Source organism: Macrosteles quadrilineatus, unplaced genomic scaffold (assembly GCF_028750875.1).
Source record: "Macrosteles quadrilineatus isolate MER2022 unplaced genomic scaffold, UCM_ALF_1.0 Scaffold_8__2_contigs__length_117827958, whole genome shotgun sequence".
Taxonomy (NCBI): domain Eukaryota; kingdom Metazoa; phylum Arthropoda; class Insecta; order Hemiptera; family Cicadellidae; genus Macrosteles; species Macrosteles quadrilineatus.
Window position 1 is genome coordinate 33,141,015 of NW_026542601.1, and position 54,653 is coordinate 33,195,667.

The window sequence follows — 54,653 nt, forward strand, 5'->3', positions numbered from 1 at the left end:
AACGATTCAAGATGGAAAACTTCTGCTTTGTTTATATTTCAAAACACATGTTCTAGATTTATTCTACACCTTCTTTGTAAATTAACTAACATTTTAAATTTTCAGATTTATTGTATACTAGCTGTACCCGCGGGCTTCGCCCCGTTTAACTTCATAAGTATTCGCATGGCTCATTCACGCCCTGGTTGAAGTTCGTTCGCTACGCTCACTCACCTTTAGGTTGGAGCTCGTTCGCTGCGCTCACTTGCCTTCAGGTTAGCTCGTTCGCTACGCTAACTCGCCTCCAGGTTGAAGTTCGTTCGCTACGCTCACTCACCTTTTGGTTGGAAATTAGCTGTTGTCATATATTAAAAAAAATTAATTGTGCTGCACCCTGTTGGTAATCCTTTTAACTTTTATGCTATTGAACATCATAGAACAGAACCAACTTGTTTAATTGAAACAGCTGTTAAGATTCATTAATTCCTTTTAAATATGAAAAATCATAAGATTAACATGGGGAACTACAGAGCCACTGGGGCGGAGCCCGAAAGGGTTTTTGAGATAAGAATATGCTTTAATGTTAATCGGGAATGTGAGCTATCATCATGCCAAATTTCAGCCCAATCCGTCCAGTAGTTTATGCGTGATTGAGCAACACACACACAAACACACACACAAACACACACACAAACATACACACAAACTCACAAACTTTCAGATTTATAATATTAGTAAGATATCAATTTTTGTATATAATAGGGCCTATAATTTTTATTTATTGTATATAACCAATATTTGGTATGAATTGAAATAACCTCAACGGCTACTCTTACAAAATAACCTGGGAATAAAGATAAAATAGGTTTGATCAGGAAATAAATTTCTTAACTATGTGAGTACTATGACAAGTTCCAATAGGCGGAAAACAATATTGTTTGGAGGAGATTTGAAACAGGTACTGTCTTTACGTTCCAAGCAAAAAAGGTTAAAATAATATAGCCTAGCAAGTATGGTATAGTAGTAAATGGAGCATCCATATATAACAGTAAAACCTAGATGTAGTTTCTGTTTCTTTACGTTTTTTAAACAAACCAAAAATATGCATGTAAATGCTGATGAAAAGTATTTTCGTAATTGGTTTCGATAACTGGGTAATGGAACCAGTCCAATCGCGAGTTAGGAATCAGCGGATGATTAGACTTATTTTATGGTAGTGTCAAACTTTATGTGGTGGTGTCAAGTCAATCGCACCTTTACGAGGAATACCACCTAATAATCTTACACTAGGCTAATTATTGTAGTTTTTTATGTTGATCAGGTTAGGTTTGGCCAATGGGATACCTTTACTTCACACTAATTTTGTTAAACCTTTTACAAAAGGAGTATAAACTATTATTTTGATTTAGCTGTTTTGGCCAAGAACTACGCATAACTCAACACACCTTCTTTGCCTTTATTTGTCTTTTTATATTTCACGAAGGCAATGTCTAACATTCAAATCAGGGAATCCTTTTTTATGCAAGTTAATCACGAAACTAAATCTACCTTAGTATGACAGTACCGTATTTATTCACAAACAAGTATATGTTTGCTGCCTTTAGCAGAGTGATTTACTTATGGAGTGATTCAAATAATCTATTGAAAATAACATCATCAAAAGCAAACAAAAACAAACAACAAACTGTTTCTACACAAAAGTAATGTGTTCTCCATAAGAATAGCATTAGCAGCCATTTTACAGCTGATTTTTGTTTACTTCAATACTGCTGATAGTGATTTATCACTAATCCAGTACGCAATATTATAATTTAGAGGATTGCGTATATAATTCAAATATACTCTTATTTGCCAGTATATTCGGCAATGTACTGTATAGTGTATAAAACCAGAAATAATGTTATCTGCATAGACCCTTTTCGTTAGTCTAATAACATCCAAAGACTCTCTAAGAGTTCAAGTTCTTATTTGTATACTTATCTATTTTGAGATCAACCTATTATGTTTTCACTAAGCTGAATGAATACATCGAAGTATCCTCTCTGAAACATCTGCAGTATATTGCAGTTTTCCAGCTTAATGACTTTCTAAATCATGCACATATTTCTACATAAATATTGTAAAATGTTTTATCCAGTTGCTGCAAACCACTATTAATTTAACAAATTATGTACACGGCTCAAATGGGTACCGTGCCCTTCTGGACTTGTATTATTTTGTATTGTATTACACAATCGAAGATTTTTCCAATGATTTAAAGCATGTATGACAATAATCTCATGGACCTATGATGATCTGTCTAGAATAATATGATAAAATATAAGGAAAAAGTGTGAAAAAGGCAGACACCAACCCGTACAATAGATATTTGCCCGTTGCTCGAAATCGAGCAATTGCAAAGAAGTGAAGTAGTTATTTAAAAACAAAGAAAAGTCATCATAATTTCTGATGAGTTTTAATGTCTTTGAATTGAAAAATAAATAACTGCAGATAACTTATACAGCTGATCAAAATGTAAACAATAATGTTATTCATAAGGATAACATGGGAAATTTAACAGCCACTGGGGCAGAGCCCAAGGGACTTTTTTCAAAAATGTAAGGTCAGTTTGCAAATCTACGCGACACGCTCTTTTTAATGAGACGTCAACGGATATAATCGGCTAAAAAATGGCGGAGGAGTTCAACCGACAAAGTTTCGTGTAGCGTATTAATTATATAGATTGTAAGAGTTATTGTAATAAAAGGATTTCCACTGATTTCGCAATGGAACTTTATATTGCAACACATGACATGATACATAAGAAAATCAATTTTAAAATCAGAAAATAACATTGCAAATACTTCTTTTGGACAATTCAGTAACTCCCAATATATGTGTGTTGTTTACAATACAATTTTAAAATGAACAGCTGTTTTATTAAAAAAGTATTATCCACATGACAAAATGTAAACAAGCCTGTGGAGGGATCTTTAAAGGCTTCTGGGGCAGAGCCCTAAGCGAATTTACTTCGTTTTTCTTTTGATAACTCATCTACAGACCAAGACCTTTCTTTGGACACCTCTACCAAGTTTCTACGCTCAGCCGTTCTCTCAAATTAGTGGAGACAAAGTTTCCAATTAAATATTTAGATTCCCTCATGTTAATCTTATGGGATAAAACCCAACTTTGATGGAAGATACTGCACAAACTAGTAAAGATTTAAAAAAAAAATAAAAACCCTTTGCAAAACTATAGATCAGGGCCATTCTTTTGACTTTAATCATCATAATCGGTCCAAAAATGAGGGAGGAGTTCTGTTCACAAAAATCGGCTTAGCGAATTATATAAATAGATAGATTAATAGGCAAGCATGTTTCTTTAAAACCTGTTTTCTCAGTTTGTGTGCAGCGCAGGGAAAATCTACTCATACTGTTAGAAAGATATTTTCCAGTAGATTTGCAGAATCCCTTTAAAAATTATAATAGGCTAAAAATAAGTACAAAAAATGAATTTGAAATTAAAAAAACCATTAACATGGGCTTTATGGGTTGCCATGCTGGTGACGAAATAGGTAACAACAAAATATAAACAGAAAATCAAAACAAATGTAAGAAATTCCAATCACATGTTTTACTTACAGTGTGGGGTGAAAAATAGAGAAGTCTGTACAGTGCAATTGGATAAAGCGGTTAAGCTGTGGTGAAATATCTTTGAAGATGAACCTTTTTAGTGCGATCATGTGTTCATACGTGTCAAATTTTTTGGTTATGGTTAAATCAAAACAAACAAACTGGCTACTCTACTCTTACTCTACTTTAATAAAATCACATAGTCATTACAGAATATTTACTGTGAAATAGAGACATGATTCCTAATTCCAAATAAACTAATGAATAAATTGTTATTTAATTATTGTCTTCAAATTAAGTGATGGTTGCTTTGAAAATAATTAATTTAACATAAGCAAATACTGTATTAAAATAAAGTAATACAAACAAATAAGTACAGCTGAGGTATTTTAACATTAGGTAAATGGAAAGTTTCCTTTAGAAAAGAATTACGACCTTAAAGGGCAATTTATAAATAATGGATAGTTTTGCGCAAGGTTTCTCGTCATTACGAACATTTAAGTATATGGTTTATGGGCATGGTGGAAGATGTTTGCGACTCGGTCCCTGCACTGAAGCTTTGCTTCGCAGGGACCTGATTTCAGATTATTTAATGTAAAAAGTATATGTAATGTTTATTTTTTCTAAATAAATGAATGAATTGAATTGAATGAATTATATGTTTGCTGCCTTTAGCAGAGTTAAACTTATGGAGTGATTCAAATTATTTATCGATAATAAATATATTTTCATGACTCACAACACCGTATAACATCAACAAAAGCAAACAAAGGCAAAACACCAAAATGTTTTTTTACACAAAAGATATGTTGTACGGGGATATCTATTCTGACACATTGATAACATATTTATGAGATTGTTTAAATATTAAAATAATTTGACAATTATTCAGCTTTTTAGGGACTTATGTCCTTACAAGCCACTAGTGATATTTACTTAAGTAAATAAAATAGGTATGTTGAACTTTAGCTTATGTTCTTTATTTTCACACCTATTAATAATTGCTGCGGCACGCGTGATGCGCCAATAGTTTGGTAATAATAAAAACTAACACTTTTAACTGAACTATGATTTTATTGATGTAAATATGAACAAATTGTATCAGTGGACTGTATAGTGAAACTACAATAAATGATTTTCTATATCGAAACTGATTTGGTTGTAAACTAAATGTGAATTTAAGAATATTATGAAGCTGAAAGAAAGCAATGTTACTCGGCCGAACACGACAATCTCTAGGCTAGACCCTACTAATCATATTTACCACAGACCACCCTTAACCCACGGTCCTAGATAGCAATTCTAAAGACAAATAGAGAGGGAGTTTATGTGACCGTATTAGTTCTTTACGCAGAAGGGCGGTCTCAACTGCTTTGTTAAGAAGCCGACTTGCCCTAGCAGAACGAATGAGTGGTTTATGCGATCGTAAACAACTCTAGATGTTTGTTAATATTTGAAATTTAGAAACGTAACTATCTTCTAAAAACATAAATATAAAGACACACAACAGATGAATTAGATACACTCTCCCCAACAATCATTGTTTCAAGCAAAAATACTCATAAATAAAAAACAAATTTTTGAATGAATAGTATACAAGTATTTGCCAAAATCGTGTACGCCATCTTTAATTTTGGACTTCCGAGACTCCGATTTCTTTATACCGTTTCCCTAGTAAAGGCACACAATTCTTAGTCAAAATAACCAATTATTAAACAATTTAAAGCAATTTTCTTAGGGTTGTCTTACGGATTTACTCGACTATATTCAAATCTTTGAATTATGTTTCAATTGTTTACTTATTAGTTCAGTATATTTTGAAAACACAGAAATTGATGTTGCTGACAAATGCTGTGAATACAATTCAGTGACACAAGAACAAAAAATCTATGTAAATAATACCCCCACCGCAGCAAGCCTGCAGTCTAAGCGAATTTCCATTTACCCGGTTCGTTCGACTTTTACTAAAATATTCCCACAAAATTGTCAGATTGATTTCCTATTTCTAAATAACATTAATTTTAGTGAGTACTTAGGTTTGCTGCTACGGGAAAGATATTGATGTGTGATTTTTATTGAAACGTTGATAACTATGTTGATAGCTTAGTATGAAATAAACAAAATTGCCAAATTTGATTAAAATATATCCATAAACAACCAAACTACAACAGTTTATTTATCCTCCATAAGAATAACATGGGAATGTTAAATTTACAATTTTTAAAATGATCTCCAAACCGTTGGGCATACAACAACTCTTCAATATACGAGTACAAAATTATTTATTTTTAAGCTCTACAATATGGTTTGGATAGAAATTAAAAAAAATTGTGTTTTGGGGTCAAAAATAGGAAAAATCAATTTTCACCCCATAAAACTGGTTAGCAAACTCGTTCGAATAAACGTAGGTTTACACGTTTGTGCTAAAATGTCATAAAAATTGGATCATTTTTGCTCTAGTTATCCTCAAAACGATAACGTAAATCGGTTCCAGGTCTAGTCTTACCATGTGTTACATGTGTCTTACCATGAGACCTACGGTGAATTTTTGCTTAGTCCCTATATGGGAAATTCGCTAAAATTAGAGTTTTGTCTGTACACTGTTTAGAATCATAAATGTTTCGGTTAGTTTAATCGTATGGAACGAGTTTTAAGATAGGAAAGCCAAAACGCGTGCTATCTCAATTTCTGTATAAAAAGGTTTGTACATAAAAAGGTTTAGGTATAAGGTTATAAAAAGTACAAACAAAGAAACAGCCAAAGAAACAGTCAAGAATAAATTATTCACAAACACAATTATTATTGTAGCGTATTACAATGTAAATGATCACTGTTTTACAGGGTTTTGCCCGTGGTCTGTGTGTACTGTTATCCAAGTGACAACCGGTCTATGTGTAAGATTCAAAAATGTATACTTCGGTCTGTCGACATTTTAGATGAGTACGGTAACGCCAAATCCTGAACATATAAATCAACAAATCCTAAATTAACGCATAGACCTATTCACGTCTTAAATTTAAATTGAAGATTCCACAGCATTTTATATTTAAAGATTTGTCTAACCCTTCTAAAATGTTAACATTAAAAATTTGGACGTCCACGGGGAGTAACCAGAGGTGACTAGGCCTACTTGTTAGGTACTGTAATTGGGTTATTAGAAATTATAGATAAAACATAGTCTCTTAGCTATTAACCTACAAAATCAGAGCTATATTGCTTCGGTAGTTTAGGTGTGGTTGAAATAACTGGGCGCTGGGAGGCAAAACGCGATAATTCCTCGGACGAATCGGTAACGGGGATATTCCCCGCGAGCCGGGTAGATGCAGGGAGACGTCCGCTCAATTACCCACCCGAACCAGTTTTGTCCGCCTCACGCACTGTCCGCCTCAAGCACGTCCGGGGGAAACACGGCACCGTGACATACGTCCCATAAGATAACATGGCAGACAGGTGACATCAGCTCATAAATTCGCACTTTATTGATTTAAATTTAAATTTATGAACATAATTTTATTAACATATTGAAAATAAAACATACAGAATTGAAAACCGAAACAATATGAATTAAAATCTATATCCGTACATTTTTAAGCGGAGTCAAATTGTCATAGTCCAGTAACCAATCTTTCGTAAATACACAAATACCATTAGCTGGTTCCAAACAAAAACAGCTGTTTTAACACCACTTGCGACGTTGCCAGTTCGAAGGCCGCGGCCTGGAGTTAAAGGCGGCCGTGGGTTAGAGCGCTGGACTTCAGTTCCAGAGGTCCCGGGTTCAAACCCCGCCAAATCACCAATGGATTTTATCCATGTGATAATGCCACAACCCCAAGGTAATAAACTAGCAAAATATGGATATATAATCGATGATATCATCAGAACTAAAGGGAAATTCAACAAAGCTCCGGGAAATGTATAGAACTCAGTTTGGCAGCACTGAACAAGATATTATCGTCTTCTTGAATCCTCTAGTATCTTCTGCTGTGTTCTAGAAGAAAATACTGGTTGGGATCATCGTGGGCAGTTATAGTGATTATGTCTTTTTCGTACACGTTTCGAGACAGACCAAGGTTGAGTGATCGAATACGTGGGAAGTCGGGCGATGAGTTATTTAATGAATTGAGAAAAGAATTTGATCAAGACAGAAAGTCTTTTTTTGACAGACCGTCCTCAAATTTTGGATCCTCAGCCGGCTCAACATTTCCAAGGGTAAGCTTATTTTTTTAAATTTGCACTTTACACAGGCCGAAAAATAATTATAAAGGTTAACAAGAGGATTTCCATGTTTTGCTGTTTCACTTTCATTCAATTAAGTGTAAGGAGTAACCGGCTATATTCTTCCCATAAGTTAGACAGTCTATTTCTAGATTTGAAAGTTTTTCAAAATAAACTTCTGTTTAGTGCTGTGTAGATTTGTGTTTGCTGATTGTTAGTTTATAAGTAGGGCTACCCTAGATGTTCAATGGGTTTAGATTGGTTTATGGCTGCACTTTACTTGACGTCCTACACTCATTCGAATGAAAATATCGATCGATATATCGATTAATCGATTGCTTCATTCGATATATCGTTTGGTTTGTTAGGTGTTAACCTAACCTAACTAACCAAACGATATATCGAATATCGAATAGAAAAAACAATCGAATGAGTGTAGGACGTCAAGTAAAGTGCAGCCTGGTTTATCATAGTTTACCCTAGCTTATTGTTTAAACATTGTTTGTCCATGTTAACGCCAAAAAGTGGCAGTTTTCATGAATTAATTAAAAATGCTTTTTCAAATCAGTCCTAAGTTAACTCATCACATTTATGTTGATATTCTAGAGAACGTAGGCCTACGTGTTTCTCACATTGAAATCTGAGGCGCACTAAGTTTAGGCTAGCAACACACTCCTACCTGTGATCTTTTATTTTGGTATTTTTCTAATACCTAGCCTATAGCATAAATGTAGGCCTAGATAAGTTATGTCAGTGTTGTTACTGTTGTGAGCTCATGATAATCACTGGGTGTAGGTCAGGCTCGGTCATCAAATTGATTAACTTAATGAGACATAAAACAATTTGTTGAATACCAAGTGTCAAGAACAACGGTTAGTCAATTTAAAGCTCTCTGGCAACTCAATAACATTTGTAGTGTACCAACTTAACTCGACTAAGTTAAGTAGTCTAAATTGGATAAGTTATGGATATAATGTTAAGATAGTTTTCAGACAGTGGTCAACATCAGTACGGTACTGCGAATACCCTAGGCTAACTAACAATTAAGCTTTCTTGTTGGTTTCAATCTTGTAAACATTAAACTGGTTCTCCTGAGGAATTGACATTAATGATAAGATCCATGAAGGTATATGGTAGCATATAGGGGTCCTTATAGAGGGTTAAGCTTCATTTTATTATATTTTATTTATTTTACATAGGTACCACTGGACAAACTCCATTTTTACATTCTTATCTTAGGCTACAAACAAAACAAGATGGAAAAATATTGAATAACAATCCAATAGCATTCGCTCTGGCCTTAAGTGAAAATACATGCATTTAGATAATACATATAAGCTGTAATAGTTGTATATGGAATTAAATATTTGCCTGGCATTGTAGTGTGGTTTTGTTTAGTATTTATAACTTAATTAGCTTAACAAACTAACTTAAGTAAATTAAGGTTACCTACTACATTAAATGTATCATCCATGTCCTACTGGTTTACGAATTGGTGCTCATAATTGCTCAAGTTTCGACAAATAAATTTAGATAGGGCCTAGGCAAAGTAAAAACTCAGATTTTTATTTGGAAGTTAACCATAATTGAACTGTTGCTAAATAATAATTACAGTAGAGTTTAAAACACACACACACATCTATGAATTAAACATGTGTGTTTTAATCCCACTTCGATGTTTTAATTTGTCATGAATGAAATTTAATAGGATCTACTTTTATTTACTAAACCAAGGTAGAAAGTTTGTAGGGCTAATTTGTTTTTAATTGTGAGTCAGTTGAAAGTTATAAAAATACCCCTGCCGCAGCAAACCTGCCGACTAAGCGAATTTCCATTTGCCTGCAATTAATCTATTTAAATAACATTAGGTTTAACAAGCACCTAGGTTTGCTGAAACTAATAAAGTGTGTTTATTATAGCTTAAGGGAAATAATTATAGCTTAGTATAAATTCAATAAATATGCCAAGTTTGATCAAAATATATCCAGAAAACAAGCAAACTACAACATTTTACATTATTCTCCATAAGAATAACATGGGAATTTTAAATTACAATTTTTCTCCGTAACCAATAATCATACTAAAACACTTTGATATAGCCTACAGAATTATTTGTGATTTAGCGAATTTCCCATATAGGGAATAAGTTATTACCGTAGTACTCGTGGTAAGACCTGGACCCGGGACCGATTTAATTTTTTTTTTTGAGGTCCCTAGAGGCCGAAAACACCATCCGTTCAAATTCATTTATATATATCTGTTAGCGCGATAACTCGAGCAAAAATGATCCGATTTTGATGAAATTTGGTACAAACGTGTAAACCTACGTTTATTTGAACGAGTTCGCGAACCAGCATAATCGGACCATGGGAACGGGGTTTTATGGGGTAAAAATTGGTTTTTCCCATTTTTGACCCAAAAAATAAAGAATTTTGAAATTTCTTTTTAAACCGTTTTGTAGAACTTAAAAAAAGAAATAATTTAGTATATTGAAGCGCTGTTGTATGCCCAACGGTCACGGAGAAAATTAAAAAATTGTGTAATTTAAAATTCCTATGTTATTCTTATGGAGAAAACGAAAACTGTTGTAGTTTTAGTTTACTTGTTTATGGATAGGGTATATATTGATAACATTTGGCAAATGTATTTATTTCATCCTATACTATTGACGTATGGTCAAAAAACACTTATTACCTTCCCCGTAGCAGAAAACACCATGTTTTGTTAAAATCTTATGTTATTTAAATTGGGAATAAATTTGTCTTAGTTATGGAAGTATTTTAGTAAAAATGTAATCAGACAAGCTGAAATTCGCTTAGTCTGCAGGTTTGCTGCGGCGGGGGTATTTTAAGCTCTTTAAGAAGGTCTAGAGAGAAATTGGGAAATTTTATGTTTTGAGGTTCAAAAATTTGAAAAACCAATTTTTACCCAATAAAACCCCATTCCCATGCTCCGATCATGCTGGTTTGCGAACTCATTCAAGTTTTTCCTGTCTTACACCTCCAAACCAAATTTTATCAAAATCGGACAAAAGTTACTCAAGTTACTTATCATGTTTACGGACATATATATATATACAGGGTGTTTCAGTAAAGCTATGCAGATTCAGATTCTACACATGCAAAAATAAGTCGAAAATGTAGAATAACTTTTTTTGATTTCGGGTTAGTTTGGCCGTAATCAGCCATTTTGTATTTTTTTGAAAATAATTAATCTAACTCAATAATTAATAACTAATAACTAAACTAATAACTAAACTAACTAACTAACTAATAACTAATAACTAATACCATAGATTAAACATACTCCTAAGGGAGTATGTTTAATCTATGCTAATACTTAATAATTAATAACTCAAAATCCCCTGGAGATATTTTTATAAAACTTGGTATAAACTTTAATTCTACAGGTATAAACATTCTCCGAAAATATCTTTGATCAGGCTCATCAAATTTTCAAAATGGCGACCATTAAAATTTTTGTTTTAATGGCTGGCTTTAATGAAATTTTACTTTACAAATTTTAAATGGGTGCCATTTTGAAATTTGATGAGACTATGCAAAGATATTTTCGGAGAATGTTTATACCTGTAGAATTAAAGTTTATACCAAGTTTTATAAAAATATCTCCAAGGGATTTTGAGTTTATTAATTATTTTCAAATAAATACAAAATGATGGATTACGGCCAAACTAAGCCGAAATCGAAAAAAAGTTATTCTACATTTTCAACTTATTTTCGCATGAAGAATCTGAATCTGCATAGCCCGCTACGCTTTACTGAAATACCCTGTATATTTGGTCTCTGGGGACATCAAAATAAAAAAGTAAATTGGTCCTGGGCCTAAGTCTTACTGTGCCACCTACGGTAACAGCTACTTCCCTTTAGGGAAATTCCCTAAACTAATTAAAAAGTATGTAATTTATCTTCAATTAAAAAATTATAACCAGTCAAAAAGTATTGTTTTTACCATAGCCTACACAAAGGAAATTGTAATGTCCAGTTTTATATTTTTTTTAACTGTTCTCTAGAATTGGACCTAATTTTTAATTTTATTTTCACTACCGTACCACAACAAATTGTTTTAATAAAGGTAAACATCGAGACATAAAAATTATATTACTTAATTTTTTGTTACGTCTCGTGTCGGCCGTTTCGTAATCGTATCACATGTCGGCTAAAAAAAAATGTTTTTAATTTTTAAAAAAATTTTGGAAAATTTTATTTTTTATTATAAATGTTATTGGAAGTTAAAATACTGGTAGGCTTATTGACCTGCATAATAAATTAAACCTAGGGCGTAGGGCATTGGCCCTTCCAAGGAAAGTGTTAACAAATGATACATGAGAAATGTAAAACAATAGACGATCATTAAAGATAGAACGGTTAACTAAATAGTATACAGAAAACATTTTTTTGCCTAAATTGTGTTTTTAACATTGTCTCTCTTTTGACATAGGCCCTAGCTTACAGACCTAAACTTCAAAATCAAATTTCCCTTTTCATAATTAAAACAAATTGAAATTCAAAACATCTTTATCAAGTTGTAGTATTTATTAGGCCTAGCGTCTTATTTAACATCGTTTGAAAACTGTGGCTAACTATTTTCATCATAAACAGTTACGGTTTACAATTTACTACTTCTCACGATGCCAAGCTCTTGCAGCCCGATGATTGATGATTATCTACTAATTGTTTGATGAAGTTGCAATGGAAGGTGGAGTACATTGTTGGCGGGCACGTCACGCCTTTATGCCAACTACAGATTGCATCTTCGGATTGCGGTCATCGTGTATTTTAGAGCGGATGCAGGCGCCAAGCTTTCGTCTTGGGGGACATAAATGTACCATGTTATAACTACTTTTGCTTCGTTGAATTTGCCGTTTTCCTAGGTTATCTAAGTATTATATTTTAAGATGTTTAACTAAAAAAAAAACCTAAAATCAACTAAATGATTTTTTATTTTAAAATTTGTAAACCACAAATTACACACACACACACACTTATGTGGAAATAAACTGGCATGCCAGAGGTTAGACAGAAGAAGAAATTGAGCAATGTTTGTGTTTTGTGTGTACACCTTGCTGTAAGAAAATATGAGACATGATCTATCTGAAGGCTAATTAAATCAAAATTAATAAAAATATTTCTGTAGGACTACCTACTACTAACATTTGTTTACCCTTTAAAAATGATCCTAAATTTATTCCTTATTTTCTTTTTGTTACTATATTCTATATAGTTATATTAGGTGAGATGATTTAACTAATATATATAGTCAATGCTAATATAAAAGTGATAATGAATAAGTTTAGTTAAATAAAAAGTAGCCTATAAGAAATTTCAAGAGCTTGGACAAGGAAAAGAATGGGGAATCAAGTTTCCTTCCTAGTTACACTAGTAGGCGTACTACATTTAGTTACTAAACCATTTTGGTACGCATTATCCCTTAGCGGCGATTAGATGGGACATGGGAAGGCATCCTCCATTTTGGAGGAATATATTGAAAAATTGGGTCGCCGGATGACTGCCCCCTGGAAAACTACCCCCCCAAGCAGGTTCCTACGTCATATTGACGCCAGAGACCGGGGGGGCAGCTTTCCAGTCACGGACACTCAAATTTAGTTGTCAAACAGTTCTAATCTAACCTAACCTAACCAACCATACTTGCTGTAACACTTCGAAAATCTGTTTTATATTCACCACATGCCTTTTCTATTATCCAACGGAATTACTCGAATTAAAATTAAAATTAGATAGCTTGATTTGTCTAGGGGGGGTAGTATTCCAGTCGCAGGCACGGCTTCCATATTGGTTAGTTAGCAGATTTTGTGACGTCACGTTTCACCTGGGGGGGTAGTTTTCCGGGGGATAGTATTCCGCATCCCCGAAAAATTGATGTAGACTTAACGTTTATTCAGAATACAACCCAATGTCTTGCAGCTGGGTTTTACCCCCCACTTCTGATGTAAATCACCATCGCTGGTAATCTAAATGATTAATTTTTTTCATAATTTTTACGATTATTTTTATATTGCTATGCACACTTTAAAAACAATCAAATAAGTTAGACAAGACTGCCTTAAAAAAATAATGTCCAACTAGGAAAGTAGGTAGCTATTTATAAACTACATTGGTAGGCCTAAATAAAATAATGGCCTTTGAAACTTCATTAGTAGACCTACTTTTAGTACTCAAAAAATATCAAGCAAAATTGTTTGATCTATCACAAGTCAAATTTTTTTGTATCGTCTACTCAGTTGGCATTTTTAAAGGAGGTGGTGTTTAGTGTACTTTTTAAAATGCTTTTGGACTAACGGTCCAAATCCATATGATTTGTGGATGTGCCAGGAATTTAAACCAACCCTATAGTAAATTTTTTTGTAAAATCTTGTTAGCCTAACAAAATCACTTTTAAATTGCCATCCAAAGAATATAATACAATAGTATTGTTTTGCAAATAATTAAGTCTTTTCAGTCATTAAAGAAAACATAATCTGAATTTCAAAAGCTGAATTCCATTGCTACAATGGACACGAGAGTTTTGCATGTTTGCGGTTCGGCTCTGGTTTGATGTTGGTTAAAAATAACTCTAGTCATTGGGAAACCTTTCTTAGCTACGCGGTTTGCTGCGCGTTTTAGTTACCGTGATTTAAAACTCTGCGTAAACCCGGTTAATTTTAAAGTGTTTTGTGTCTTAAGTGACTATTTGTGATACTGTGTGAAAGTATAACCCAGTTTGACATATGGTAAGATAATTTCAAGTTTTGGTTATGCAAAATATAATTTTACTGTTAAAAAAATAATTTTTACTGTACTGGCTTTTTAATTTACTTTCATTATCCCTTGGAAGTTGTTGGATTTTAATTTGCTACATATTTTGTACTTCATTTCAAGGGTTTTCTCAATTTTTTTTGTATCTATTACATAACAAACGTATTATTAATTCATTGTTTCCACCATTCCAAGCATAATTAATTTGTCCATGAATTATTTGGATAATATATTTTTAATCCAACAAGCCACACCATATGACCTATCATTATCATTATTATCATCCAAGTTGTATATTTTGCATAAGTCAATCTTGCACATAATTTGAATGTACCATAAAACTAACACCGTAAAAGATATTTTATTTTACTCAACAATGAAAAAAATAAACCCTAATTGAAGATTTATCACAAAAACATAGGTTCATAAGGTTGGTAATCCTAACAACTCCTCAATATTCTTATTACAAATTTTACAAGGATTCTGAAAACTACAATAAACTCCATTTGAACATAATTTATAATGCAGCTGTTGCCATATCATTTAAGCAAATACATGATTTTATACAGGAAATTAGACTTTAACCTTTCTGTGTTAAAAAAAATCTTATATTTAAGATTGAAAAAGCAAAGAAACATTAAACTTTTATAGGCCTAAATCATTTTAAAGGTTATTAATTGACAACATTTTTTAGTAATAATTGACACTCTCTATGGTTCATTTATGTAAAGGTTTTTGTAAAGGTGAAAAACTTATGTAAAAACTTATGAAAAACTTATGTAAAGGTTTTTGAATTTTTCTCAAAAATCACAAATTTAAACTTTCATTGCAGAATACATGCTTGTACAGATGTTTCATCTCAGTGACTCTGTACACTATTGGAAATTTAATGAGGATTCTGGTCTGAAAGTTGTTTTAATTGAAATTGCCTAGCTAAAGTTCACATAATGATTACTAGTACCAAGTCCTTGGTTGTATGTCCATCATGCAAATTAGTGTTAAAAATACAAAACATAATTTATACTACTTTAGGTGTATGTAATAAAGTACCGGTATTAAACAAACATTTATTGTAAAAGATTTTGGGCACCAATAATTAACCCAGTAAAGGTTTAATGAAAAACAAAAACCTTCAACATTTCAAATTGTTGATAAACTCTTCAACATTATGCAATTACATTATAATTTGACAATTATGTTAAATACAGCTGTTAGATTGTTGACGTAAATGACCAACGTCAGCTGTTATGTCACAATAGACGACATCTCGGTGATGGCGTTGTTTGTTTGAACAGGTGTGTAATTGACGTCTGGTTGTGTGACGTTACGAGTCCATAGAGGGTTCGGCATTGTGTAGAAACCGGTGGTATATTTTCCTTAACAAGCTTTTGTCAGTGAAATTTATGTTTCGGTAAAGAGTGAACAAGTTTATCAACAAGAAGTGTGGAAAAGTTATTGTTAAAATTTGTAAGTAATAAGATTGAATTTGTTTATGATTAGAGTATAAAATATACACTTCTATATATATTCTTTGGAAAAATAGGTACTATGAAGCCATTATGTCTAACTGTGTTTGGTTTATGTATCCAGTGAGTTAGCAAAGCAGTGTATTGACAAATCGTTTATTGACCAATAGCCATGCTATTGTTAAAATTATTAGGCTATTTAAAGTGTTCATTATTTTAGTTTACTAAACGATAGTTATTAATAGTTAGGTCTGAAACTATATCATTCATATACATTCATACTTGGCTTAAAATACCTACTTTGTATGGTCGCCATTTCAAAGAAAAGTATTAAAGTATCCATTTATGTTATGCAAGACATTAAGCTATTTTTATCGACTCTGTATTATTATTTGCCCTATTATATTCCAAAGTATTACTGTAGGTATATGCAAAAACAAAAATACTGTACAGAATTTTTCATAACAGGTTTACCAGGTTTATTGGCTTTGAAAGTGTTAGTAGTTATCTCATCCAATTTTAATATATGAAGCATGTTATTGTTTTGTTGTGTGTTTTACATCAGTCACATTCGAGTACGATTGACAACCAATTTGTATCACCTATTTCCAGTATTTTTTTTTACAAATTGTGGTTTAACTTACTCTTTAATAAAAAAAAAAAAAAAACAAGCAATAGTTCACTTACATATCACTTTGTTTAGTTAAACTAGTTTTAAAATTGTTTAAATCAAAATAAATACATGGTAAACAACATAAACCAGACAAAACATCGTCTCCACTCTTCAGGTAATATAAGAATGATAAAGGATTTAACCTTTGATTCTACTGTAATTCTTGACTTCAAAATTGGTAACCCACAGTAAGATTAATGTTGGTCATAAACATTTTCATATTTCATTTTGTCATGACTAATAATTATTACGAGAACTCATTTGTAATCATATTTTATTCCTTCTAAAATTGTGTATTTACAAGTAAGTTAGAGGTTGTAAAGAACACATTAAATGCAATGATAGAAGCATGAAAGTGCAAAAGTTCCATGATATTTTTAAGATCATTAACTTTAAAATAAAATAGAAATAAAACATTCTAACAAACAAACGCAGGTCAATAACCTATGGGACTTCCCAATGTGCAAAAGTAGGCCTAATTTCAATGTCAATCCTCCAAAAGCTTTCAGCATGGTAATGTATTCTGTTGCTTTCTCTTTAGAAATTCACCTCGGAGCTAAAGTCGTAGGTGCCAAAAAATTATCAGCCAAGATAACTAGCAAAGTGGTTTGGATCACTTTAAATCGGAAAGTTGGCAAATTAATGGCGAGGAGAATCAAGGTGGATTAAGTTGACCAGTTTGTTAAGAAATAATGATTTTCTTTGGGAGTTATTTTACTTAGTAACATGATAAGAGTTTGAATTGTTTTCTTATAACTCACATCGGAAACAAGACTTAGAATAAAATAATGTGATACTTAAAATGTGTACAATAGTTAGAGCTGAATATAACAATTAGTTACATACTATTGATTTTAGAAACAACATTTAATTGCACCGCTTAGTTTGATTGTGTATTTTTCTTTCTCTTAATTCAGGTAAGGAATAAAAAATCCTTATAGAAAAATGTTTAACTATGTTCTTTCTACCATAAATCTAACTGTTAGTCAGAGTATGGGTTGAGATTAAATTTCTTTAAGCAAAAATGCTACAAACTTTTAGACAACTGTATCAAAAATATTATTGTTTAAGCATTTTTTTTTTTAATTTGCCAGTGAGTAATATCATTTACTATTGGATACAGAATATTGTTGCATTAATAATCAAAGGTAATATTTAATCTTAAATTTTATTTGTAACAAATTTGCCTGCAAAATCAATGTAGGGCCTAGTATTTTTAAGTTGTGTATAGCAAAATGCAAAGAATGCTACTGCAGCTTAAACCCTGCTGTGTTATTGGGAAGTAAATCAACAGCCTGATGACTAATATGGGTCCAGAACTGATTTCTCTATATATTAACCTTTGACTTAGAACTCAAGTATTATAAACTGTATGCTCAGTAAACTATATCATAGTCTTATAATTGAATTCTCAAGAAATGGAAGCACTTAAGTTCTCTTTGGTGATAACAATGGAATGCAATATCACTATGTTCTGTTAATCTTTCTCCAACTAAAACTGATAAGGTTAACTTTGTTATCTAGGTTGATAATGTAAGTTTTTGGAGGTTTTACTGTTTTAAGGTCTAAACTACAGAACTGTGAAATCTTCCATTCTTGTTTGAAGCATGTGTCTTGCTAAGAAATTTGCAATTTACGTTATGTATTATTAACTTTTAATACTTCTATAAACTTCCTAGGTGGTAATTTTTACCAAAATTATCTATTTACCATGTCATCTTCAAAACTCATCACAACCGTTACTCCATTAACTCTCATTAAATAACAATGTATCTAAAGGGGGAACTCTATCCGAAAAAACTAGGAATTTAAATCCTGAACATTTTGATGTATGCCACATAGTAAAAATATTTTTTAATGTGGTGTTATTTTACAAAATAAGTAAGTATACCCTATTTACCGAAAGTTAACCATCCCCCTCCCCCCCCCCCCTGCGGGATTGGCTAAATTAGAAAAATTTGGTAATAAAAGCTTTGTTTTTTGTGTACTTTTAAATAATAACAATGAAAAAATGTTAATTTTGTAATCAATTTTTTATATTTTGGTGGCGTTCCCCTCGACAGAATTTTGTTTACTTTTGTTTCCGGGGTGATTACCGAAAGTTTGGTTTTCATATATTTTTAAATACCGGATGTAGCTAAGGTTTGAGGCTATATTATTTATTATGAAGGTTATATAGTGTATTCTACAAACTGTAGCATGGATTTACACGAATTCAGTTTTTAAATATTTTTCATTTGATTATAAAACTATATTTTTGATAACTAGTGGATTAAAATTTCCCTGCTACCGGTTCTGCACACACATGTGCTCTACAAAATAAAATTTACAAAATCAAGATATCTAATACCTAACTTAAGATACTTCCGTTCCCGTGAACATACATTTTTTGGGGTAAAGAGGGAGTAGGCCTAATCCAATATTTTATTTTTATTCTAATAGCTTAAAACTAATGTGTAAAAACTAAAGTGTTTCATACATAAAGATTTTTTATTTTGGGTGGAGTTCCCCCTTAAGGAATCTTTCTTTGGTTAGTATGCATACATTTTCTCTGTTGAACAATTAAACTGATTTAACAGCCTCTTTCATGCATCCTGATTAAGTAAAATGATATACAACTTTTAACAAATTAAGTAATAGTAATTGACTGTATTACATTTTTTATGCTGGTCTCAATGATGTGTCTCTAAATCAAATCTAAGAAAATTAATGTGAGAAAACCTATCTTTTGATTTTCTCAAGCTCTGTTTCAATCATAATTGACTAAATACTAACAAGAAAATTTAATTATTTGGGTAAGGGCACCTTGTGGGGTAAGAGGTAACCATTATTTCTCTTATGAAGGGAAGTAAGACAATATCTGAGATCGGTTCTTCTACCTTTAAAATGTCAACTCAAATATTGTCTTGTAAATGTCAAAGAAAAATTTCTTTTTAGAAATTCCTACCTAGTTTGTGGTTAAAAAAAGTCCAGAGAACATGACTTAACCTATCTTAATATTTTTTCTTTTATTTTATAAATTTTTTTTTTTAACTTGACCTATTGAAAAATTTACTTTATCCCAGTAATGGAATGTTAAAAAATCTGACATATATTGATAACTTTACATGTTCCAATATTTCTACTACTTGTGAGTTAATCTTTTTAACTATATAGAAAATGTTTGTAGTTCATTATTTCTCATTTTTAAGTTCAATAGATATGAGATAGTTGGTAGAGATACAACCCATAACCAGTTTTATTATACACACAGTTCTCCAGGTAACAAATTCAAATAAATGTAAAGATGTTTGAATGAATATATCAAATATTGATAAAACCACGGCCATTTTACAATAAAATAAGCTTTTTCTTCAAAAACCTAAATATATACAACAATAATTAATTCTTGTAATAAATAATGACAAGATCGTTGTCTTAAAAATAAACTCAGATACTTGTTCTTAGTACAGCAGATGTCAAATTGAATTAATGATGGTGTTGATTGCGATTGTTTACAACTATAATCGGCAGCGGCTGGCATGAATGCTCTGGCAGGTTCTAGAAGTGACGTGTCGCGTAGGCAGTCCTCTCCATATATAAGCGGTGACTCAACCTTGCCGGCTTTAGTGTGATAGTCAGCATCAGTGATAATCTTTGTTCAGTTGAGTCCGTAGCTTGTGTTGCATGTGTTATGGAGACTATCGTAGAGTCACCACAGATTTTGGACGATTTTGTCATGGATTACGATGATTTCGGTGATCAATTCGGCGATGAGGTAGGCTTTAACAGATTTTTATTAGATGGTGGTAATATTTTGAAATTTTGTAGTCAGTTAAGTTTTTTTTTTTATAATATTAATACCCCCCCCTTTTGAAATTAATCTTATTTTTCATCATTTTAATTAATGCACTGCGACTTCTAAGGAGAAATAAAGTTGAAAATATAATATAACGTAGCATATGGGTCTAGTTTTAAAATTTATTTGATTGGGAATCTATTTGGGTTAAGAAATTAATAAATCCACTGGATAATGGTTGAGTACAGGTTTGCAGCAGATGGGATTATTATCATCATTTTGTGAACATAGGTACTTAAATATAAAATGTAACATTTATGTTATTTTACATATATTTGTTTACAAAATATTATCTATTTACAAATAACCAACTTTGGCATGGTTTACAGGTCTGTAAGCTTTAATTACAGCTGCTTACAAATAAGATTAGAGTTCCTGTTTTTTTTCATACTACTGTACAAAACATAACCTTGAAACCAATAAAAACATATTTTAACTTATATCTAAATCCTACAAAAGGATGGAATAAGCGATGAAGGAAAATTCATTTATTATTTTTGTTCACTTTTTCAAGTATAAGTATACTTAAATATACCACAATAATTCTTTTAAAAAGTCCTTTTCACACAGTAATTTCATGTTTCTGTACTGTAATTTAAGTTTATATACTAATAGTTCCAGGTTTCAACACCATTATTTTTATGTACTTATACCAAAGTAATTCATCAAATTTTCACACCATAATTTCCAGGTTCTACACTGTAATTTCAATGTTCTACACCATAATTCCATGTTCAACACTATAATTTAGTGTTAACCACAATATCCCACACTGTGGCAAACCTGTATTGTCGCGGCTGATTCACCATTACCATGCCTCCCATATAAGGCAGTGGCCGCTTCACTTTCACTGTTTGTCTCTCTGTTACCTTGGGCACTGGCGCCTTCCTGATCTCAACTCCGCTGTTGACCAAAATAGAGGATTGTAAATTTATAGTTTAGACAGCCCTGAGCTTTTCCGATTCGGATATTGTCATTGGTCTTAAATATCCAGTTCCTGTCCCAAGATTTGGTTAAATGAGTGGGTTTTGATTTATACAATTGTTCAGTGTGGTCATGTCTTAGAGTAAATTTTATATTAAAATCTAACTAATTACAATTGTGTGTTTAGAACATTCAAGAGCTTGTTATACTTTTGTAACTGTGAGTTAAACATTTATAAATAAAAAAAAAGTTGTCTCCAATGCCATGCTCACTACAATTTTTTGTTGACCTTTAAAAACTCATTTTTTTAATTATCTCTGTAACCGTTAATCATACAACAACGCTCCAATATACAAAATTATTTCTTCTTGTTTTTAAGCTCTACGAAATGGTTTGAAAGGAAATTGTGAAATTTGTCCCCATTTTTACCCCATTCAACCCCCCATTAACCCCTGTACCCATAGTCCGATCATACTGGTTTTCGAATTTATTCAAATTAATGTAGGTTTACACAAATTTTCATTAAAATTGGTCAATTTTTGCTCGTGTTATCGTGATAACGGACACATATATCTTACTAATATTATAAATGTGAAAGTTTGTGTGTTTGTTTGTTTGTTTGTTTGTTTGAAGTTCAATCACGCATAAACTACTGGACGGATTGGGCTGAAATTTGGCATGATGATAGCTCACATTCCCGATTAACATATAGGCATATTCTTATCTCGGGCTCCGCCCCAGTGGCTTTATAGTTCCCCATGTTAACCTTATGAGTATTCGTATTTAAAGAGAATTAAAGAATTTAGTCAGCTGGTTCAACTAAAAAGTGTGTTCTATTGTATGCAAAAGCTTAAAAAGTTTTAAGATTTGCCAACAGGGTGCAGCACAATTGTTGTAACATTTATGAAAACAGCTATTTTGAACTCAGTTATGTTTATATTTTTAATTTCATGAATCATTTGTGATATTTTGCGAATGTTAATAATTTATTTTTCTATATTGTTTAGGTGAAGTGGTAGAACTATATGGCTATGGTAGATGTTTGCTAACAAATAGTAGGCAGGCGTGGCTATAGTATACTGTACCGTAAATTTAAAGAAGCAAATTTTATCAAACTGTGTCCTCCCCCATTGCAAATGCAAAGCTTGAGTAGGGAATTGCAATAAGCATTCAAACTTAAATTCCAACCCCGTACGAAGGACGGGTACTCTGCTAGTATAAATATATATATGAATTTGAACGGAGGGTGTTTTTGGCCTCTGGGGACCTCAAAACAAAAAAGTTAATCGGTCCCGGGTCCAGGTCTTACCATGAGACCTACGGGGTAATATTTAGCTTTTTGCCTATATGGGAAATACGAAAAAAAATAAATAATAATTTATTTTACTACCGTAGCTAAAACTTCATTCTCTTCCCACATTCTCCCAACCATTATCACAAACTAGGTCAGGATTCCTAAGAAATCTGTTTGTTTGACATTTGCATTGTAGTATTTGACATTTTGACTCTACTTCAGAGATATGATGCTTACACTTGCTAGTTTCATTATAAAATGTTTTCTTTACTCTGAATAGCTTACGCTTATGTATGGAATGTAAATATTTCTCATATACAGTTCCAATGTCTGTGTCCAAAAAAATAGTTCTTAAGCTGGTTATTCTTAGCGTCTTGGTCAGGTTTCATAATTTTAATTTACTAAATAATCGTTAAGTACAGTATTAAAAAAAAAATTACAGCAATGAATTAGTTAGTTTTATCATAAAATTTATAAATATTTTTATGTAACATTTCTCATCTCAACTTTTTACCTGAATTCAATTTTTGATGGTATTGATTCAATTATTTTGCGTACAGGGTAAAAATATTGGCATCTGCAGAATAATATTATATTTCATCACTAGGGCCTAAAGTGACTCTTGTTGACCCGAGGTCAAGTTTTACGATCGAGGGGAAGCCGAGGTTGGAAAATGAGCAAGGGCTAAAAAGTCACTTTTAGCCCATGTGGTGAACTATATTTTTCGTCATATTGCATCATTATTAATTAACAAACAAAGCTAGAAAACTAAATAATTTGTATGTAAAGATAACCTCTCAAAATGACTTCCGGCTTGTTTTCAATTCTGCTAATGCAAATCACCAGTAAGCGATTCAATCATTTCGTCTATTACGATTGTGTTACAGTACAATATACCATCGATATGTCAAGCAATCAACAACAATTTGCTAAACCCTTACCTAATAAATCAATCGATAAATAATTTTGATCGATACCATAGCCACAATCGAAGTTTGCAACCGTTTACATCTGATTTTTACTCCCTAATGCTACTTTAGACCAGCAACGCATGCATTAACGGCTGTTTTTGCTGCAGTATGATTTTATAACCATTTTTATAAACATTATAGCCTATAACCCCTCTTTACTCAAAAACCAATTTGTTATCTTGATAATTCATACATTTATGGTTGTGTCTAACCTCAAATCAAGTCTTTTTTTAATAGGCCTACCTACTTTTAAGCTGCCTTGGGTCAATAACCTTTGCTTTGATACAGCTAAAATTAAGCACAAAGATTGTCCTCATATCTAGGAATGTCATAGGCCTATTAATTCAATTCCCAAGGGCTACGCCCCTTGGACGTCCAAAGTTTTAATGTGTGGTTTTCAAAAGTAAATATTAATAATTGGTATCCATGGAAGCATGAGAAAATTCACAATGTTTACCTTTACCTTTGCATTGACATTTCAATGTAAACCAGCAGAACTGCCAAATACTTATTTCACAATTTCAGACAACTGATGCTAACAAATTAAATATAATATTTTACACAACAATGTGGTAGAAAACTATGTAACTTAAACTATGTCATTGATTATGGGAATATAAAAAGATTTGATAACTGTTGCTATATAAACCCAGGCTCTGCTTTTGATTAAAAGTAAATCTAAGTTATGAAAATAATGTTTTTGATATATTTTCATATAAACAGTAGGACAATACTTACAGTAGGTTATACTTTTTTGTATAAATTTGGTGGCTTTTAGCGAATTTCCCTATAGGGAAGTAGCTATTATCATAGGTGGCACGGTATGACCTGGAGCCGGGACAGATATACTTTTTCATTTTGATGTCCCTAGAGGCCAAAAACACTACTAGTTCAAATTTGTATAGGTGTATTTACGTATATATGAACGCTATAACTTGAGTAATTTTTATCCGATTTTGATGAAATTGGGTTTGAAGGTGTAAGGCGGGATAAACATGAATAATTTTGAAAACCAGAGCATCATCGGACCATGAGAACAGGGTTTTACAGGGTAAAAATCTGTTTTTCTCATTTTTTACCCCCAAAACACAACATTTCTCAATTTCTCTCTAGATTATTTTAAAGAGCGTAAAAAACAAATAATTTAGTATACCAAAGTGTTTTGCACAATTATTGGTTAGCCTACAGAGAAAATTCAAAAATTGCATATTTTAAATTCCCATGTTATTCTTATGGAGAATATTATAAAATTTGGTAGTGTGCTTGTTTATTAATATTTGGATCAAACTTGGCAAATTAATTTTTGTTATACTAAGCTACTAATATTTTACAAAAAAACTCACTTTATTAGCCTCCCTGCAGCATCAAACCTAGGCACTCGTTAAACCTAATATTATTTAGCCTAAATAGAATTAATTTAAAATCAGTCAGCAGGTTTGCTGCGGAGGGAGGGGGGGTATTTTTTTTATAAATTCGAACTACTTAGTAAGTGTTTGGATTAGGTGGTATAGTACATCTTCCCGTTGCGAGCACGGGTACAGAAGCTAGTGATATTAATCATTTGAAACAATTCAGTGTTTATAAAATAAAACATCTGTCAAACCTAAAAGATTTATAATTTAGCTAACAACTTGTGAATATTTAAAAGAACGAGTAAAAATCTTTGCATGTCTGCAAACTGATTGTAGGGGATTTACTCTTGCGTGATAACACAAACCGAGGTCAAGTATTTTAGTTCATTTCTTGCTAGAAATGTGACATCTCACATCGCTTACGAGATTAACTTTTTGTTGGTGGTTTACTCTTACTCAAAGTCAGCTGGTTTTTAAGTTAGATTTTCAACCTAACTTAGATTTGGCAAATTAGAGTAATCCATTTTTTAATAGGATAGTGCTGAAAGTAAATCAAAATTAGTAGTTAACTCAAATTGTTAATTAGTTAATTTTTTTAATGTAAAATATTTTTAGTGGAAACTTACTCATGCTACTCAAGAAGTTGAGTATTTAAAAACTGTCTTTACATTCTTTTTGGAAACACAGTGAGAAAAGTTTAAATTTGTTTTCAAGATAGTTATCTCATTTATCCTTTGCAGTATCTGTATTGCCATTGACTATTGGTTGTATCAATAGTCGTATTACTCTTTACTTATTTGAAAACTTGAATTCCTTATCTTTGCCAAAACTAATCACATAGATTGTGTCATACTTTTAATCATAAAACTATGTACATTATTTACAATATTTACTGAGTTATAATTTAAAACTTGGCCGTTTAACGAATTTGCAAGACAGACCAATGTTTCAAAAAATGTTTTTATGTCCTGAGTTATATTTTTTATTGAATTTTAAAGAATTGACACAGTCAGATAGCCAGAGATGTCTTTTGTTCTAATATGCTCTTCCATTGAAGCAAAAAGGAGTGGAAAAACAATTATCTCATCTAAGATTCACTCTAGAACTTACTTCTGTAGAAACCCCTTGGTAGAAGTTAAATTCAAGTTGATAGTGTTGCAAACTTTTTTTCTGTCAATAACAAACTGAATTTTTTTAAAGTGTTAGTTGTGTGTCCGTTCCTTATTCTTTAATGGATTCTTATACCAAGGGCTTCGCTAACAGATACAAATTTGAAAATTATATTTTAAAATATTGTTGGTTATTCAAACAAGAATGTGAGACACATTTATTGGTTCGATTTCCCTGAGGTTGTCTGTCTGGCTAGAGTTCTTTATTGTTTGGAATACGGGTCATCTGCAGTTTGGCTAGGGTGGCTGCCAATAACGTAGGAAGCTCTGGTCATTAAATGTAATTCCATTTGGTTTTAGTCAAAAATTCATGATTTTCTTTTAAAATTCTATTTTGACACAAATACTTTTAAAATTTGGTTTGAGTGGTATGAAGGATGTTCATTATGTAGTTGTTAGAAAGATTATTGTGGGCACTACCGCCACTGTTCAGTTAAACCATAGATAAAACATACTCCCTTAGTAGATTTCTCATCCTTATGGAACAGCTGAAGACAATTTTATTGTTAGTTCTGTACGGTTTATGTAGAGGTTGTGTTTTGTTTACGATTTGTTTCCCGTTATTACAGCCATTTAAAACCTTGTTTAACCAAATAATACGATCTAATCATAAACAATAACTTGTCCCCTAGTTATATAACCAAACAGTAAAGCACAAATCAAGAAATTAACCCTAAAATAATAGAAACAAAGTTTCGTCGACACTAGTGCACATGTGTCACGTACATGAACTAGACACGAAAAACGTGCTTCAAAATTTACAATGGGATGAGAAGTCTACTTGTGTTGGTTAGTCTATGGTTAAACACAAGTTGTATAGTTGTGACTAACATTTGATGAAAATGACACCAAAACATTTTTAGCTTTTTAAGAGGCACCTGTCTTGCTAGTCTGTAATTATCTAACTACAGTATCCAAGAAAACATATCATTGGGTGTTTGATAGGTCAATGATAAACGTGTAGGATCTTCATCATGTGATTTACTGATAATATTAAGTGTGCTGTACAGAATTAAATGTTATTGTATCGCCAGTTTAAATAACTCATCTAATTCAGAGTAGTTGTACGATAAAGAATAATAACAATGTCTTGTGAGACTTATAAGGAAGTAGTGACATTGTTGATGGCTCATTAGTCACTACAATGTTTATGTGGGAGACACGTTTTGTGTGGGTACACACACAAACACACACACTCACACGAGACAGCTGTACATGTTCCTTAACAGGTGAACTTTGTCGTGAATGACTCACCAGTTATCTAACATAGGAATGCGTTCAATCACACTCGTAGTTGTCAATTGTGATCTCATGCTGCTCCAGTTTGTATTGTGATTCACCTCTTTGTTGTTTTTGAATGAAAGAATACTAACTGTTTGTTTGGTTTTCGGTTTTGTTGTCAGTTTTATCTAGTTTGTTTGACTGGGTTAAAACATAGATAAGGCATTCTCCCTTATTAGTCCAGTTCATGTAGAGGGTCCTAAGTTTTTGTTTACTATTGTTGTTCAACATTAGACTTTTGGGAAACCTGTAAGCCTGACCCATCAACCGCTTATTCAAATAAAAGATCTTGGTGAGAAATTCCTAGGAAAAGTTTTAATTTTCAAACATTTCTCTTCGTAAGGGCACAAATCTTAACTAAAGGCTTGTGTTTAACTACATTTAAAATATTAAATACACGCCAGGGGACTGCTTCATAATAAACTACAAGCTACAAGGTGTAACTTCTGATATACATTAGATTTGCATTGGGCGATCAGCTGATTTACTAATATAATTAGTTTGTAGTTTATTATGAAACAGGCCCCAGCTGTTAGATTTGTTTTGATTTAAATTGTTTGTTTAAATTGACATTGTTTACATTTCAATTAGGTTATTTTGTATTCTGCTACACAGCTGATTGGACTAAACTGTAGTATATTATATCAAACTGTATCCCTTATATCAAACTAAGGGATACAGTTGAGTATTTTCTCTATATTCAATGGTGGGTGTAACTGGTTAGTGTAGATTTAAAGAACATATTACTCTCTTCTGCATCCTTTCTCCACTAGAAATCAGGGTTAAAGCAACTATTGTTAACGAAACAAATCAATCTATTTGTAGGCTAATGCTTGTCATCTAGTAATATAGCAAAAGAGAAGAGTACCAATTATAAACTCTACTTTGAATGCAAAACGCACGTGAAAACGGACTTCAGATATTACAGGAGGATGAGCAGTCTATTTGCACTATTCAAAGTCTGTGGTTTCAGTATCAAGAGTGTTTCCTCAAATATTTATCGTAGATTTTGGAACAGCTGAAGTTAATTTTAAGATATTGTTTATGTCGATAAAACGATAAAGTGCATGGATAACTTCTTTTATTCAGAGAAAGTTTTCCAAATCTAAACCATTATGTCAAAGAAGAATAAAGAGAAAAACTTACACTGTAAAATTGACACACTATTAACACTTGCAAGTGTTTAACCTTACATGGAATTCACAACAGTTTCACTACAGAAAAATCTACTTCTACCTTCTAGTGTACAAAGTTAATAAATATCTTAAAATGTTCAAAACTAGAACTTGTTTCCATAAACAGAATTATTCGGCGTTGATGCTTGGTTTAAATTTTCTTCTTGAATGTTTGTTTATGAAGGAAAAAACCTCCCCAGTTGAAACTGTGCCAAGTCATGCCAACCTTGTAGTCTGTAATTTTAGATACAGAATGTACTTTTCAGTGTCAGTACAGTAAGTAACGACGACAAGTGTCCTCGTTTGTGTTCACCTTTGATCAATTTATTTAAATAAGTTTGACAACCGTAAAACACGGAGAAGTTGTTAGTGATCTGATACGGGTTTTCTATGAGAATTTGGTGTCTGGTATCAGAAGGTAATGTAGATGTTATCTGTGGTTTTAATTCTATCAATCGAGCAAGGGTTTGGAACTTATCTTTACCAAACAAGTTGGACAATTTTCTATGGTGAAAAATAATGTTAAAATGTTTATAAAATATATTAACCTTCTATTTGTGATGCATTTCTTTGAGATATTGGTAGGAACAGCTTTGTGATTAATCAGTTGAAATATTCAGGATTAGTTGTGGTCATATATTGTAGCTCCTATAGAGTATTATGTTAAAATCAGCCCAAGTTGTTTAACACCATTTACTTTTGTGTAGATATTTAAAAAATCTAATTTACCGGCTGAATATTGTGCTATGAGGTTAGGATTGGGTAAATTTTCAAATATCTTCATCATAAGCCAATATTATTCTGGGAGCAAAATAAAGTTTTCCCAATATAGAAAGTTTCTGTGATAATTCATTGTTGTTAAAATCCCTATCCATTAATTTTCTATTAGCTGTTCTTGTTTCAACGCCGTTTGTGTTTTATAGTAAGAAGTCAAGTAATCATCTGTATGCAACTTGTTCCTTAAGCTGTAACCAGTTTTAGAATAAAAATGAACATATTGGGATGATGTGAATTACTAATCTATCAGTCACATTCGCCAACTTTTTATTCAAGCCTATCTGCAAGAATGGCTTAAAATAAACTATTGAACTTTAATCGTGGCTTCAGTTTTTTTGGATGAAATTTATAACTTTAAGCTCTAAACCTAAAAATTGTTTACCTTCAAAATTTGAACAATACAATTTGAATGATTTTAATATTTTGGTAACAGAGACAGGTAATTTGGATAAAATAGCATACTTTATAGATACATGAATCCTTTGAAATCGGTTCAAAAACAGGGGTAACTTAGGTTATTTGGAAAAAAATTCATTCTTTTAGATACATAGAACACGTTTTTCAGTTGGAGAAGATATTCTGCTCTTTTGAAGTGATGCTTTATTCCATCAAACAGTTGATGGATCCAGAAAGCTGTTAATCTTCATAACTTGAGGGGTTGGTTTCATTTTGTCGCTCTCTGATGGCTAATCAATGAGCCCCCTCTGGGCTCTAGCCTCTCCCTTCCTTTGTCCTTGAGTCTGCAATAGAAAATGAATTAATGTTGCTATCTAACAAATACCCCTACTGCAGCAAACCTTCAGACTAAGCAAATTTCCATTTGCCTGGCTGGATTTATATTAAATATTCCCCAAAAGTTGTCAGATTTATTTCCTATTTAAATAACATTAATTTTAGTGAGTACTTAGGTTTGCTGCTACAAGGAAGATATTGAGGTGTGTTTTTTATTGAAATGTTGATAGCTTAATATAAAAAAACAACATTTCCAAATTTTATTAAAATCTATATTTATAAAAAAGCAAACTACACCAGTTTATTTATTCTCCATAAGAATAACATGGGAATTTTATATTTACAATTTTTTAAATTATCTCCATAACCGTTGGGCATACAATAATGCTTCACTACCTATACAAAAATATTTCCTTTTTAAAGCTGTACAAAACGGTTTAGAGAGAAATTATAAAATTTTGTCTTTTTAGGGTCAAAAATGGGAAAAATAAATTTTTACCCCATAAAACCCCCCATAAACCTCTGTTCCCAGAGTACAATCATGCTGGTTAGCGAACCAACTCGTTTGAATAAACGTAAGATTACACGTTTGTACCAAATTTCATACAAATCAGATCATTTTTGCTTGAGTTACTGCGATAACGGACACATATATATATGAATTTGAACAGATTGTGTTTTTGGCCTCTGGGGACCTCAAAACGAAAAAGTAAATCGGTCCCGGGTCTAGGTCTTACCACGAGACCTACAGTAATATCTTATTCCCTATATGGGAAATTCGCTAAAAGGTCACGTAGTAAAAAGACCAGGGTTCGGACCATTCCCTTTCAAAAGGTAAAAAATGACACTGGCGTAAAAACAAGCAAAATAAAAAAAAATATTCTTGGTAATTTGGGGTAGTCTACTTGAATGTGTTTTTTAGGTAGATTTAAAGTTTTTAAATTACATGATCTATTGATTAGCATTGTAATTGGTTACTGCAAGTTGACTTTTCTTCCTCTGGTAAAATATATTACTGTAGCATGTTTTGGGGTGTTTTCCATATCCGATCACAATCTATGTCCGATGTTTTTTTATCTTCAGAATAAGTCTGACTGTGTGGTCAAGGAACCAAAGGACAATATACTAGTTTTCTTTTCAACAATGATTTTAAATTTAGCAACATGACCTATAAATAAAGGGACTAGATAAAGCATATAGACATACTGTAAAATTATCTTCAACCTGTCCATAAGGATTGCAAATCTTCCAATGAGTGTAATTTGTAGTGGCATTGTTCTATACTCAAATATTTTTACTTAAGTCTACTTAGACTGGAAAATACCGTAGTAAAAAAAATAAATGCTTAATCCTGTTTATCAAAATGCAGAGTAAATGTGATGTAATAGTGTAGATTGGGTTAAACTAATTATTATTTTACGATAGAGAATAACTTCAAAAAATAACCACCCTCTACTTTTATTTACATGAAAATCTGTTTTGTCATTGAGGGTAAAGGGAGTTTTATTTTTGTTACTCCAAGGGTTAGCTATAATACTTTTTCCCCGACATTTTTATATTGACTTGAGGAAGTTTAATTACATTGTTTGGATGAAAAGTTTTGGTTAGGCTTATTTAGATTATTTTTGTATGCTCGGTGCATAAGCTTTAGTAATCGCTTTATATTTATGGGAAACCCATTGCTAACAACTACTTTTCACTATGACTCCGTCTCATGCAGTAGTGCAGGAAGAACACATGTTGGCGGAGCTCCAGCGAGCTAAAAATGACAACCGGCGCCTCAGACTTTCCCCTCCGCGAGGTTATATTGTCTCTACCGAGGTTGACAGGCTGCATAGCATGCTATGTAGCTGGTTCTTATAGAAGATAGCTTGGTAGTTGAGTGGACATAGCTGCTCAGTTAGTAATTAGAACGTCGTTGATTCAAATCTGTGAAGTCAAGCTTTTTGGTGGTTTGAAACTGGAACAAGCTACCCTTGATAATTTTGGGTTTAAATAAAAGCAACTAAGACTTTATGTAAATGGTTAAAATAGTATTTTATATAATGTTTATAATGATAATAAGAATTTTTTTTAAGCACCTACGACATACAACGATGGTCAAGATTGGGCTGTAGAGCTGGCATAGTGAACATACAATATTTCCTTAATAATTATGTACTCACTGAGCTATTGACAAACACCAAATGTAAGCAACCTTATTTAGCCAAAGGAGTTTTAATTTTAATTTCTTCAGAGGTTTGCTGTAGACTGCTCATACTTCTATTGCTGGTTTTAATTTGGGTTTAATATTAATGGTCGTGGATAAGAAACAACTGATTTTAGTCATTGACAACAGTAAACATTGTCTTCAAAATGTTAAAGTTCTCAGTGCGTAATATGTCAACAAAATGTCATGCTATACTCCTTTTTCCTAAAAATACTCATTACATTCAATCATATGGTATTTCTTTGTAAAGAACCCCTTAATAAAGAAGTATTAGCATAGACTAACAGTTTTATCTATGGTATTAGCGGTATTAGTCTTTCAAAAGAAGTGGTCTAGAATGTTTTGTTTCTCTAATAAATAAACACTGCAACTTATTCTTTAATCTCTACTAACAAGAGTGAAATTACCCACACATTTTCACTAGAAATAATAGTCACATAACCCTTTATGCAAGAAACAATGTTTGTAAAGATTGTCAAAAAGATTTCCTTATTTGCAACAAGGAAAAGATTAGACATATCATCGGGCTTCTGCATTGCAAACATTCACAGTTCTTGGTAGCACAAACAAAGCTAAAACTCAACAAGGACTAATGATTGTGGAAGATCCAAGTCAGTTTACATGCAGGATATGACTTCAGATGATTCTAGACCTTGCGGCAACTAGACATAAAGACCAAAGTGGCTTTCTGAATATTAAATTGCTCCTTGCGACCTCACTTAGAAGACACCTGCATCAATGTTAATTAATGCCTGAGCAGAAAGATAAATAAATATCCTTGCTGCAGCACACCTGCAAATAGGCAAATTTCCATTTACGGGATTAGATTTTTACAAAAAGCTTTCTTTAAACATGTCAGACCTTTTCCTATTTAAATAACATTAGATATAGAGTACATAGATTTGCTGCTATAGGGGAGGTAATAAAGTGGAGGTTTTATTGGAATATTATTACCTTAGTATGAAATAAATAACTTTGATAAAAATATATCAATATCAAGAAAATTACAATCGTTTACAGTTTTTTGGAATATACTCCAAAACCATTAAGCCTACAAAAATGCTGCAATATACTAAATTATTTGTTTGTTTAAGTTCGACGAAAAATTAGAGAAAGAAAATGAGAAATTTTATGTTTCGAGGCTTATAAAATTGGGAAACCCTATTTTCCCCATACAATGCTGTTTCCATACTTCGATCATGCTGGTTCACAAATTCGCTGTAACAAATTAAGGTTTGCACATAGGCACCAAATTTCATCAAAATTAGATGTTTTTTATCATGTTAACAGACGTACACTTATGTAATATATGAATTTGAACAGATGGTGTTTTTGACCTCTGAGGACATAAAAACTAATAAAAAGCCAAAATCGCTCCTGTCTTGGGTCGAGGTCTTACTATGAGACCCACGGTGATAGCTTATTCCCTATAGGAGAAATTTGTTACTAGCTGATACTATGGTATGTTCTTGGATAACACTGTAGAAGAGACATAAGAAATAACAGTCCTTGTCATAATTGTCTACCACTCACACCACCAGAAAGCAGCACTGACAATGCGACAGAGCAAAGAGGTCAAGGTCCCTCGGGGGCTTTCCAGAACTATTTTCGGTTCCTCTGATTTTATCTCTGTCCCAACACATCATATGGTAATACATCTTCAATCCTTCCTTCATACGACCATCCACTTTTGGTTACTGAAATAGACATAAAATCTGTACAAACCAGTTGTTACAAATTTTTATTTTCAAATGACAGTTGAATGTGCAACGCACATATTGTGTATTTATATTTTTTACCTCACTTTTTAGCTGATGGTTGCTGTAACTTATAAAGGTGCTTTAGTTTACAGTTAGTTGTACCTTTTTTCTGGCTTGGCTAAAAAGTTGGTATATTTGACGGAAACGAGTAATGAAACTCAGTACACTCCGCCGTCAGCTCAATTAACTTTGTTTATTTCAATTACTGGTTACAGCAGTAACATGGAAATGGTCAAAGATACCCGCAGAAAACCTGCAAACTAAGCGGATTTCCGTTCATATAATTGGATTTTGACAAAAATTATTCATTAAAATTTGTCAGATTTTATTCTCTATTTAAATCAAGTTAGATTTAACAAGTACTCAAGTTTTCTGCTATAGGGAAAGTGAAAATGTTTTGTTTTTTCCTACCTGGTGGTTGTAATAAAAACTGGGCATTTTTATGTTAGCACTAGCAGTTACCCGGCGCGCGTTGCTGCGCTTAACAACAAAAGATAAAAATATTAAGACATTGACGTTCCTTTATTGTTTATAATCTATATAAAATTCAATGTATGTTTTTTTGTATGTTTGTTTTTTTGTCCTTTATGGACTCCGAAACCACTCGACAGATTGTAATGAAACTTTCAGGCATTATTAAGCATTATTCAAGGATGGTTTGTGTGAAGTTTGGTGCAGATCCGTCAAAAGGGCTCGGCCCCAGTGGCTCTGGAGTTTCCCATGTTAACCTTATGAGTACTCATATTTAAATGGAATTAAAGAATATTAACAGCTGGTTCAACTAAAAAATTTGATTCTGTGATGTTCAATAGCATTAAAAAGTTAATTATTTGTTTAAAAAGGTTTACCAACAGGGTGCAGCACTATTGTTTTTTTTTTATCTATGACAATTGCTAATTTGCAACCAAAAGGTGAGTGAGCGTAGCAAACGAACCTCGACCAGGACGTGATTGAGCCATGCAATCGAGCTCATCTTGAAAATGAACGAGCATTTGACGTAAAACCACATAGGACAGGACGACGTCTGTCGGGCCAGCTAGTACTTTAATAAAGGTTTTAATGTTTACATATTTAACATTGGAGAATTTAAAGGTTGTTGAGTGCACAGGTGTGCTGCGATTGGGGTTTAATATATTTGGACTTTTTCCAAAAGTAAAATTGTTTTCTGTGCTGCACTCTGTGGAAAAATTGTTGCACTATTTCAAATTATAGCTAAAACAGCATGTTGTGACTATTCAACCTTAAAAACAGTTGCCAGGTAACAGCTAGTCATATTTATTTGTAAAAATTGTAGTTCAAAAAGTCTGACATTGGTCCACTTAAAACCCTCTGGGGCGGAGCCCTTTTAACGGATCTGCACCAAACTTCACACAAACCATCCTTGAAATATGCTTAATAATCAAATCAAATCTTTATTGCCAGAACATTTTACAATGCATAGCAGTGTCAACTAGTTATAATAAATATACAGTAACTATAAAACAGTCCACAGATAATCACAGACATTTTTTCAGGCAATAATGCCTGAAAGTTTCATTACAATCTGTTGAGCGGTTTCGGAGTCCATAACGTATATACATATATATATATATATACACATACATAGTTTCTCTTTTATAGACATAGATTCCAACAAATATTTTTTGAAAAATTGTAAACTCTGCCTACACCCTTATTTCATGACCTGGTCATGCTGTTTCGTGAACTCGTTCAATTGCATTTAGCCCTACAAGTTTATGCCAAATTTCATCAAAATTACTCAAGATAACACATTACAAATAGCATTTTTGGCCTCTGGGGACAATATAATATGGAAAGTAAATCGGTCCCATATGAGACCTACTGGTGATAGCTTATTCCTTATGGGAAATTCTGAAGAAGGTTCACAGAAGTTTTTACTAGATCCACTTCTTTTGTAACAATAAATACCCCCCGCCGCAGCAAACCTGCAGACTAAGCAAATTTCGATTTGCCTGATTGAATTTACTCTGAATATCTCCTATGAATATTCTGAATATTCATTTATTCCCTATTTAAATAGCATTAGTTAAACAAATACTTAAGTTTCCTGCAACAGGGAGGGTAAAAAGGTGTTTTTGTAAAATGTTAATAGTTTAGTATGAAATAAATGCATTTTTCAAATTTGATCAAAATATGTATTGTTCATAAACAAGCAAACTAAAACAGTTTACTTATTCTCCCTAAGAATAACATGGGAATTTTTAATTTAAAATTTTTAGAATTTTCTCCGTAACTATTAGACGCAAAACAAGGCTTCAATATACTAAATTATTTGTTTTTTTTAGCTCTTAAAAATGGTTTATAAAGAAACTGCAACATTTTATGTTTTTAGAGTAAAAAATGGGAAAAACCAATTGCTACCCCATAAAACCCTTCATAAACCCCCGTTCCCATTGTGCGGTCATGCTGGTTCGCCAACTCGTCCGAATAAATGTAGGTTTACATGCTTATACCAAATTTCATCAAAATCGGATCAGTTTTGTTCGAGTTATCGTGCTAACGGACGAATTTGAATGAATTTGAAGATGGTGTTTTTGGCCTCTCTCTGGGGACCTCAAAACGAAAAAGTAAATCGGTTCCGAAGCCAGGTTTTACCATGATTACTACGGTCAATAGCTTATTTCCTATATGGGATATTCGCTAAAATGAGACAATCTGCTTAATATAAATGTTTTTTGTTTTGTTAAATTAATATCAGTTTATTAATAAACTCAAAGCACTGAAGATGTCGTAGGTTGGATTAAAAGTAGGCTATGCCAACTTACACTTATCAAAATAAATTAAAATAGTTATTAGTTTAAATGTTTTGTAGGGTAATTTATGTTTGCTGCTTTACCTCTGTTGGTATCACTGTTACATCACACACACACACTCACACACACACACCGACACCATCACATCACACTCGCGATCGCGACGCGATTTTGGCGCAAATCATTGCTTCGGCTTCGCTTCGGCTTCATTCTCATTGCCTTGCTTCACCGCAATACCGCATGCCGCAGGCAGCTGTTGTTAGTGTTGTTGGCCTTGAAGCGTTGAAGCTATACTTCAAGGTGGAGTTCTGTTCGTGCTTGCCATTATAGTTTGTGTTGTGATAGTGATGTGTTCTCATAAGTGTTGTAATAAATTCAAAGAAATGGCGATACACAATACATATTTTATTTATCTGGGTTTTGGTACGTTTCTATGTTCTCTATATAGCTTTCATTTGAATAAGTTGTGATAAGTAGATTTCATCTGCTAGTGCTAGGCCTAGTGGAACATTCTAGGCGAGGATGAGACCCAATTTGTGTACGTTTTTGTGTAGGTTAAAAAGTGGTTAGCCATTGCCAATTAGCCTATCTTAAGTTAACTAAGCTGGCATCACAGCATTATATCTATATTAGCCTATGTGCTGGCATGCTCTTCAAGGCCTCTGATAAAACATTGGGCATGGGTAAAGACTAGGCATAGCTTATCGTAACTTAACCTAAGTTTAGATTTGGTTACAATTCCGCGATATCGGTAGGGTTTACCTTTCTGGTAAAACTATCGACCTCCAGTCAACGTTCTAAAAATAAGTTTTTTTCCCAAAATGTTTGTTTTTTGGTGCTGATTCCAAAAATTATATTCATTTTTTGCGGAAACGTCCCGTTTTCCCGGAAAATGGGAAAAACGGGAAAAATCTTTTTTTGCCCGAAACCCATGTTGTGGGTACTCAAATTGTGCGGAATTTCCTCCTGAACAAGAATATGTAATCTTTATTACGATCGGACCACTATTAAGTAAAATATCACCGGAAAAGCGGCCGCTGGCTAACTTACTTATACTGTTGCATAGCGCTAGCATTGCGGGTGACTCTAAGCCGTTGTAGAATGCGGGCTTTATTTTGGGTTAGGATTAGTTGGGTTAGGTTATGTTAGGTTAGGTTAGTCCGATCGTACTAAAAATTACATAAGTATTCTTGTTCAGGAGGAAATTCTGCACAATTTGAGTAGGCCTACCCACAACATGGGTTTTGGGCAAAAGAAGATTTTTCCCGTTTTTCCCATTTTCCAGGGAAACGGGACCGACGTTTCCGCAAAAATGAATATCATTTTTGGAATCAGCACTAAAAAACGGACATTTTGAAAATATTTTCGAACGTTGACTGGAGGTTGATAGTTTTACCCAGTTGCTTAACTGGGCTACGCTACTTGATTGAAAATATTGATTCTTAGTATCTTAATTTAAACATTCATTCAGTTTTTTTATTATCTGCAAGTTTGGTTAGGCTAACAGTTTCATTTTTATACTTGATAGGCTAATTGATAACTTATGCTTCAAAGGCTAGTTAAAAAAATCTAATGAAGGTTTTTCTAAATAAAATCGATATTTTTCAATCGAAAGTAGGCCTAGCCTAATTTAGCGCAGTTAAGAAACTGTATCAGTAGGCCTACTTACACCTAAAAACCGATTTCGCAATAAGTTAGGGCCTAATTGAATAAGTAAAACTTGTGCTTAGGCCTAAGCCTACCTATCCAAATTTATGGTCATACATCATTTGTTACTATCCCATAGCCCAGTTTCTGAAAATTACGGTACCCTACTAAGTTAAGGTGAATAAGGTTTTTGATGGGTACAGTTCCGCAGAGACTGCGATATTGGATAAATAACGATAAATATGGATTTTTGATTTTTATCTGATTCAATATACAACTTAGGCTAGCCTACGTTATCGATTAGCCTACAATATTCTTTTCTTAAAGTAGCCTAATACTTATCAAATTGAGTTGTGATTTGTTACTAACTTATTGATATTTAATAAACTAAGTTTATCAAACCAAAAACAAAATATATTTTATGAAAAGCAAGTAACAAAACAAATACAGTACCGGTAGGCTATTAATGATGAAGAAACAAAGAAATACTAAAAAGACCTACAAACGAGGGTTTAATATTGATACATGGTAACCACATAATTATAGAAATAAGAAATTCAAGGTTTCTTTTATTTTTATTCTCAAATGTCTAAGAAAAAACTAAGGAAATGTTAAATTAACATAACGTCTTTTATGTTGTTTTTATTTAAGTTAACTTAAGCCTAGGCTATATCATAAGTTATATGGTAAAATTTTCAATATAATGCGATATTAATATTGAACCGGATAAATATTGATATATATGTAGGTGATATAAATTTATTGTTTTTCATCCAATAATACTTGGCAGGTTCTCTGTGGAACTGTACCCGTGTTGGTAAGCTTAATTGTATAAAGTTCTATCATTGTTATAACTTGTTTTTTTTTAGTACTCGCTGTTGCTTGTAAGTTTTATGGTGTAGGCCTAGTCTCTAAGCTTAAATCCTATAGGGCAGACTTTGATTTTTAATACCATCTTATATATGAAGTAGCCTATTAAGTTATGCTGTATAGGCTAGGTAGGCTACCTTAAATAGTCTACAGCTGATTGCACATCTCAGGGTTTTTAAAACCATCTTATATGAAGTAGCCTGTTAAGTTATGCTGTATAGGCTAGGTAGGCTACCTTAAATAGTCTACAGCTGATTGCTCATCTCAAGGTCATATTGATTGAACTTCAGTCAGTCTACTTATACTGTAAGCTCTAAGGCTATTGATTTCTGCCCCCCCCCCTCCAACCCACTTTCACTGCAGAAGTAGGGCTAACTTAAGTTTTTCAGTTGAGATTGTCATTTAGAAGCAAGAAGAATTTTTATTCACTGATTTATTAAGTTAGATTGACATTTAACACACATTGATAGCCTATTGACTTTTTTTGCTATTTCACACAAAAACTGTTTTGGTTGTTAACATAAATTTATCTAATGTTTATGCCTTTCTTTTATATATTTTGGTTTTACAATATTTTAATAATAAAAGGCTTTGAAAGTTAATGATTTTGATGATTAAGTTAATCGTAAATATATAGGTTAGGCATATCCATAATTTTTTTTTTAATTATCAGGTGCTAATAAAAAAAATTGTTAAAAAAACGATTAGTTTAGAGTTATGCATATTGAATAGGCCTACTGAAAGAATAGTATTGAATATGTGACTGTATTTCGTCAACAGCTATAAATGTATAAACCTTGCAGAGGATTATAATAGTTAAAAAAAACATAGTTCTTTTAAAAAGTTAAGTTGTCATGTGAACTGATGATTATCAGACTTGTTCGGTAGCCTATATAACTATTGATATATATTTATATAAATAATATAATAGGTAATTAACATAAATTAGCATCACAAATATAGCCAGTATAATATCATTAGCTGTGAACGTTTTAACTTTGTTCCACTGAACTAAAGTGATGTTTGAAAAAACAACTGTTGGCCTATTAGCTATTTAATGTATTTTCTTGTCTGTTCCAGGCCGCTCATTTTTTTGAAGACCCACTATCGTCTCGAGGTCGCCCTGACATCCGTTCACATTTAGAAGATCTCGCTCAAAGACATCCAGAACTTGCTGACCATCTGCGCTATCCTGCCTGGACTGACGAGCCGCCCAAGACAAATACTTGGGGCCGGAAGCGACGGGGGTCGGAAGAAACTGACGAGGCAAGTAAACAACAAAACAAAGAGGATAACAACGACTCTCTGAGAGGAAGAGCAAAGGAGAACCTAAGGAACACTGTTCCTGATATGGGACAGAAGCAACAACAAGCAGAAGAAAAAGAATCTCGTGGACAACGATCTTGGTCAGCACCGCCGCCTGATAACCGTAACGAAAAGCCTCGTTTTGTTTCTAAAATCGAAATCAACCCAGTGAATCCTGACGCAAAGCCACAGCTGCAAACACAACCACAACAGAGTTCGAGTACGGGTGATGCGACTAAGCCACCAATGGCTCCACCGAAACCACAACCTCAGCCCCAGGCTAACCAGCAACCACAGCATAAAAGCTCAACAGTTAGACATATCCCGATCTTTGTAGAAGGACGAGACGAGCCTCTGTTACCAAAAGTGGAGCCTGAGGTCACCCAACACGCTGCTCCTCAACAACACTACGCACCACCACAGACCCATTATCAACAACCACCGAGAAAACAGACTCCGCCAAGATTTGACCAGAACCCACCTCATTTCGAACAACAAGTTCCGATTCAAACCAGGTTTGAAACAGAAGTACCCATCCAAAGGTTCGAAAAACAGGTGCCTGTTCAGTCACGCGAGAAAGAAGTTCCAGGCCAAAGATTTGAGAAGGAAGTACCGATACAGACAAGGTATGAGCATCATCAACAGCATCATCCACAACAACAGCAGCATCATCCACAACAACAGCATCATCCTCAACAACCACAGCATCATCCTCAACAACCACAGCATCATCCACAACAACAAACACAACCTGAACCTCAACAACCTCCAGTCAACCCCAACGATCCGCTATACAGAGTCGAGTGTGTGCAGAAAGAAGTAGAAGAGTTAAAAACAAAAATTGACAACTTTAATGGCACCTCGAGGAAAGACAAGGAGTACATTTATCTCGATGAGCTGCTCACAAGAAATCTGATCAAACTTGACAATATAGAGACAGAAGGCCGCGACGAAGTTAGAGCTGCGAGGAAGAACATGATCAAGACCATTGAGAAATATATTAGTGCCCTTGAAAATAAAGTTTCTTTGCCTGGCGGAAATGAAGAAAAAATGCAGTCGGAGGGTGAGAAATCAGAAGCCATGGAAGCTGAACAGTTGAGCCAAGGTGTTGATAACATTGGTGGCAATGGCGATGGAAGCCAGCCTAAAACTGAGCAAGATCAAAAAGCAGAAAACTCCATGGAAATTGAACAGGAGCAACCCAAAGGTGAAGCAGCACCGAGTGGGAATGAACAACCCTCGTCTGGAGAGAATAAGGAAGGCTCCAGTGAAAGAGAGTCTTACGAAGCAGAGAATAAAGCCGCGTAAATAATCTCGAGTGCATGTGTAATTTAAGTTGTTTATTTAAAACAGTATTCCTGAAGTTTTTTAAGTAACTGTGTGTGAGTCACGCAAGTGTTTTTGTAAACGCTTTGGTTTTTACAATTAATTTAAAGTGTAGTCAAAGTTGTGCTGTACATTTTTGTTCATAAAGAGTTTTAGTTTTTGTACAGTTGTTTACGGCTAGAGACTGACTTTGTTTTCTGTACTTTTCTAAGACTGACTCGATAGTTTGGTTTAAAACTTCTAAGTTATTTTATTAATTGAGTTTTTTAATAAGTTCCCAGTGAATATGTACACAGTTCCTTCACTCGAGAAGTGTGTTTTGGCTGAAAGATGTCGCTTTTATAGCTATTTTATCGCAATAATAATACTTTACCGGTAAGTCTTGGAGTAGTATAGGTAAATATTTTGTGATAAAATTAAATGCCTTCAGTTTATATTATGCAGCACTCATAGATTTTAAATCGAGTTGCTGCATCCTATAGCTAGTCTAAATAGCTTAGGTGTAAAAGATGTAGGCCTAGATTGAATTTAGATTTGCACATTTTATAAATAAATCCTTGTTCGATAGCTTTTGATCCATATTCATAACCATTTGTGCCATCCAAATATAACTATAGTGTATCTTGTAGAATCAATGCAATATTATCATAAGATTGGGAATTCAAAGTTGGCAGCATTGTAAGCCGTAATTATGTTCAAACTGAATCTTTTTTCTATGTTGAAATTTTAATTTATACAATTATTGTGGTTAAGCACAGCTGTGAACAGGCCAGTAAAAATTAAGCAGCTCTTCCATTGTCATATGATGAATAAGAATTAGCCTGATATTTATTATCTACACTATAGTAGGGGGTTTTCTCTTTTTGAACACAATACACGTGTAACTCGACTGAGTATTAAAATTGGCAGCTTTTAACTTACTACAATATTAAAGAACCGTCCATAATATTTGTAGGTTTTACAAAATTGTATAGAGCAGTCGGCAATATTTTCTGTATTTTAAAATTAATCTCACTTCTTGAATGTACAAATTTAATAAAGTTGTATTTTATGTATCTCAACTATTTTATTCTTTATTTCTCATCCTGTGTATCTCCTCTAGGGTTTGTTTAGGTCTAGTTACTTTGTTTGCAGATGTGATACCAATCTCTCCTGTCCAAATAATATCTTAGTAAATTCCAAAGTAAGTTTGATTATTCTGGCTAAATTTTTATAAATCGCCCAACAAAAACAGCTGATTTGGTCAGTAATAAAGTTACTCCGGTCATATAATTTTTAAGTTGGTCGAATAAGGAAGTTTTTCTGAAAGCGGAAAAATTATCTTTGTGCAAAGTTAAACTTTTATCTCCTAAGTAAAGTTTCCTACTAAGTCACAAGAGGCAATTGTCTACAATGTGTTATACCTTTGATGTCCCAGTACTGTTTTCATTGTCGGATTCAATTTGCTATTCAGTACAATAAGTTACAGGGAAATGACACAAGTTTGACTCACAAATTTTTGATGTGTGTATTAATAATTGCCATTGAATATTTACAGGGAAGATTTCAGTCTCAAAGTTGCATCACACTTCAAACCTATACAAAGTCGTGACAAACGTTTTTGGCAGCAATCCTATGTGCATTGCCAAACGGAATTGCGTTTCAAACCAAATGTAAACATCACTTTAATGTTTTAAGTTATGTTTATTGTGTTTCCACTTGGGAAAGCCTAAAAGCTGATATATCAATGCAATTAACTCAGGAAATTGCAAATTCACATTTACTTGAGTTTGTGACCACTTTACATCTCTACAGATTTAAGATATTTAGTCTTAGAGGAAGTGTTATATCAACCCCAGCTTGAATCATATGTTACATTTTTGAGTTCCTACTAGTTCATTGTCACCAGTTAAGCTTTGAATAAAATCTTAACTTTTGCTGTTGTAAATATGAAGTATGTTGTATTTACGATTACCGGTACTGTATTATGACGAAATTTTTTTATATTTTTTTTTTGACGCTATTCAGTGCAATCAATGTACTATATTACATTATTGCACTTTTTGTTTGACTTCAAAATAAAAAATCAAGCATTGAAATGGTAACCATTAAACATTAGTAATTGGCCAGATTTGATCCAGGGACTTCAGGACAGAAGGCTTGTTGCTCTAACCATTACACCAGCCATCCCAAGGTGAGCACCAATAAGACAATCAACTCGTAAATCAAGAAATGTCATAATTAAAAACTCACCATTTCTGAATTCTCTTACACAAAGCATCATTCTTCTAAACTTGATCATTTGAGTGGTATTTTGGTAGAGTTTGAAGTTGAACAGGACAGGATGTTGGTAAAGATTTCCAAGTGTTACAATGAACGTTCAAGATCGCAGTTCAGTTTATTCTAGTGGAGCAAATGATTCACACACAATAATGTGTCAAGTGCTAGACAGTTTGTGAACAGACAAGTTTTGCTCGTCTTACCTAGTGTGACATCTTTACAAATAGTTTTTAGCCACACAAGTGATTTGAAAATCTTACTTGCTACACTTTACACATCCTTAAAAATTCCAAAAAGAAATTTACTCTGAATCAAGCAAGCATATTCCTTAGTGTAATCATACCTAGCTGTATATGTGTGATACTATAATACTCAAGTCTCATATTTCAGATGTGTTGTGTCATGCTCTTTTTCTTGAGACATTTTGATATTCCGGTCTCAGTGGCAATTGAGAGTAGTTGGAAGCAATGACATAATATCTGCATGACAAACACTGAAACGGGGAGGTGCAGTGTCTCCTTCAAGTAATTTTTATTTGTAAAATAATCAAGCAGCTCTAGTTGCATAACGTAAACAAACTTTGCAAAGAACAGAAGTAGTGTCAGACTTACATAGGTGACAGGAAATGTTAGCAACACATCTTCAAACAACATTGAAGTTTGACTGGCAGGGTAGCCAATTGGTTTTAGTGCTTCACCTAACAATCAAAAGGTCGCCGGTTCGATCCTGAGAGAAGAGTCAGCATATTTCTGATGGTAGAAACTGGTACAAATCAGCTGTTTCTGATCATTGGGCTTTAAATAAATGATCCTGACTGATGAACCAGCTGACCTTGACAAGCAATACAGATCATCTCACACCATCCTAGACTCATCATTCACTGATATATTTTTAAAATATGCACCTAGGTGGCGTCACCATTTCAATGATTTATAATTGATACGGGTTACGTATAATACTAATCCTGAGATCTACATTCTGAATACATTTAAGCCGGGTTTACACGATGCCAGTTGGCGAGACAATTGTCAGGAGACAACTGACTGGCTTGGAATTATTGGCTTCGTGTAAACACTTCAGGCCAATGGCCCGCCAACTGTCCCGAAATTCAGTTGTCTCCGGGAGTAGACTGAGGACAATGAGCTGGGCCCAGCGAGGCCCCCACCCCTCAAAAATCCAGTTGTCGTGACAATTGGTGCCGTGTAATCGGTGTAGAGGCCAATAGCACTGTCTTGTCTTTTAGCAGTAGTACCCTGGTTCACTGTAAAATGCCTGGGCAAGTGTTGGCCACGTGTGAACAGGTTCTCGTTCAACTTGCCTGGCCTACGACAATTCCAAAACCACGTGATGCCAATTGGCAAAGACAATTGTCTCGCCAACTGGCATCGTGTAAACCCGGCTTTAGAATCCTTCTCTTTGTACAACTGCTATTGACTGTCCTCTTGTGTCCTCTCTTATTTCAGCAAGTATATTGCTTGAAGCTCTCTATTTAAGGAGCAAAAAATGTTTGTAGGTTGTTGTTTACCATCATAACATTCCTAAACAAAAGACAAGAGTATCTCGATTACTTGTTCCATAGATGAACTAAGCTTGTTCCTCACATAACATTTCTTATCTTAAAAAAAGAGCAAAGATAAGGTTTGGGAATCCCCTACTTGAATGTAAACAATGAGTATGATAAATGGATGATGATATAAACATGTTTAAATGTCATCAACATAATGTAGTGTACGAATTAAGCACTACAGATATACAATTAGTTGATTAATATTGCAAGGATTGAAATATCACTTTAGCAGGCAGTTAAACATTGAAGTTTTTTAGAACTCAAGCACTAATACAAAGGATAGATATAATTTATCAAACATGTTGAATATGAATTCACTAATGTCTTCATGTGTCAATTCTTCAAAATTAACTAGCAACAGATTATCAGTCTTGTTGTTTACAAATACAAATCCTGTAGATGTATAAGAGAATATTGATAGCTATATTTTGTTTCTACTCACATATCAAGATGTTGCCTTGGTCATGCTGGGCTATAAATGATTATCTATTACAGTATGTAGCAGGCAGTTTGCAATGGGAATGTGCAAACTAAAGCTGATTTCTTTCAGATTCAGGTTGCAGGGGGAGGTACTGCAAGGTATGTAAGTTGGGAGCAGGCAAAATGATTTTGTGTTTTCTTAGCAACGCTCTTTCCAATAAATCTCAGGAAATGATAAATGACACTAGGAACCAGAAAAGAAGAATTTCCACAAAAACACTACCTACCGTCCCTAATAAAATTGTCTGATTTTCATACATAGGCACATTTCTGATTTGCGAGATTCTACTTAATATAAATTTTGAAGAGACACACAAACTCTCATTAGTGTGAAAACGGTTTATAGTTGTGAACCAGTTAACCCATACTTGTTTTGATTTAATTTCCAATTTATTTTTATTTTTTCAATATTGATTAAATAAATATGGTGAGATTAATTGTTTTTACTGTGTTACAAGTATTGAAGATTCGAAAGCTAACTAATGTGTAAATAAATGCAAAAAGTATGGGAATAAAATTAGTAAATGTCGACCAATTTGTGTGGAATTTGGTAAGAAATCAACAGGAATGTTCAGGGAAACCACAGTGCTGCATTGTTTTATTTTCATTTGTACGTTGTATTTAAGAAAATTAAAATCCATGTTATAGCCCCTGAGCTCTAACGTAACTAAAATAGGCTTCACCTTTGTCAACCCAGCTCAAATACTTTAATACTTTTCAATGAAATGGCGACCATACAAAGTAGGTATTTTCAGCCAAGTATGAATGGAGATGAGTGTAGGATGAGTGGCGCGCGATGGTCTAACTGTGTAGGTTATGGCCGTTTCAGCATCATAATGCAATCATCAGACACAAAATCTCAGCTGAAGCGTCGTTGAAGTCAAAACACACAACACACACCAACATTACAAGACAGTTACACAATTTGAGCTGGATTGATGGAGGTAATAAGGCTATTTTTAGTAAAGAAACTTACTGGTCGCTCTCAAGTCCCCATAAATACGACTTCAGTCAAGCTGACAGTAAAAGGGAAGATCCCCTTTATTTTGTTGTTGTGAACAAAAGCCTGCTCGGGACATAGACCCAACTTCTGAGCACGTTAATTTGTCTATGACTATAACTATAGGAGCTTTTAAATTTGTTTACATCATACTACACAGAAACAGGTACTTTTCCAACCGTATTGATAGGCTGGAAAGTTGCCTATTTCCGTGCCTAAACACGGAAAAGTAACGTTATATACTTTTGATTTTTACTGTGCACTTAGTCAGCTGATGAAATAAACAGCAAACTGCAACGGCCTATTTTATTTTTTCTGTATTGTAAAAATATTATAATTTATATTATGTCCTAAATAAACTGGGTTATGCGTTTAAAATGTACTAATTATTCTGTGTATTATGATGTAAGGAATCGAACGTTGCTTTCCCGGTAAGCTTTAACGTACTCGCACAAAATCTGTTGTGCTCGCACCGTAAAAAACTACTTACCGGGGATAGTATCGTAATATACTATTACACACTGTTATTCTCACTAAATTACTTATAAAGGACTCTAATTCAGCCACCAATCTTCACATCATGAACCAACCCAAATATTAACTAATCAGTAACAACTCCTGGCGATATTCCATCTGGCTCAAGGAATAACACTAGATTAAATCAGTACTAACAACTTTAATCATTCGATTGCAAATATACATGCCAACCTGGCAAGATTGGTCATGATTCATTTTTGTTTAATTGAAATTGTCCTAACTAACAGAGATTTGCTAATATCATTCACTCATCATGGTTAATTAGATTGGCAGATAATGACATAACATAAACGGAAATAATTTGTGTGAAGTGATTTATTCCACTTGTTTCTCTAAATCAGATTGAACTTAATGAAAAAACTATTTGAAAAATATTGTTGAATTTCATTGATCAAAACTTGCATTCAAATTTTTCCTATTGATATTGTTGTCTTCTCTTGATGACTTATCCTCAATACCAATGTTCAAGAATCGGTGGTATCTAGAAGCGACACAAACTCTACTGGAAAGCTTCTCGTTTCTTTGACACACATTTTAAAAACCACTCGTTAGTTTTCTTTGTTTCTGTTCCATTCGTAGTTCTGGACACACATCACTGCGCAGACGATGTGTTACCATTACACGGTATAACTTAACTACAATACAGTGCTCACAATAAAGGTTAATAAATGGCAAGATTTGTTGGACAGGTTCTACTTGAAAATGTAAACAAAACATTTTAATAACACAAAAAAGCTTCTGAACCAATTAAAACCGTTTTTGTACGCTACCTGAGGGGCCTGAAATCGGACATGCCATAGAATCCCTTATTGCACCAAAACCTTTCATTATTATACTTTCAAATCTTGAACCGCACCAATTGAATTTCAAAACCAAAACTTTCCACATATGAGATTCGGCTTGGCACATCACTACATCAACTGCCTGGAACTCTGGAGCGACAGTGAGTTACTTGTATCCTTTCATCCTTAGGCCTACTTACCATGTTACTGTATATTCTAATTACAGCTTATTAACCAATAGGTAAAAGCTATTTTTTAAATTATTGTCCCTAAAATTTATCAAAAAAAGGAACTACTGGCAAACAGAAAAAAATCCATACAGTTGAAAATATTTGTATTTTGCATTTATAATATTACATTTCAGTTACAACAAATAAGGATATCTTTATAAATAGCTCAATAAACACACAAACATACACCCGATCGGTTTATAAATGATAATTGTTCACATACAGAATATAAGTTCGATAATGAAAAGCGAGATTGTTGGTTCGCAGTGAAATTTCAGAAAATATTATGTTTTGAAAAGATTAAGACTTTTTTCTTTCTAACGTCCATAGGACCTTTGACAAATATCACGTTTTTAGGAGTTAGCTGTATTAGTATATGAATGCTAAAGTACTGTTTCTTTTGAGATGTTCAATGGGTAATGAGCCCACAGTGGCTGTCCTTGGAATTTGTCTTACTCTGTATTATAAACAGATGTTTTCTATTACTGATAACACAGGATGTTACTATTACCAACTTTCACTTTAAAAGTCTCCAACAAACTTCACACAAACCAACAAATCCCTGCTTATTTTTACAATGAAAACACCAGTCTTAGAATCTTCTTAAATACAAATCACACAAAGCTATTTACAACCCTACGTGACGTTTCTACGTTCACCATGGCATGAACTTTGGAGGGAGAACGTAGAAATTTACACTCCGATAGTCTATACATATATAAAACTGTACATGGACATATCCTGTATCCTGTACTGAACCGATAAAACTGGTAGGAGAGAGTGAACAAGTTAACACTTTTTTGAGGGATAATTTATGTGAGAAAATTAAAGGAATGGTTAATTTAGCGTAACCACATGTCTACATAATTGTATGTTGGTTTTTGATAAAATGATTAAACCGAGGGGAACTTGGATCTGAATATTGTGACAAAACTTCTTTATTGAGAGATTACAGGGAATAAGTTAAATGATCTCCGATCTCCTTTCATCTGCAGTTTTAAACTTTTAATTTGTATATTTGTATTATTTGTATTTGTCTGGGTAGCTGAGATGTTATAGTGTTCACCCTAAAATCTGAAGATAACTAATTTGATTTCAAAAGAGATCGTTTCCAGACCCATATGAATTAATAAAGATCCTACCTAACAAAAAGGTCGACATTAGATAGTAACAAGACCAGGGTTCTGACCGCTCTCTTTCAAAATGTAAAAAATGCCACTGGCGTAAAAAATGCAGTACAGTAAATAAACATTTCTATTTCTCTGTCCTTTTTGTCTGTTAACATATATTTATTATTATTTCAACACATTATGTCCATACATAACCAAAGTAAAAAATAAATAAAATAAAAATCATTGTCCTCCTTCATACTTATGTAAAATGAAGCAAAACAGGTTTCGCTGTAAACTTCCAACCAAGCCGGACACCGTTTCTTCAAGGTGAGCCCTCCACACTAATACACATTATCAAGCTTAATATGGATTGCACATGTACGGGATTCAAACCCCCGCATGTAGGAAGACCTCAACGCTACACTCGTTTGTGCAACGCCTTAGCCAGCTGACCTACCATGCTACCACCAGCCAAACGCAGCAAGTGCCGCTATAACCACACTAGTAACAACAGGGTAACTAATGCTCTGAGCTATACTCAGGCTTACGTTTGTAAGTGTTAACTTGGACAATCTCTTTCTCAGCCAGAACTTTATCAAAGTAACATTCACAAATCAACTAAAATAAAACTGACGGAAGACTTTGTGATTGGCTGAAGCCATTAAAGAAACCAAATGGGGAGTCGATCCATTCCATCAGTCTTAAAGAATACTGAGAAATTGTTGATTATTGTTTAGAATGGCATTCGATTTTGGTATTAAGTAATTGAGTATTGACAGTGAAGATAAAACATTTTAGCTCAGAAACCACGAATGTAGAGCAGACCATCCCTTAATCAAACACTAGGTTACCTGTTTTCATTAAGGGACTTTTATAAAAAATGTTGTTTGCAAACAAACTTTCATTCTAAGAATGTGGTGCTAGTTATGTTAACTATAACTGTACTGGCCAAGTTCTGACTCACACAATAGAATTAAAATTTTAATTATATTAATACAACTAATTTAAAAAAGTAAGTTATCAACTTTTTCATCTACATTAATACTTAATTTTTTCCATTGTGTACTTAAAGTAAGAGATAACATTAAAAAATCTGTTAAATTTTTCTTTATTATCCCTCCAATCAAAACAAAGTTTATTTATTTTTATATTTTTTTTTTTACCAAACGATCATGAATCCACATATGTTCAAAGAATAAAGTATTAAACATTAAACTAGGGTTAAACATTTTTGACATCTAATTCAAATTGCAAATTTTTTTATTAACTTTTCAAGTCAAAATCTTCTCTCAAAATTAATTAATCATCTGTCAAGCTCCTAACAGGTGTCAACTGATTATTTTAATGTTTTCTTCTCTGATTTCAAATATTTTACTGAATACAACAAACAGCTGATTTTGGTAAACATAAAAAATGTCAAGTTATAGAATATTAACACATAATGAAGACCTAACTCAGAATCTCTCACTAGGTACGCTAAAAAACAGTTGCATTTGAATCTGCAAATTTTATCACTACAATTTAAGAGTGCTGCTGTCGCTGAGATTTATTTAAATATATGCCTATGCATTTCCCTTTTCTATATGATCAGCTCAGTGGCGGATGCAGAGAGATGGCGACCTTCTCCCCCTCGGCATACATATATATACATATACTAGTGGCTTGTAGGGACATAAGTCCCTAAAAAGCTCAATAATATAAAACAAAAATCATCTAATATTTAAACAAACTAAGAAATATATTATCTATGTGTCAGAATATATATCCCTATTAGCCATATCTTTTGTGTAAAAAACAGTTTGTTGTTTGTTTTTGTTAGTTTCTGTTGATGTTATTTTCAATAAATCATCATGTAGGGACCATTCGAATCCCTACATAGGTTTAACCCTGCTAAAGGCAGCAAACATATAATTGGTTGTGAATAAATACTGGTTTATTAGGGTGGCTTAGGTATTGTGGGTGATAAAAAAAGACTTCCCTTATTTGAATTTTGGAAATTGTCTTCATCAAAAATATGAAAAAGCAAATAAAGGTGTGTTGAGGTAAGCTTCGTCCTTGGCCAAACCTGCTAAATTAGCATCCCTACCCAGTATATATTTCTAAGTTTATACTACTGTATTACAGAAGTGAAAAGTAAAGGCATTTCATTGACCAAACTTAACCCTAGATTTTTCTGATCAACATAAAAAACAACAATTAGTGTAAGTGTATGTGGTGGTATTCCTCTTAAATGTGAGATTGACGTTACATATTCTACCAAATTAGGCCTAATCATCGGCTGATTCTTAACTCTTTTGCGAGCAACAGACAGGACCTGAAAATCTCCAAAAAATATTGTTTTTCCTCCCATTGGAACTTGTCATAGTACTTACTTAATTGACAAATAACTATTTCCTGTACGAACCTATTCCATCTTTATTCCCAGATTATTTTCTAAGAGTAGCCGTTGAGGTTATTCCACTTCATACAAAATATTGATTAAACACTACAATAAAATATCAAATTTAAAATAAATAAAGTGTAGAATAAATCTAAAACATATGTTTTGAAATGAAAACAAAGCAGAAATTTTCTGTTTAATCTTCAATCGGTAATTATATTTAGTCAATGTGGTTATTTCGTGTTAAACGTTAAAAATATACAAATTTGAAAATTAGCACAGTTAAATAATTTATTTCCACATTCTATAACGTAACTAAGAAGTCTTAATTATTATAGGTAACGTTATCTCTGGTTTTATACAGTACATTGCAGAATTGACTGGCAAATAAGTAATCCAAATGTTAACATTGCGTACTGACTTGATGATAAATCACGGTCAGCTGTATTGAAGTAAACAAAAATCGGCAATAAATGGCTTCTAATGCTATTCTTATGGAGAATATTTTACGTTATATCTTGTTTTCTGGTATTTTTTTGGGAATTCTGCTATTTTTCCCGAGTCCCTGGGGTCAAGACCTTTCATTTAAGACCCCTCCCACTTTTCTGCGACTTTCCAGACGTCCACAATTTTCTGGTAAAAATTTGGTCTTACAGAATTATATATAAGGATTATTTTACTGCATGTAATACAGTAGTGTATACACACAATGCATAAAATAATTTACACTTAGTTTACGCCAATTTTTCACAGGGGGACCCCTGAACCCCCCGGTTTGCCCCCCCCCTTGTGACTATTCTAGATCCGCCACTGGATCAGCTGATGGCAACAGTCTAGTAATTTCAGTTTTCTCTCCTACCACCCTCAAGTTTAGCCCATCCAGCAACGTTGTTTTTTATTGCTATGTTAAGAGTTCTGGGTTAAGTCTTTGTTCTGAGAAACAAACAAGCAATTGATTCAAACTTAAAACTAGTAAATTTTTCAAGTAAAGTTATTGTCAAAGACCATTATTGATTGTTCATATAGAATCGACTCCCTAAGGTAATAACTAAACAAAAAATCACCCAAAGTAAAGAATCACAACGCTTATAGATTAATGTATTTATATACCTTATGCAGTCAGATTTTGGGTATATTACATACGATACCCGTATATAAATTTAATAAAATGTTACTCGTAAATTAGCTTTGAATTCAATTTTTCCTTATTTAGCTTTCTCATCCCCCAAGGGTTAAGTTGTCTAGTGCACTAAATTAATGTTTTTACACTAACATTTCAACACTATCCAAAAATGCTAAGTTAAATAAAAATTCCCAAATAAAAAAACTATAAAATTAAATGCTGTACAATTTCCTTACACCTTGCAAAGGGCACTTTTGTGGTTGAAGCTGAAATTATAAAAACTTAGCTTGGCAAACACAATTTACCTAGATTAACCTTTTTTGGATTTTCTCCATATTCATTTTTTTCATACCACTACTCAGTTTGGTTTCTAGATCCGTCAATTGAGACTAATTAAGAACAAATCCTATCAAAATAATAAATACTTTTGTGAGGCAGTGTAGGGAGTACTAAGGGTTAATTTATTGTGATACTAGTAACAGTATAGCACAAAAAAGGTCATAAATCAAATGTTCAAGGTTTAGGCTTAGTTGCCGATTGTAACAAATAAAAATACTGTCTTCAGGTTTTAACTACACAACCTAAAGACCAAATAAGTGGTGGTATTTACTAACAGGAAACTATCCAATTTAAAGCTAAATACACCAGAATAATTTGTCATGCTATGAATTCCCCTAGATCACACTAAGCTAAAAAATATAAAAACAATAAATAAAACTTTACACGTCTGTACAAAAGATTAAAGATTTACAGGAAAACAAAAAAAGAGTAAGCGAGATCTAAGTGCAAGGTTTAAATTAAACTACGGTTTTACCACGTTAGGCAGAAGGCAGTACATATTTCTGAATACAAAAACAACACAAGACAACAAAAAAGTAATGATTAATATTAAATGATCTGTCAACCAAGATTATCACGTTTTAGGGTTCAATGAAACATCAACATTTGCCCTAATCACTAAAACTGAGCAGTTCACTAAGTTGGGAAGAAAAATTTTAACTACGCATAGAAAATGACTAGGTCTATTAAACACAATAAACTTATCATTTAGAAACACAGTTT

The 54,653-nt window shown here is 33.0% G+C and overlaps 1 protein-coding gene across 3 annotated transcripts; it reads left to right on the plus strand.

Annotated features, from left to right (window-relative positions):
* Positions 1 to 7,563: 7,563 nt before the first annotated feature.
* On the plus strand, positions 7,564 to 43,182 carry LOC129000977 (BAG domain-containing protein Samui-like). 3 transcript variants are annotated; one of them, XM_054428088.1, is made up of 2 exons: positions 7,564 to 7,799; positions 40,571 to 43,182. In XM_054428088.1, exons 1-2 carry the CDS (start codon positions 7,626 to 7,628, stop codon positions 42,101 to 42,103), a joined length of 1,707 nt encoding a protein of 568 aa, XP_054284063.1. In that variant the 5' UTR covers positions 7,564 to 7,625; the 3' UTR covers positions 42,104 to 43,182. The 3 variants fall into 3 exon arrangements, with proteins under 3 accessions (XP_054284063.1, XP_054284065.1, XP_054284064.1); XM_054428090.1 differs by lacking the exon at positions 7,564 to 7,799 and adding an exon at positions 14,534 to 14,553; XM_054428089.1 differs by lacking the exon at positions 7,564 to 7,799 and adding an exon at positions 20,327 to 20,474.
* The last annotated feature ends 11,471 nt before the right edge of the window (positions 43,183 to 54,653 follow it).

What these genes read in the sequence shown, in the direction of transcription:
- LOC129000977 (XM_054428088.1), top strand. Translation starts at nt 7,626, where the DNA reads ATGTCTTTTTCGTACACGTTTCGAGACAGACCAAGGTTGAGTGATCGA. An exon ending in CCGGCTCAACATTTCCAAGG is followed by an intron (nt 7,800 to 40,570) that starts GTAAGCTTATTT and finishes TGTCTGTTCCAG; the next exon opens with GCCGCTCATTTTTTTGAAGA.